A 72,089-nucleotide genomic window follows, 5' to 3' on the forward strand; every position below is an offset into this window, starting at 1 on the left:
TTGTTCATAAGATCTTCCTAGTTTTGAATTTGAAAATAGGGCTAATCTTCCCCACGGTGAGGTATGAACTCTTTATTGTAGAGACTCTGTCTTTTTCATGATGTTCGTGAGGGTTTAAGATCCTGGACGTATGTTACTCCATTTTCCTGCCCATCTCTACATTGTTTGTGGCACACATCCCATGTATACCAAGAAGGCCGATTAGCCAATCTGTCAATCTTGATAAAGTGCCTGGAAATGCCCTGAAGAATTACCCAAAATAACAGTTTATACCACAGACACACTGCAAACTGGAAAAAGTTTCAAGCCTTAAACACTCTCCCATACCGATTATCTAACTTCATTATGGTTTTCCATCTTCTATGTCTTCAAGGTGGCATTTAGCATAAAATATTTGCACACTTTCATACTACTAAATAGAAAATACCTTTATATTTTCAAAAAAGGAAAAGAAAATTGTCATGAGTCATAAAAATGTTACTAAAAATGAGGTACCAGGTAAGGTGGAATTCTACACAGAACCACAGGTTACAGAGGCAAAAAACAAAGCAAACATGAGGAAAATACAACAAGCTCCATGACCTTGGTTTCCAGGGCGGTTTGATTTATATCAAAGCCAAATGCGGTTCATCCCTTACTAATCACTTATCTGGAAAGGAGAGAATGAAAACATTATTTTTGTTTGTTCATGCCCAGAATGTAAATGAAATTCAGCAAGGAAAATTAAGTCAATCATCCAAAGACTCGAAACTTTTCTCTTTCCTAAGTCTCCGAACCAAGACTTAGATTTTGTACAGTTCTGATAAATCGCTTAGCTGGTTGCAACACACATTATAATTGTAAACTGACCAGACTGGTTCAAGTTCCTTCAAGTATGGGTTGAGCGTAGGTGCTTTCGTTTAATTATTATCTATTTCTTAAACTGTGTTTCTTATCAAAACCTCAGAAACATGTTAATGCTTTTTTCCTGAGAAGTATGTAGTGACCGCTTCTTCACTTGTTTAGGATAATATTCTCTAAAGCCTCCTAAGGGTGGGGAGAAGAACTTCTAGAGCTGTGGTGACCCTCTGCCTTAGTGGGTGACCCAACTCTTCCTCACTTCACTGTCAAAACAGGCTCTCTCATGATTCACCATCTCATTGAAGGCACTAACGTTTCCACTCAGACACTGTACAGTGACCTAGTATATCTGTCCTAGGTTGGCTCACTTGTCTTTATATTATATATACTCTATGTGTATTTTTCCCTTGACAATGCCATTTTTAAAATTTAAGTGAGTGGGAAACCAGAGACAAAGGTAAAAGTGTTAATCTTAATGTGCACATTTCAAGTAAACAGCAGCCTAACAATAAGAAAGATTATAATCACAGAACATTCTAAGGTAAGTATAAATGGGAAATTGAAAGGAAAATGAAAGGAAAATAAAAGTTGAAATAGTGTTTCTGAAAAGAAAAAAGTATGTTTCGATTTGCTTCTAGAACACAGTGCCCACTTCTTAAATTTTCTTTTTTTTTTTTTTTTTTAATTTTGATGAGTAGGCTAAACTACTACTTGCATACATAGGCCTTAAAAGGACTAGTATAACTTGCAAAGAGTAGCTGAATTTACTATTTAATCTATAGTCCTAGAGGAACTTGATAACCTGATTCTTTGTATATTCTTTGCCCAAAGGCTATAATCAAAATTACCATAATGTCACTAAGAAAAATTATTTAAAGACTCTATAAATTTCAATTAGTAAGCTACAGATGTCTTAACTCATCAGAACACTTCTGTCAGGTGGGGCAAATTTTTAACTAATGATCAAAAGGAACCTTCAAAACAACGAGACCTAAGAGATAAATTATAAATCACAGTGAAAGAGTAACATATATAGCTTTCCCCATCTTCACATTCAGAATTCAGCAAATTGCACAAGAACTACATTGAAAACTCTTGCCTGTGCCCCCAAGAGAGTCTAAAATGCTGCCCTTACTAAAGTACTGCTCTTACTAAAGTACCCACTTTATCTACACTTGAAGACCCAGCCACTTTTGAGAGTAAATTACTTCCGTGAATCTGATCCACATGAGAAATGGAGAAAATCCTCTCTGTTTTCTGCCTGAAACCTGGAACTACCTTCTAAGACCATTATCTGGAGAGGAAGTGATATGGTTTGACTCTGTGTCCCCACCCAAATTTCACCTTGAATTGTACTCCCATAATTCCCATGTGTTGTAGGAGGAACCCAGTGGGAGATAATTGAATCATGGGGCAGTTTCCCCCATATTGTTCTCGTGGTAGTGAGTAAGTCTCACAAGATGTGAGGTTTTATCAAGGTTTTCCACTTTTGCGTCTTCCTCGTTCTCTCTTTGCCTGCTGCCATCCATGTAAAACAGAACTTACCCCTCCTTGTCTTCTGCTATGATTGTGAGGCTTACTCAGCCATGTGGAACTGTAAGTCCAATTAAACCTCTTTCTTTTGTAAATTGCCCAGTCTCAGGTATGTCTTTATCAGCAGCATGAAAACAGACTAATATAGGAAAAAAATAGGAAGAGAGAAAAAGACTAGACATCTGAGTTAGCCAACAGTGTTTCTTCTGATATTCTTGCTTAGAAGACTTTACTTCCAAGGACAGCATAGTTAAGAACTAGGGAAAGAGGACCAAGATAAGCAAGTTAAATGATCTAGCCCAAGGTCGTTTCACAGATATGCATGTTTCTCCTTTTCAGAAATTAAAGACTTACATAATCAAACCAAAAGGACTCGGAGTCCCTAATGAATCCAACAGGAGAAAATTATTTGCCTCAAAATGCAAACATTTTAACTGATATTTTAAACTGATTTGATTTGCTAAATTTACAAAACTAACAAGTTTCGACTCTTCCAAGGGACCTGGCTTGGATAGAGCCAAAAGTTAATATACCAGCATGTTGCCAAGGGTAGACAACACCCCCCACCATCCATGTCCAATTACGTTTTCTAATGTGCAAGAGGACCTTCTTTACTTTCTATTGTCCCTTCCCCTCTACATACACACAATACCCCACTGCAAGATGTGAGATATGGCACACAGGAATGGAAGGCAAGATAAAACAGTCATTTTCTCACAGTGTAAGAGCATAATTGGCACGTGCAGTGCAGGCACAGGCTGATGATGGGAAGCTCTAGGCAGCAGTGGTGGAAAGACAGACAGAGACAGATGCTCACGGGGTATCACTGCCCAAGGGGAGTCAGTGCTAGCATGTGCGTGACATAAGTAGGCTGGCTGAGGCAGCACTAAAGCAAAGTACAGGGAACAGGAACATGGACCTCAATTCAGAATAGCAAGCCTGACCACCAGCAGAAAAGGGGCAAATAAGGAAGCAGAAGTGTGATTTCCACATAAGGCAGCATACCATCTTCCCCCAACCACACCTTAGGATCTGCAAGAGAATATAAGGAGGGGGAAGCCTTGAAGTTGTATCATGGGACATGTGGCCATCTCTCTCTCTCTCCCATTTCTGTGTCCCCTATTATAGAATGGTCTATACCCACTGCTTCCACATCTTCCTCTCCCAATCTCAACTCTCTTCTCCAATTAGGCTGTCTCTGTCCACTGAAACTGCTCTTGTCCATCTAAGCCAGCCATGGGTCAAACCCAATAGTCACTTCTCAGTCTTTACCTTCCTCCCATCTCAGCCCTATTTGTCACGATAGGTCCTCTCTCTTTCTTAAAAAGCTTTCTTCATTCAGTCTCCAAGATACCACTCTCAACGCATTCACTGACGTGCATCCTCCTCTTTACTCAACCTTATCATTCCCTGACATCTCGAGTATTTGGATTTCTTCTCTATGCATACTCACTTTAAAAATAATCTTGTTTAGCCCGTAGGCTTTAAACATTATGTTAAAGTCTCCTCAGTTTAATTCTTCATGCCCAAAGTCTCTCCTGCACACCAGATGCATATATCAAAATGTCCACGTCACGTCTCCATTTGGAAGTTGAATGGACATCTCAAAGTTAATGCATCTGAAACAATCTCTTTATTTTTTACCACTGCCCACACACCTAAAACTCCTCCTGCAGTCTTCTAAGTCTTAGAGCCATGCAGATACTTAGCCAAAAACTTGGAGTCATCTTTGATGCTTCTGTCTATGTCACACCTCACATCGGTAAATCAATCAGCTCTTCCTCTATGTTCAATCTGCCCACTTCCCACCACTTCCATTGCTACCCTAATCCAGGTCATCATATTGCAGTGGCTTTTGTGCTGGTCCCTTTATATCCACTCTCTTTATATCCGACTACAGACTGTTCCCCCTATAGAAGTCTGAGTAATCCTTTTAAATAATCAGAGTATGTCATTCCTCTACTCAAAACCCACTCACTTAGAATATAATCCAAAATCATTATTCTTGCCTTCAAAACCTATGTTATCTGCCCCTTAGGCAATTTTCCAATATAATTTCCTATTAATTTTTCAGTGAGCCCCACTCACACTGGCCTTCTTGCTAGTTCGTAGAAATAAATAAATAAATCCAGCCAGGGACGGTGGCTTACGCCTGTATTCCCAGCAGTTTGGGAGGCCGAGGAGGGTGAATCACAAGGTCAGGAGCTCAAGACCACCTTGGCTAACAAGGTGAAACCCCGTCTCTACTAAAAATACAAAAAATTAGTTGGGTGTGGTGGCACATGCCAGTAGTCCCAGCTACTTGGGAGGCTGAGGCAGGAGAATTGCTCGAACGCAGGAGGCGGAGGTTGCAGTGAGCTGAGATCATGCCACTGCACTCCAGCCTGGGTGACATAGTGAGACTCCATTTCAAAAAAAAAAGTCATGTGCACTCCCAATTCAAGACTGCCCTTTCTGTGCCTGAGATGTTCTTCTCTCAAACCTCTGCATGCTCTTCTCCCTCAGCCTTTAGGGCTCTGACCCATCACCTTTTCAAAAAAGCCTTCTTCCGTCCTTTATGAGGCAGCATATCTCCCCACCCACCTCTTACCCTACTTTGTTTTCTTCCTAGTACTTTCACCATTTAGCACATTAAGTATTGATATGCTCATTGTCATGCTTCTCCAACAAGAATATAAACTTACTAGTCTTCACTAAGGGAGAAACACCATTGCAGTTAGATAAGCCACAATTAAGATTAGCCAGCAATTGAGTAAAGGAGGCAGGTTCTGAGACTCCAAAGTCAAGCACCAACTGGCCTTGGGGGCCTCTAGCAACTGCATGTTCCTTTTACACCCTGAAGGTGGCATTTCACACTCAAATGCCTGCGGACCGTTAGAGTAAAGCAGGAGGAAGGCCTGGAAGAATAAACTGGAGAGAGCAGGCCCCTTCCAAGGGAGCAGCCACTCAGCTCTGGCTCATTTCCACGCGGGGATGTTGGGGTGAAGGGATATTAGCATATTGGCCGCTTAGTTGACAAAACTCCCTGGGTTTTGACTCATCTCTTGACTCCTGATTCTAAGGAGTGAGTTTGCTGTCCTTTGCCTGTATCAAAGGGAGTTCCTCTCATCCTCACCCTTTGAGGCTAACACAGTGGGACAATCACAAGTCAGCCTGTGGCTTCTGCCTGAAGGTCACCCATTTGCAAGCATGGGTTTAAAGCAATAGCTGTCAGCCATCTGTTAGAGACACTGCTATGCCACAACCAGTTTTGAAGTGTATCACAAATGATTTGTTATTCCACCAATATTAAAAGATCAACATTTGCCAATTATTTTCTTTTTAGCTAATTACATTGTTTTTGATCATGATCATGCCTTTAATGTTGTGTACTTGCATTCTGATATGCATCTTTGAACTGGAGAGAAAAAAAGGTAAAGTTAACACAGAGAAAATTAGAACTATCCTATCTATGGGGTGTGTGCTGCACGTTAACATCATTTTTTATGTCTACCATGATAGAATTTAAAAGTTTGAGAACAGTTACTTTAAAATTACCCTGTAAGAGCATGTAATATTTTCCACTAAATTAGGACTCAAAATTTTAATTATATATGAATTTAGTCCCATTAAATAGAAAGGAATGCCTTGGCAGGAAGTCAAGCCAGAACACTTAGTTTGAACTATAATGTGCCTGAAAAAAACAAAAATCCCTTAATACTTTTTCAACTTTACCTACCACTCTAGACCTTTGATTTCTGCCACCAACTACCAGATTGTACCTTTCACGTTTTTACATCCAAGCCCTTGCCCATGGTATGCCTCACTCCTGGCGTCCATTTTCTCTTCTTCTCCCCTCTTATTTAAACCATGGCTAACCTGCAAGGTTAAAGTGATTTTCACTTCAAATATAAGCTCTTCCTTCACAACTATGGCCCACAGAGATCTGTCCTTCCTCAGAAAGTCTAAGATTATACCAATATCAAGTGTTTGTTGTGTGGCCTTGGTGGGCAGCTATCTCTTCATGTAGTAGATAGGACAAAGAGAGCCAAACACAGGAGTACATCTGAGCAGTGCAAGGAATGGACTGGATCAAATGTTGGTAACTTCCTCATAGCCCTTTGGCTGACTTCAGAGGTCACTTTCAGCTTGACAGGCCAGTTCCCATATGTTAATGGTTTCTTATCACTAGCTCAGCCCATGCACAGGACCAGCTAGAAATGTCAGTGAGTTAACACCCTCAGAAGCAAACCTCAATGAAGGATAAGAGTTGGTGGATTAATACCCCAGCTTCCTCACCTCTTGGTGCAAAAATCCTGAGCTGTGCTCCACATAGTACCCAGAAAATCCTTAACAGGATTGAGCCTAGTTGCCCAGGATAAGGACTTGTTTCGTCATCTCCCTTCCCTTCTGCTATGGTCTGAATGTGTCCCCTCCAAAATTCATATGTGGAAATGTAATCACCAATGTGATAGTATTAAGAGGTGGGGCTTCTGGGAGGTGACTAAGTCTGGAGGGTGGAGCCTTTATAAATGGTATTAGTGACCTTATTATTAGTAGTGCCCTAGCCCTTTTTGCCCTTCTATCCCCACCACTATGTGAGGACATGGCATTTGTCCTCTCCAGTAGACACAGCAACAAGGCACCATCTTGGGAGCAGAGAGCAAGCTCTTACCAGACACCAGATGTGCCAGAGCCTTGATCTTAGACTTTCCAGTCTCTAGAACTGTGAGAAATAAATTTCGATTACTTGTAAATTACCCAGCTTATGATATTCTCTTATATCCACGGGAACAAACTAAGATACCTCCCTCTCCATGTTTCCTATGATTATCTCAGAAATAAACTACTAGTACCTAAATCCTTATCTTGGGGTCTGCTTTTTGGAGGACTCAAGTGAAGACATCCCCCGATGAAAGTTTTACTTCCTTGAAAACAGATCTTCTGTCTTCCTGCCCTGTACAGAACCTTGCGTGGACTCTTGAATGGGAAAATACTCAATAACTGTCTGAAATCCATTGAGTAATAGAACTTTTAAGTGATTTGAGAAAGATTTAAGCACTTTTGCTTTCGTCCTCTCTCCCCTTCATATCTAGTACCCATAAAACAGGTCTAGAACCTGACAAATTTCTGATCTATTTTCTTCCCAGCCTCAGGTGTAAGGAAGAAAGTTGCACTAAGGGAAGCCTAACATGGTCTGTGGTTATTCATTCACCCTTTAGTGAATATTTAGTCAATCTACTATAATACCTCAGAGTCTCCTCTTCACTAATTCTTTTAACAAATTGTGAGACAGTCGACTCTAGGCCTTTTGAACGAATCCTGAACATTAAGGAGCAGGTTTGTGAAGGAATTTTTTAGAATTGAGGAACACTGATGAATTACTTACTATTCAATTTGACTGGCAATAACAGAAGACCCAAAATAAATGAGATACTACTTATTTCTTTCAAAAAGCTGGCTTTGGATGGTCCACAGCTGGTAGGGCACTCTGCAGTGTCAGGAACTCAGCTTCCTTCTCCCTTGTTGCTCCTCAGTTCATTATTCTATTCTCTTGGTTACCTCCATCTGAGATTGTTGCTCCAGATCCACACCACCACATCCACATTCCAGGTGGCAGGAAGAAAAAAAGAGACGGGGGAAGGAATGCTGCTTCCCTTTAAAGACACTTTCTAGAAGTTGAACAGCCTGCCTCAACTTACACTGTATTGATTGGAACTTAGTCCCATGGCAATCCTTAGCTACAGGGGAGGTTTTATTTCAGGCAGCCCTAAGCCAGGTTAAATTAGAGGTTCTATCACAAATATTTCTATATTAGAGGAGAATGGTCATAGGTAGACAAGTAGCTGCATCTATCACAACTATTATGTCACTAGAATGGCACCAAAAGCTGCCCAAATCAGAATCTGATGTGAGCAAACAGAATGTGGATACAGTGAGAAGTGGGTATGGATTATCATGCAAATGTCTTTATTGACCCACTAACAATTTCATGGTCATAGGATGACAATGGGGGCAGGGAATGAAGTGGGATTTTTACATGTAAATGATCTTTAAGTTCAAGTAAAGCTCATACTACTGTGTTATGTGTATGCTTCTTTTGATGATACCAGTCATCAAAGAAGAATACTAAAACTAGAAATTATCAGAACTGAATCTAGTGTGACTCATGGGAGAAGAGCCTGGGTGTAGTGCTCAGAAGAATTACCTTGAACATTCCAAAAAGAAAAGAACTTCAGAATCCCAAATCATATACTGGTTCATAACAGACTGAAAGATAATATTCTGAGGGACTCTAAGACCAGCATCCATTTAAATCAGCTCAAACCAGGCAGAGGAACCAGAATTTTACCATCTACAAATGGGTAGGCAGCACAGCAGTTGGGATGTGTCCCTTCTATTATCCTGCTTCCAGATGCCGTATTGAAAACAGCATGCATTGCAAAGGCTCTAACCTCCTTATGCTATAGAACACCTGCACCTCAGCACACCAGCACGACCAGGGTTACCACTCTGTACAAAGCTGCGGGAAGAATGCTCTTTGAAAAAGGTCACACAAGAAATGCAAGAAGGCAGGCTTGTAATGGAGAAGTTTGAAGAGTCTTAGAAAACTCAGACAGAAATCACAATAATGTTCCTCTTGTTTCTCTTGGAGTTGTAGTATGAAGAGATTCTGTGAGCACTGAAACTGCTCCATGAGAGCCAGGCTAGAACATTCAAGTTCCCTCTGGCCTAGGAAATGGTACTGGACCCACTCCAGATTCCCATGGACCATCAACATTACAAAATGAAAATTCCTAGGAGTCACCTCCTCAGCTGTCTTAGGGAACTCTGTAAGAAGACACAAGATAAAGGGCACAAAATAATTCTGGTTAAAAGGTCATCAGTTGTTTTAAGAGAAATGCAAAAGTGCTAACTTTACCCAAAAAAATCATCATTAGTAAATCACTGATGAATAAGTTTTATTATCCTCTCTTTGCAGTTTTGCTTGGTCAGCCTGTTACACACCAACCAGTATGAGCTGCATCAGACTTTATGGGTTTCCCTCTCCTTTTAATTAACTTTAAAATCTTATTAGCCCAATTAATAGCAATATGTTACAAGGCACCAAGACTGCAGCTGTGAATGTGTCTTTATTAAAAAGGAACTACCATGAGTTAAGAAACTTTCAGCGTTATTATAAACTCTATAAAGGCTAGAAAGATAATTCAGTTTGCAAATTGGTCCCAGTTCAAACTTGGCAAGGGAACACAAATTAGGTTTGAATTAATTTGCTTCCTCCTCCCATTCTTTCCTCAAAACATGTAATTCCTATTAGCAATTAGCATCAGTAGACTTTACACTGGCACTTGGAAAGGTGTACCAACTCATAAAATAAGAACCGAAGGTGTGATGTTATTTTAACTTAAAAATTGATGTGTGAAGAAGGAAGAGAAATGTGCTTTTAGATATATTGTTCTTCCTAAGGGACACATAAATTACCCTAAATTTTACCCAGCTCGAAGAGCTAGTATATTGTAAACTGCTCTCTCCTTTACAAACCAGGGCTATTCTAAGAGGAACAAGAATGAATTTGTCATAGACTCAGCCCCACAAAACCTTCTAAATATAGAATCTGCTTGCCTTTGTTCACAGCTGTTCCATTCTAATAGTTTTACCAAGGGCGCAAACAGTAGGTTCCTTTATTGAAAGTGGAACTATATCTTCGGGTGCAGAATATTTTGAAGGTCTTTTCAAGGCAAAATAAAAGAAAAAGAAAATGCGAAACCAAAGAGCTCTAGGGATCTATCCATTCTAATCCAGGTTCACAGACAATCTGATCCAAAATATAAAACCCCAGGACCACAGCTTTGCCTGCTACCCTTTGACACTTATATATTGTACTCCACTGCTTCTCAAACCTTAGAATGCTTTGAATCACTTTGAAACGTTTGGAAAATACGGATTCAGATTTCTTGTCCTTACCCCTGAGGATTCTGACTGATACATGTCCCAAGTGAAACACAGGAATTCTCCTGGCACTGGGATTTTTGGTAATTCCCAGGAAGGAACCTTTGCCTCGCACTTTAAGAAACCTGATTCTACTTTTTATATGACTTGGGCCTCCTTGAAAACAAATAGGCATAAACAAATAATTTTCTCTCTCCTTTGATTGCCTGGAAGTGGGCAATTTGGTAATTATCAAAATTTCACAACAAATATGAATCATATCAAGTAAAGTAAATTTTCTAGGCCTAGTGATTTTATTTAAAAATATTGCTCCAGGTCGGGCGCGGTGGCTCAAGCCTGTAATCCCAGCACTTTGGGAGGCCGAGATGGGTGGATCACAAGGTCAGGAGATCGAGACCATCCTGGCGAACACGGTGAAACCCCGTCTCTACTAAAAAATACAAAAAAAAAACTAGCCAGGCGAGGTGGCGGTCGCCTATAGTCCCAGCTACTCGGGAGGCTGAGACAGGAGAATGGCATAAACCCGGGAGGCAGAGCTTGCAGTGAGCTGAGATCCGGCCACTGCACCCCAGCCTGGGCGACAGAGCGAGACTCCGTCTCAAAAAAACAAAACAAAAAAAATTATTGCTCCATATGGATGAGTCCACCAGAATGACTGAGAAACACCTTGTATACCCAGAAAGCAATAGGACGAAATGAGTCTTTGGTACAGAGACATCTAGAAAGATATAGTGCCTACTAGCAGAAATATCTATATACATATATGCAGTATATGTATGTGCAGTCTATATGTATATATCTATACATATATGCATATATATAGCATATACATATATACATATTTGCAGTAATAATCTGTTAACCTTTACTACTAATCAAGAAAAGCAAAACACCTTACTTTTAAATACATTTATATATTTCAGGACTCCTACAATGCCTCCTATAAGCAATCCCATACCTTCACTACCGCATTTCTCACTATCTGCATTTGGGCAGGATGATGCTTTGTTATTGGTCACTATGCTGTATATTGCATGCTGTTTAATAGGATCCTTGACCTCTAACCTACTAGATGTGAGTATCAGCTCTCTAGCCTCCTAGTTGTGACAATCAAAATTTCTCCACATTGACAGATGTCCCCCCGTGGGGAAAATCAAACCCGGTTGAGAATTGCTATTTTACTGTTATTTCATCCTAATCATACAATACCTATCAAGTGCTTATATGTACATTAGTATAACAGGTTGACCTAATGCTGCTATTCAAACATGTCTAACATTTACTGTATGCTGGTACTATAATTTTTTAAGAAGAAAAAATCACCTTACATATTTGATCTTAGTCACCCTTATTAACTCTTTTTATAGATAAAAAAGAATCAGGCTTGGAAAGATTAAAAGACTTGCCCAAGGTAGTCAGGAATAGAATGGAGTTTCACACCCAGTGAAACTCCCAAACCCATGTGTTTAACCACTGCTCTCAATTGACTCCCATGGCAGTGTATAAAGTTAAAACAGTGATGTCCGTGTCTCCTAGGAATTTTCACTCTAAAACAAGAAACACTAGCATAGGCATTTATGAAGAAAATAAGCACCAAGCACAGAGATTTGTTCAACAAGTCAAAAGGAAACAAAATTTTATAAATAAATGATATATAATAAACCTTATTAATTCTGACTAGAGTTTGCTGTAACTCAAGAAGGAGGTGGACCAGTCTTGACCCTTCTACTATTCACACACACACACACACACACACACACACATGCACACACAAATCTGAAGTGACAGCACACATAGGGTTTCCAAAGGAGTCCTTAAGCACTCCAGAAAACACGCAGACACCCACTTCTGCACAGCCCAGTTACCATCCATGTAAAGACCAACCCTACTTGGATGCCCAGCACAAATGATTCATCTAGCTATTGAAGGAAGTCCTCTACTGGGCCACACTTCACCTGTATACAGTGACAGTATCCACCTGAAAACAATAAAATGGCTTTTTTTTTTTTTTTTTTTCAGACAGAGTCTTGCTCTGTCACCCAGACTCAGGTGCAGTGACACGACCTTGGCTCACTGCAACCTCCACCTCCCAGGCTCAAGCGATTCTCCTGCCTCAGCCTCCTGAGTAGCCACGATTACAAGCATGCACCACCATGCCCAGCTAATTTTTGTATTTTTAGTAGAGATGGGGTTTCCCCATGTTGGCCAGGCTGGTCTCAAATTCCTGACCTCAAGTGATCTGCCCGCCTTGGCCTCCCAAAATGCTGGGATTACAGGCTTGAGCCACTACACGAGTCAAACTGGCATATTTTTAAGAATAGTATTAAGTTCTACTTTGCTGCTATTTGAGATCTCCCAACCCTCTGAATTCAGACTGCTGATCACTCTCAAAGGTTGGCACTAGTGCCTCTCAAGACAGCTGTCTCTTGAAGCTATCACAAAATGATGACTATTTTTACTTCCTTCCCTACTATATCAGAATGAACAAAATGTTTAATTGCAAATAAAATTAATAAAAATTAATATTTTATTAAATCAACATATTTATTTTATTAAATAATAAATACATCAGCATATCTTTAACATTTTGAAAACTTAGCACTTAGTGTGTTTCAGGTGCTGTGCTAAATGGTGGGGGTACAAAGATTAGTTAAACATGGTTTCTCCCCTGAACAAGCTTTTTTTTGTTTTGTTTTGGTTTTTTTTTTTTTTTTTTTTTTTTTGAGACGGAGTCTCACTCTGTGGCCCAGGCTGGAGTGCAGTGGCCGGATCTCAGCTCACTGCAAGCTCCGCCTCCCGGGTTTACGCCATTCTCCTACCTCAGCCTCCCGAGTAGCTGGGACTACAGGCGCTCGCCACCTCGCCCTGCTAGTTTTTTTGTATTTTTTAGTAGAGACGGGGTTTCACCGCGTTAGCCAGGATGGTCTCAATCTCCTGACCTAGTGATCCGCCCGTCTCGGCCTCCCAAAGTGCTGGGATTACAGGCTTGAGCCACCGCGCCCAGCCTGAACAAGTTAGGTGAGGGAGGTAGATAGAGCACTAGGTGAGGTCAGTATGTGTACAGATAGAATGTGTGCTGGATCAAGCCAAAGCCCAGAAAGAATGGTTCAAAGACAGTCTTCCTGGAGAGGGTGACTCTTGGAAGGTGACCCCAAAGAAGACTAGCAGGAAATATTTCAAAATGGTAAAAAGTGATGATCTATGATGCTGGAATTCTGGGGAGTTTTTATTTTTCTTTATGTTTTTCTGTATTTCTCAAAACTTCTCAATGAAAATATGTTTTTATATAGCTGAAAATGTATTAAAGAATAAAAAATAATATTTTAAAGGATAATAAGGTTTTTAAAGCAAGTGAGAAGAAAGTGAAGGCAGAAGGTATAGACTATTATTTCTAGGAACTCTGCTTTGCAGGGAAGAAAACAAATACAAAGCAGGTAGAAGGAGATGCAGGGTCAAGAAAGGGACTTTCTCTCTTCTCTCTCTCTCTCTCTCTCTCTCTTTCCTTTTTAAGCTGAAAGTGACTTGACTATACTATAAGCTGTGGAAAAGACAGAAGCTGAAAATACAAGAGGAAGAAGGACTGACAGACGGAACAAGACCTCACTCTAGTTCTGAAATATTTAGGAATCCATCTGCTCAAAAGAGCAATTTGAAAAGATTCGCATTAGATCAGAGAAATGGCATCTCTACAGAAAGGGGTGGGATGGGTATATCTACACACAGTGTGAGACATTGATTCAGACTTTTGTCGGTTCCTCTGGGGTTACTGAACACGGCAGGGCTACAGTGGGGATGCTTCCCATCATGAATGAAGTTATTAAATTCTGCAGAATCTAATTCAAAAAAGACCCCCATTCTCTGCCTGAGATTCCCAAATGCCTTGGTGTGAGGCACGCAATTTGGCAGCTTTGCCATGAGTGATATAAGACAATGACCACAATGTCAAAACACAATGGCTCTTGCAATGAGACCTCTCCTCTCTCCCAGGAGGGTGAGGACACTTCCTTACCCAATGCCAGGAGAGAGGGCCCCCATAGTCATCTTTTCTAAAATCTGTTTGTACCTGCAAGAAAAGTACTTGACATTTTGTTTCTTGAGAAGTTTACTCAATACCAGGCTTACATCTCCTGCGCTGGCTCTATGGAAGAAAAGGAAAGATCACAGGCCAAGATGGTGCTAGGGTACAGCCTGTTGTAGAGGGATCCAGAGCCATCTTCTCACTTCAGAGACATCTTTAGCTTCCAGAATTGGACCAAATGGGGTTAATTTGATGAGGACCACCACAACCTGACTCAAAGAATTTAGGGCAGCACAGGACTGTGGTGGGAGGCCAACTTGGGTGTCCAAAGAAAGATATAACTGAGTTCAACAAGCAACCCGAGGAAAATTCTTGGAGCTGCATCCCTCTTCTGTGAAGTCTTTTGGTCCTGCACTCATCCACCATGTGCCTATAGACCATGAGGTATATCAGTGGTGATCCACAACCCTTTCCCTCCTCTCGTCTCCAGCACCAGAAAAGCCAAAGGAGTTGTGAAATGAGGACTGAAGGGCCACTTGCCAACTCTGGCTCCTTAGCTGCCATCTGTAACCACATATCCAGCCTGTTGGAAAAACAGAGCAAAGGGTTGGAAATTGACTAGAACCAAGTCTTAATATCTGAGAGTAGACTGTTTTAATCACTGAAATGATTAAAAGTATGGAATTATATTAATTTGACCTTAGAAGTACTTTCTACCCAGTGGGAAAGGTGGATTAAACAAAGACTACTGCAGGCAATTATTAAGGGGGACAAACATTTCATGCTTTACCTCATGATTTGAGACTTTTCAAAATTATTATTATATACATATATGAATGGATTCATATATACATGTATGAATGAGCACAAATTAACTATATACATATGTGAATTAGATTATCATTGAAATGACCACCAGCAAGGTGACTTGTGAAAAAACCTTTGCATAGATCTAATAGATTAATTCTGTCACTTTGTCTCACAGTGTTCTTGGAAAGAAAGATAAAATGACAAAGCAAATTGAACTGTATAACTTAATCCTTATCTGCAAGTATAATGCTGTTTTTGCATTGTAAAAATCAAGATAGACATTTCTCAAAACCTAGCAGTAGAAGGAGACATTTTCCTTCTTTTTTCATAGGATAGCTAAAAGGCATTTGGACATTAACCCACAGGTCTGACTGCACTCTCCAGGTGAATTCACTTTGTTCTTGCACAGTCAGGCCCTGATCGTTCCTGCCTCCCATGGCTACCAGCAGTCCTAGCTGGGGTCTCTTGGTTCCCTCTTGGAACCAGTCCCCCCACTTTGGGGCTGTTTTGTTTTATCTATCCCCTACCCTTCTTCCACAGTCATCCTACAAGCACAAAGGCCTATTCAAATCACTTTCTTGTTAGACATACTCAGTGACTTTCTATTGTCCATAAGACCTTTTGCAATGTGGGCTTAACCTCAGCTTCCAACTGCTGCTCTGTCGTGTCTCTCACCTCACCGAGCGTTCACCCGTTGCCCTGGTGTCCAGGTGGCAGCCATGATGGATTCTGGCTTTTCCCTAAACACAGTTTTCTGTCTGGTGCCCGTTGGCCCAGGTTCTCTCACTCCATTCCCCGGTTAGCAAAACCCACCCTCCAGAATGCTGCCAATATGTCCTCTCCCCTAAGGAACCTTCCTATTCTCCGCAACCCAAGTCAGTCACTACCCACTCTGCCGTCTTCTGTTGTTTGGGGCATACTTGGATGTGCTGAGGAGGTGGTGTAATTTGATGGATGGGGTGTAGTCTCTGCCTTGGACTGCCAGTTACTCGTTCAGTAATGAATGTGTAATTACAAATCATGATACAGACTATGGCAGAAAGGAACACAGTACCAAGAAACTGAACTGAGATGGCACTGAGACCTGACACACCATAGGAGAGGTGGAAGGAGGAACAGCACCGCTGGGACAGGGAGCGCCTTGCACAGCAGCTTCATGGCAGGGTGTGTATTTTCTGAGAACAGAAAGAGGCCTGTGTGGCTGGAGTAGATGAGCAGGGAGGAAAATGGTGTGAGTTGCGACTGGAAAAGTAGGTAGGGCACCAGCCTGCAGAGCCTGTGGGCCCACAGAAGACTTTAGTCTTTGTCTTAAGAACAATCAGGAGACACTGAAGAGCTTTCTCACTGGGGATGACATAATCTATTTGCATTTTGAAAAAAAATCTAGCTTCAGTGTGGAAAAGTGATTGGAATGAGGCCAGAGAGGATGTGGGGCTCTATTAGGAGGCTATTACATACAGGAAAAAGATAATGGAAGCTGGAATAGGGAGTGGTGGAGCAGATGGGGAGGATTTGGGTGGCTTCAAATTGAAATTCTTACCAGAACTTCTACAGACCAAACAGAATAAGTACTCACATTAAACACTCAGGTGGCATTTAAAAAGGTGTCATCTTAGAGTTATGATTATTTTATGGAGCTTATCGTAAAGAAAGTAGTTAAAATGGAATCAATTACATTTTGCTATTTAGAAGAAAGCAAAGGGTAAAAAATATAAACATATACTACAGTAGGAATCGTCAAACTATGTTAAGCTGTCTAGTTAAAAGAGCATCTGTTAACTTAGAAAGCTCCAAGGAGACGCTGAATCACAGAAATCAAGATTACAAAATTTTAATAGCAGATCATTGTCTTATTTTGTAATGGCTTTTTGGGATTTACTTTATGTATTATACAACTTACACATTTAAATATGAAATTTGATGGTTCTTAGTTATTCACAGAGTTGTGTAATCATTGCCATATCTAATTCTACAACATTTTCATTACCCCAAAAGGAAACTCCATCCCCATTATTAATTACTGTCTATTTCTTCCCAACTGCTCTAGGCCTGAGAAACCACTAATCTACTTGAGGTTTCTATGAATCTGCCTACTCTGGACATTTTATTTAAACAGAATCCTACAGCCAGGTGTGGTAGCTCACGCCTGTAATCCCAGCACTTTGGGAGGCCGAGGTGGGTGGGTCACTTGAGGTCAGGAGTTTGAGACCAGCCTGGCAAACATGGGGAACCCCATCTCTACTAAAAATACAAAAATTAACTGGACATGGTGGCATATATCTGTAATCTCAGCTACTCAGGAGGCTGAAGCACAAGAATTGATTGAACCAGGGCAGCGGAGGTTGCAGTGAGTGGAGATCATGCCACTGCACTCCAGCCTGGGCAACACAGGGAAACTCTGTCTCAATAAATAAGTAATAAATAAATAAATATAATCATATGATTTTTGACCATCGTTACTGGCATCTTTCACTTAGCATAATGTTTTCACAGTTGATCCATTTTGTTACATATATCAGAACTTCATTGCTTTCTATTATGAAACACCCCATTGTATGGATATACCACATCTACTTATCCATTCAGCAGTTGATGGACATTTAGGTTATTTTCCGGTTTTGGCTATTATGAATAATGCTACTATAAACATTTATGTATAACTTACATGGACGTCTGTTTTCATTTCTATTGGTTATATACCCCCAGGAGTGGAATTGCTGGGTCACGTGCTAACTCCATGTTTACTCATTTGAGGAACTGCCAGACTATTTCCCAAAGCAACTTCTCCATTTCACATTTCCATCAGCAGTGTATGAGGTTTCCAATCTCTCCACATTCTCATCAACACCTGTTATTATCTCGGATTTGTTTGTTTGTTTGTTTGTTTGTTTTAATTCTAGCCAGCCTAGCAGGTGTGAATTGGTGTCTCATTTTGGTTTTTGATTTGCATTTCCCTGGTGGCTAATGGTGATGAGCATCTGTCCATGCACTAACAAGCCATTTGTACATTTCCTTCAGAGAAAGATGTCTGTCCAGATCCGCTGCCCATTTTAAAATTTGATTATTGGCCTTTTATTGTTGAGTTATAAGTGTTCTTTTTACATTCTAGATGAAAGTATGTTATCAGAAACACGCTTTACAAATTTTTTCTTCCATTCTGTGTGTTGTCTTTTCACGTTTTTGATGGTGTACTTCAAAGTACAAAAGACATTTTTTCATTTTGATTATATCTATTATATCTATTATTATCTATTTTTTATTTTATGACTGTGTTTTATTATCTTTTAGAAAAGAATAACCTCTTATGAAACTATGGAGTCATATCACTGAGTTGTGTCTAAGATTCTATTACATTTTTTTCCAACCAACAAAAAGAAAATTCAACCACCATTTTCCCCAAGGATGTGTAGTCATTTTCTTTAATATATGTATTGCTTCTTCAAAGTTAAAAGACTATAACTAATGTCAGCCAACTCTATCTTTAGCAAAAGCAATTAAGTAGCATTATTCAAGCTTATCAGTCCTACGCCATTTTATTAGCTAAAGCAATTAGAAGAACTTATCATTTTTTAAAATCACATAATTATTGACTGTCACAGACCCTGTTACTGAGAAAGGTGATGGCTTGTAACACTGCAATGAGGTAAAATGAAAATAAAGGGTGAAAAGAAAGCCTAAAAGATAAAGGTTAAAGAAGGAAAGAAACATAAATTACAATTAGAGTGAAACATTGTGGAACCTTAATGCATTTTTTAAGACCCTTTAAGTCAAATTAATAAAAATGAAAGAGACTCAATATTTGCCTTGGTAGGACTTTTATTTAAAAAGTTAAATTATTTCATTACGCTAAACTTCCACCTATTCTTTGATACCTAAAAGCTTTTAGGAGGTAAAGAAAAATATTTTTAAAATTTTATTTATAAAATAATAAGCAGCAAAGGATGCAGGCATACATCTAGAAGGGCATACAGCAAATCCGTTTTGGTTTTGGAACAGAGTCTCACTCTGTCGCTCAGGCTAGAATTCAGTGGCGCAATCTCGGCTCACCGCAATCTCGGCTCAGCGCAATCTCAGTCTCCTTGGCTCTCAGTTTCAAGCGATTCTCCTGCCTTGGCTTCCTGAGTAGCTGGGATTACAGGCATGTGTCACCATGCCCAGCTAATTTTTTTAATTCTTAGTAAAGACAGGGTTTCACTATGTTGCCCAGCCTGGTCTGTAACTCCTGGACTCAAGCAATCCATCCGCTTTGACCTCCCAAAGTGCTGGGATTATAGGCTTGAGCCACTGTGCCCAGCCAGCAAATCTTAATTTAGATCATCTCAACATGTGCATGTTCCTTCTTTAAAAGCTAGATTCCCCAGTTGTTCCTCTTTGGCTTTCCAGTGCCCAGCATGTGACAACACTTAGAAGGTGCTCAAAACAACAACAACAAAAAAAAACAAAAAACCTGTGGACTTAAATTAAGATACTGAATTCGCTTTGTGTAAAGTCTTCTGATTAAAACTCTTAAGTAGAACGGGCCTGCAAAAGTGCACTACGAATATTTGTTTTCAGTTTTACATTCAATTGCATAGTTCATGTTTTACATGAGCTTTCTTCCCTCAAGTGTTCACTAAAACATCATATAATACTTTTTAACATCCATGGATTTTTACTAAGAAATAAACTGAGGAGATTCACCAGCATTACTCGCCTCTCTGGAATGACTTGAATAATGTTAATGGAATGATGCTCCTGAACCAGCCAATCACCTTTCAGCTCAAAACCTGTCTTCTTGCCTCTATCTACTCTTGGTGATTACGTTCCCTCACCGTTTGTCTTCCAGCTGTAGACAGGAATCATAAACACACACAGAGATGGGCATAGCAGCCTAAGTAGCCACACATGCATCCTAGACAACCTCTCCTCTTTCTTCCCTCCCTTCCATTCTCTGTACCTGCTCAAATTTAGATCAGTGAATCCTCTACCCTCACATGCATTGCTGCCCAGTGATCAAAGCCAGGAGTTTTAGACAGTCTTGCTCTGTCCTTCCAGCTATGTCCCTCTGCCCAGCTGGAGAGTCCATGGAGTGAAGAGATTTTGCCCACCCAGAGCCTGGAACTACCACCTGTAGACCATGCTCCAGGTGTCCAGGAATCTAGAGTTTGCTGCTGAAACATAGTCCTAAGTCTAGTTCCAGGATCTGTGCAGGGATTCTTCTCTGCATCCATGCTCCTGTTGGCAAAACTTCAGGCCTGAGGAATATTCAAAGGCAACAATTTGCAGGAAGAATAGACACAGAGCTCAAACATATAGGCTAAAATGTGCAAATGTGTGCTTATTTAAGCTCTGTGATGTGTGACATGGAGCAGGGGGTGGAGAGTGTGGGCTACAAGCATGGATGGCAGGCCAGGCCAACACTGCCATGGCCACTGCATTCTAGCACGTAACTTTGGAACTCTGAGGACTCCCAAAATCCAAAATTCAGCTTTTCTAGATTATTACAAAAGATTATCATTCAAGACACGAGAATAAACCATACTTTATTTAATATGTTAGCTTGATTTATAAATATGTAGATGTATGATGCATAGGTATCCATTTGTACTTTAACCATGGACTCCAAGAATGCGAACTGTAAGCCTGCTAGGTTTTAGAGTTCAAGCTTAATTGATTCATTAAAAATATTTATTACATTTCTACCTTTTGCTAGGCATTGTTTTAGGCTTTCAGGGACAGCCGTGAACTGGACAGATAAGGTCCTGCTGCCAAAGAGCTTACATTCAAGTGAGAGAAGATAAGTTGAGTAGAGTCTGGGTAAACCAATGCATTCCTCCATCCATTCATTCATTTACACAACAATTATCAATTGCCGAACACTGCCCCCAGGCATTTGGGGTGGTTTACAAAACAGACATAAATCCCTGGCCTCATGAAGATAATTTCATATATTAATAAAGGTAAAGAAAGAAATTTAAAAGGGGTGAAATGTTAGAGAATAATAAGTGAGGGGCACTGGCCTCATGGTTGAGGTTCTCAGGAAGACATCTTTAATGGGATTTATAGGATAGAAGGATTTGAGAGTGCAAACAGCCAAGAAAACAGTGTTCATATGGAAGGAAGAGTGGGAGCAAATGCCAGGAGGAAAAAAACGTGGGGTGTTCAGGGAATGGAAAAAAAGCAGGTGGCTGGAGCATTATAAACAAGATGGTGAGTGTTGCTGTGTAGACAGAGAGGGAGGCAACTGAGGTTTTACCCACTATGCTTTACATCTGAGTCCCTAATTCCTGTGTTTTGTGAAGGTTTCAGGCAAGCAGCAAAGAAAGATAACAGCAGGAAAGCGGTGAAAGTCACCGAAGTGTCCAGGGCTCTGTCTTAGCCTGATTCTGGGTCAGTTCAGCAGGCTGTGCGGTGGGCTCTTCCAATAAACACAGCCTTTGAAATGAGATGTCTTGAGAAAGTGCCCTCTCAGGGTTGGGATCCCTGCAGCAAAGTGAAAGGCTTGTCACAGTACACACAGCTGGCCTCCAAAGGTCTGCTGTTACCAGCAAATGAGCAAAAGCTCTTAATCCACATCTCCACCCAGCAAGTTGTTGGATGACGCCAGGGTCATGATGCACTGTCTGTAACTGCTGACTGCCATGCTTCCCGTTGACAAGATTTGCTCTCAGAAGCAACTCACCTATGGATTTGCTAGTGTGCCAGACACAGACTGGAGGCTTTCTGTGCATTTCTTCACACTAGTGAATTCTCACAAGTCAACGACTGAGGTATCATTATCTCCATTTAAAAGGAAAAACTAACATTCAAAAAGAGGAAGTATTTGCCCTACGTCCCACGCTGATAAGTGGTGGATTTCTTTGCAGGACCTGATGTTGTCTGCCTCTGCAGATGGAATATGGCCATTGGTCTGACATTTGCACAAAGAATTAAGTGCTCCGCTCTGTGGCAAGATATGCCTGGAATCCCACCCTGGTCATTGTGCCACAGTGTGACTTTAGGAGAATTACTTTATTCCTCTGAGCCTCAGTTTCCATCTCAGTAAAGTGGAGATCATTGTAATACCCACTAAAGGGATTGTTGAGAAATAATGCATGTCAGGTGCCTGGAATTTAACAAGAACTCAACAAATATTAGCTGGTTGCATTATGCTTGCTTTGCTCTGCCTCTCTCTTCTTTTCAACATCTATCATGGAGTCCAAGTTGCTTATCCATTCTAAGTACTCTTTTTCCACAAGTCACCCATTGCCTATTTAACAATCTACTAGAGCTTATCAAATAAGGGTGTGACAAATGAACTTTAAGCTATGAAACTGTAAGGGCAAACCGCCCATCAGGGAGTCAACACTAACGTTCACAGAATAAGTCAGAACGAGGAGATGAGTCACTCGGGCATCTGAAAAACAGTTATCCTTGTAAGCGTGTTCATGTTTGTTTGAAATAACCTCCTGGTTTTTGTTAGACAGCCTGAGTCCCAGAAGGACATTCCAATCCAGAGTCTGTCGAATTCCACCCAGTTATTGTTCTTCTGACTTGCTAAATTAGCCTCCCAGGAAGATAACACCCACTTATGCATTAGTGATTCTTCCCAGAAGTTTCAAAGGGAAAGCCCTATTGTAAGAACAACTGGAGCAGAATCCAAATTGACCAGGTACTCCCACATACTTGATTCTCCAGCCTTCTCTGTGATCTCTAGAAGGTTAGTTATTTCTTCTTTGTACCAGATGTTCGAATTTATTTAAAACGTTGAACACATCCTTTGGACAGGTGGTGGAGAGCATTGAATGCAGTTAAGGAGGAGGTGAGATGATTTGCTCTGTCTTCACTTTAGCTCTCATGATCATCCACGTTTTGTGGCCAGCTCTCCTGCAGCCCTTGATGAGTCACTCTTGGGCTTTCATTTCCCATCTGCAGCAGCTGCTGTCCACATGGTTCACAAGACCATTGTTGTTATAAAGGAGATTGCATCATTTATGAAGTACTTGGAGTGCTTAAGAGGAAACGGCATTGGGTAAATTTAAGGTACTTGGTATTGTCACTACTTTTTAATCTTAATGGCTACAGGGAAAGATGAGTGGTCTAATGCAGTGACTCTCAAGCTATTGTGCTTGTAACCGACAATTAAAAAAATAAAATAAATTTGATAACTTAACCTAGCAAGTAACCAGCAAGTAACCCTGAAACTCAAGTTTTGTGTAATAGTACTTATTCTTCCTAAGTACTGTATACTCAGATAGTTTCTATTCTATTTCATCTTAAAAAAGTACTGGTTGCAATTTACTCAGTTGAATTTTTGACCCACTAACAAGTCAAAACTTGTAGTTTGCAAAACACTATTGAAAAGTCTGAAACATATTTATATCCTTTAATATAAGACAAATTAGCCTCAGGTCATACATATTTCCCTCTCCCAATAAATATGTGCGCATATATTCTCAAAAACTGTTTGTTCTTTTCAGAGTAAATAATATTAATTCAAGATTATTGGTCACTTTCCTGATTAGCCTTGTGGTATTCAAGACAGAATGAAGCTGCACATTAGATGAGCTACTCGCATTCATTCTCCATATGTCACGTTATTTTAGGAATACAAAAACCGCAAAACATGAGGCTTCTGAAAATTATGCATATTTACATGTACTTCTGGTGAAAAAATCTTGAATAGGCAGATTTTTCTTTTGAGATTTTGGATGGGCTTATTTCTTAACGGAAAATGCAAACACGCATATTCTTCTTTTTAAAAGATTAAAAAGTCACTTTATGACAAAGAAGGGAAAAAGAAAAACGAGAAGGCGGTAAGAAAGAAGAAAAAAGGAGGAGAAAAATCGGAGGAGAAAGGATCCAGATTTAAGTTTGTTGCTTGTAAATCTCTTTCCATATAGTAGGTAATTAATGTTAATTAACTATCCTAAGTTTATAGGATAATGATAGTCAAAACTTACTTAAAAGAATGCTATTTTTAACTTACAAGTGGAATTCATGATGCTTACACACTGCTCTTTGCTTTATAAACTCTTTTTGCTCAACAAGAGAAGACGTTTTTATTTTTAATTATTATGGATACATAATAGATGTACATAAGAGAAGATTTTTAAATGAAATAAGCTTAGTAGTTTTGTTTTTAATTAATAAATTTTATTTGTAGAGCACTTTTAGATGCATAGCAAAACTGAGAAGAAAGCACAGGAAGTTCCCACATACCCTGTTCCTGTCCCCATACACATACAACCTCCCCCGCTATTGACATTCCACACCAGAGTGGTACATTTGTCACCACCAATGAGCCTACACTAACACATCATCTTCCAAAGCCTGTAGTTTCTATCAGGGTTTACTCTTGGTGTTCTACATTCTGTAGACTTGGACAAATGTATAGTGATGTATCCTCTACAGTCATGTCATACAGAACAGTTTCACTGCCCTAAAATTAACGTTTTGGGGGCACTAAACCTCTGTGCCCTGCCTGTTCATTTCTTCCTCTATCTCACACCTGGCAAACACTGATCGTTTTACTATCTCCATAGATTTGCCTTCTTCAGAATGTCATATAGTTGGAATCATACAGTACAGAGCCTTTTCAGATTGGCTTCTTTCATCTAGTAATATGCATTTAAGTCTCCTTCTTGTCTTTTCATTACTTGATAGCTCATTTCTTTTTAGCACTAAATAATATTCCAATATCTGGATGTGCCACAGTTTATGTATTCACCTATGGAAGGACATCTTGGCTGCTTCCAAGCTTAGCAATTAAGAATCAAGCTGCTATAAACACTATAAACGTGCATGTACAGGTTTTTGTGTAGATATAAGTTTTCAATTCATTTGAGTAAATGTCAGAGAGTATGATCGCTAGACAGTATAATAAGAGTATGTTTAGTTTTGTAAGAAACTGCCAAAGTGTCTTCCAAAGTGCTGTGCCATTTCGGGTTCCCATCAGCAATATGAGAATTCCTGTTGCTCTACTTACTTGACAGCATTTGGTATTTGTATTAGTCAGGGTTCTGTAGAGGGACAGAGCTAATGGAATAGAGAGAGAGAGAGAGAGAGAGAGAGAGAGATTTAATATATATATATAGATTTATGTATCTATATATGTTAAACTATATATTAAATATGTATATTATTAAGTATTAACTCACACAATCACAAGGTCCCACAATAGGCCATCTGCAGGTTGAGGAGCAAGGAGAACAAGTCCAACTTCCAAAACTAAAGAACCTGGAGTCCGATGTTCGAGGGCAGGAAGAATCCAGCATGGCAGAAAGATGCAGGTGGGAAGGCTAGACCAGTTTCTCATTTCACATTTTTCTGCCTGCTTATATCCTGGCCTCTCTGACAGCTTATTAGATTGTGCCTACTGGGATTAAGTATGAGTCTGCCTTTCCCAGCCCATTGACACAAATGTTAATCTCCTTTGGCAACACCCTCACAGACACACCCAGGATCAATACTTTGTATGCTTCAATCCAATCAAGTTGACACTCGGTATTAACCATCACAGTATTGTCAATGTTTTGGATTTGTGTCATTCTAATAGATATGTGGTTAGATCATATTATTGTCTTAATTTTCAATTCCCTAATGACATATAATATTGAACATCTTTTCATATGCTCACTTTGCCATTTGTATATTTTCTTTAACGAGGCGCCTGCTCGGGTCTTCTGCACATTTTCTAAATAAGTTGTTCATTCTCTTGTTGTTGACCTTTAAATGTTCTTTGCATATTTTGGATAACAGTTTTTTTTGGTTGTTTTTGTTTTGTTTTGTTTTGTTTTTTATCAGATGTGTCTTTTGCAAATATTTTCTCACTCTCTGCAAATATTTTCTCCCACTCTATGGCTTGTCTTCTCATTCTCTTGATGCTTAGTAGTATTTAGTATTCCCAAACATGTTGAGCTATGCAGAGTCTTAATGAAAAAGGAAAAATTTATTTAATTTCCAGATTTAAGTGTCAGGTGAATTAATCTCTAGTGTTTTATTTTTATCAAAATTGATTATGGAGCTTTTGATAAAATCATGTTCCTTTTAGAAATGAAATGTAGTCTCAGAAGATACATTTTGTTATCTTCTCCAGTTTGCTTTTTAATAGAACTTTAGCTTCCCATAGTAAGTGAAATTTCCATTACACACAAATTGTTTGCCTTTTTGAGGAAGAAGGGGTATGCAAACTAAATATGTTTTTTTTAAAAATGAAAAGAGATCAGCAATGGAACTATTGTGTAAGGCAAACCTGCTAGGCTGACTTTATCAAAAAGTAATTAAGAATAGTATATAAATACTTCTATTTGGATATAGATATATTTCTCTTCATATAACTTTATATAGTCAAAATTTATAAAAACTTATTTCTGATATTATTATATACAAGCTAAGGAAGCCTTTAGCAGATTCCTCTGTATCTCCATGTTTATCTGAGATGTCATAAATTCTGACTTTAGGCATGCATGAATAGTCAAGTTGATTTTTAACACAGCAGAGGAAATGATCCTGATGGTTGAATTAGGTTTACTACTTAAAGAGCATTTTTATGGCTCCAAAATACTTTATCTACATTAAACACTGAATAACATGAATTAATGGATAACCTCATCTAATCTTACGCAAGGATCTTTAGATAGCTATTGCGCTACAAAGCAAAGAAAAAAAAGAGTATTCAGCAGAGGTCATTGTTTAGATAGATTTCCTTTCTAATGTTATTTTAAGTTTATTTTTTCCAAATGGTGTGTGTCTGCTGTCCCTAGAGGTCATATCCACCAAAGTTTACATGAGGTCCCATGAAAGGTCTAGCTTGAGTTTTCACTGTTGATTGTGTATAATTTACTGACCAGTATTTGGACTCTGAACAGCAGGCATCCTGGAACTGTGTAGTGATAATTTAGTCATTGTACAACGGTAGTTTGAGGTGGGATATAAAGACACTTACGATTCTTACATGATCTCAAGATATTCTGAGTTTAAATCAAAGAGTGCCCCCTGCTTAAATTACTCAAATATATAGGCACCCATACACAGATGTGGGGTTTGGGTAATTGAAACTGTCAGATTTACCTGGAAGCAGTCCTGAGTGAATAACCTGGAAGTGAGACAACCCAAAGCTGAATAAATCAGTGGATTTTCTAACAGAAAGATCTGTATACTTCAGTTATTCATGAAGCCTTGAATGTGGAAGCTTGACCTGTGAAATCTTGTAGGTCAAATGACTGCTTCTATCCAAGACTCCAATAAGCACCAAAAATTACTTTATTTTCCTGCTCTATATGTCAGCTAAGGATGATTTTCCTGAACTTTTTATTTACCTCCTCTCCTCAAATGCAGAAAGAAAGAATCAAGCAGTTAGAGTCAACCACCTCTGAGACCAAGCCTTGGGAATTCTGAAGTGAAAATGGGGCCTCTAAAAATAACCAGCCTTGGTCTGTGTGGGGAAAAAGACTTTGTCAGGACCCTGCTGAGCCAAGGAGAGACAGTATCTCCAGCACAGACAAAGGTTACATTACACAGGACTTTCGAGGTTTTTGCAACACCAAGGTCTAGTTTTTAATCCAAAACTGAAAGCTAGTTAAAAACAGGGAAGTGGCTGGGCACAGTGGCTCACACAGTAATCCCAGAACTTTCAGAGGCCGAGGCGGGAGGATTGCTTGAGCTCAGGAGTTTGAGAGCAGCCTGGGCTACATGGCAAAACCCCTTCTCTACAAAAAATAGAAAAAAGTAGTCAGGTGAGGTGGTAAACACCCGTAGTTCCAGCTCCTCAGGAGGCTGTGAGGTGTGAAAATCACTTGAGCTCAGGAGGTTGAGGCTGCAGTGAGCTGTCATCGGCTGTTACCGCACCAAGGCACTCCAGCCTGGGCAACAGAGCCGGACCTTGTCTCGAAAAAGACCAAACCAAAAAAAAAAAAAAAAAAAAAAAAAGTGTAAAGTATGGGAGAAAGCCTCAAGCATAAAGGACGTATAAGGAAATTAGTGCTCATTGAGAACAGGCTATTCTAAAAATAGTATCTACAGGGTACTTAAAATGTGTCAGGCATTGTTCTATGAGTTTCTATAGACATCATGTCACATAAGACACATAAGGTCATTTAATCCTAACCGTAATCCTATAGGTAGGTACTGTTATTGTCATTCAGAAGGCAGCTTCTCTTCTTACCCTGTGCCTTTGTTGATGCTGAACTGTTCTTCACCATACCCTAAAATAAGACATAGCTGCAAATTCATAATGCAGTCATGTATGTTTTTTAGAAAGAATTTCACAGGGACATAGAAGAATATATCACGTCACAGAAAGCTTCATCCTCTTCTATATTCGACATTTTGCTTCTCTTTCATACCACTCCCTTTACACACAGAGTTTCTAGAAGTTATTCTTTTATCTAGGTTCTCAGCTTTGTGTCCACTCAGCAAGCCAAAATCGGCCAGCTACCACACCTAATCCTCCTTAGAAAGCAGTTTAGGGGCCATCTACTGTCACTCACCCATATCCCCAGGCCATTTTATCTCTACCTATAACTGCTTACCTAAGTATCCACCCAACCAATAAGTCTGTTTTTGTGGGGGGAGGTGAAATCTGTTGTCAGGGAAATAAAGTGTCCTCCACATTGTTACATCATGTTTCGTGTACTTTGTATGAACCAAATTATTAATTTTTTAATAATGACATTATTAGGTACCTATTATATTATCACTTCCCATTTTAAAGATGAGAGGCCTGAGTTTCAGGATTTAAATTTCCCCAGAATTACAAATAGGGTAACTAAGGTAACCAACCATCTCCGATTGCCTGAGACTGTCCCCATTTTAAATATGGGAAGTTTTGGGTCCTGGGAAAAACCTCTACCCCCAAACCAGTAAAATAAACCATATCCCAGGCTAGTAAAATAGTAATGGTTGGTTTTCAACTCTAGTTTTCTGACAGATTAAGTAGCCACTCAATGAATACTTGCTGAATAAAGGGGAAGTATGAGGGAGGAGAGAGAAAGAAAAATTGGAGGAAAGAAAATGGAAGGAAGGAAGGAAGGAAGGAAGGAAGGAAGGAAGGAAATGAAACATGAGGGAAATGGAAGCTGCACAGTGATTTGATATCTCACGAATCTTATGTTATCTATAATTTACTTTATACACAGTGGGGTGTATATATATTTGGTTAATATTTGAGGGTACCTCTGATCATGAATAACCCATGATAGTTGCGTAGCATTTGAACCACAAACACTTGAACTATCTTCATCTAGATCAGCACTATAGAGTTTGCTTATTTGCATAAGGAATATTAGAAATAATATTTCATGGATGAAATGAATAATATTTAAGTACAGTGGATTGAATATAGTAATCTAGCAAGGCCAGTAGCCTGACTCATGTGGTATTCTTAGCCTCCAATTCAGTCCTGAGTCCCACAACTTAACGGATGATTCTGTCACTTTATTCCAACTAGAGATTTAGCTGAATCCTGCTATTGCAATAGCATTGAAACTGCCTCCAAAGAACCTTTCATGCAGAGAACTTGCTACCAGGTGGTGATATAATGAAAGATAGGGACTAAAGAACAGAGAATGGGACCTCACTGACTTTACAGGAGAAAGCTAGATGGTTATTTTGTGGCTGCTTGCTGATAATTGCTTGCTTGAGTGGAAAACTTCATCATGAGATATATTTTTGTTATAATATAGCACCTGGGAGCAAGACGGTAGGGAAGGAAACCTATAGCCTTTACCTACCTCCAACTATAGAACGCTTCTAATAGCTACCAAAATAAAGCATCTCCTTGTGACTGGCCAGGTTAGTGTAGATCTCTTCCCACTCATTGTCTACTCAGATTCATTAATACTAAAATTTTAAAAAATAAATTTCTTCTCCAATGAATAATATGAAAAGCTACATGCTTTAGCCAGAAAAAAACTTTAAACAGTTGTCTATAACATAAGGCTTTTACTTCCACAAAAGCTATAATATATAAGCTCTTGAAGAAAGAATAGAATGAGCTATTAGGGTAGCTACCCAGCATCTAATTAAAATGAAAGAGCCTGAAAATGGCTTTCTTATTATTAGTGGTACTATTAAAGATGACAGATTGTCCTAGATGCATTGCTCCAACAGAGGACATCCTCTTGCTTCTGGGAAAAGGAGAGTTAATCAGAACAAAATATGGCTGTTAAAAATCCTTCCAAAGCTCACACTTGGAGATTTGTGTTTCGTTCATTGATTCTTTAACCATCTCTCCTGCTTTTGCCAACCCTCTAAAACCTTTGTCAGGCTAGAAATTCAACTTCTATAAAATGGTAGTTCTTTCTTCACTATAAAACATTTAATTGAGTTAATATTTCAAGGTTTTCATTATGATCATAAGGAAGCATTAATGGTGAGAAGAAAAAAAAAAAAAACAATGAGTCAGCGAAAATTCTATTGCTTTTCCTTTAGTGGATGTGGTCATTACATCCCTTCTTAAGAAGATCTCATTTCCTGAAGGACCCGAACAATGATGAGGTGAGAGGGACAATTAAAACAGATAAAGACATAATCTTAACCAAACATAAGTAGAGTCAATCCAGAGTAGACTCACCAACATCTCTTCCTTGAGAATTTTCCCTACCACATTTAATATATTTTACTCAGAAGAAATAGATAAAACATATAACCACTCCATGATGCGTCATCTGCTTTCTTTTGAAAGTTAAACTTCAAATTCCCACCGCACATTAAATTTTTTTCCTATTTAATTTTTTTTCACATTAGTCTGACTCCTTCTGGTTGTAACTGAGTTTGGCAAATGCTCTGAGGCATGGCAAACCTATTCTTTTAACAGAAATAGTCACTTTGCAAAGATTCCTCAAGTGATGCTTAGGTCTAAAGTGCTCATTTTCAAAGCGGGGAATTTTTACTGTAGTAACACAAATACTTCTAAGTTTTTATGCCTAAGATGATGGAAAAGACAGTGTTTTCTTTTTTTCCTGCCCTAAATTTTAAGACCTGTAGAGACTCAACCCTAAACAGCCCACAGATCTATTGTTTTGAAGGATTTGATCTCAGCTTAACCATGAATTCTGCATATAAATAACGACAGAATTTAGTATAAAACCCAGCGTAAATGAACAAATGGTCCACATTGGAAATTTGGGGAATTAACTTATCTGGTTTGTATAAGATTCTAAAGTTTCCAAGCTGAGAGTTTTAGACAGGAAAGGAGAATGGTGGGGTTTAAAGGAAATAGAGTATTCAAAGGAGAGAGAACAGAAGCTGGGAGGGTGGGGAGTAGAAGGAAGGGGAGGAAGACAATCGTTGGCTGTAGGTTGACTGTTCAGATCACACAGGGAGTGTTGTGTTCAGTTCTGAACACTACACATCAAGAAGCGTCTGACCAGCATCACATAAAAAGCAGTGAAAGGGAGAGCGCATACTAAACATTGAGGGAACAGAGAGGAAAACAATCATGGACTCCAAAGCCACTATTGCAAGAAAAATAAAGACCCAAGGAAAAATGAAAATCATTGCAGGGAAAACACAGCAGGGCATATTTCAGCATAACCTGAGGGAGAGCTTTCTAACTTTTGGAATTGTCTAAAAATAAGAAGATTCCTTCAAGGAGTTATACTTCCCATTACCAGAGCTGTTCAAACAGAGACTAGACAACCTCTTGCCTGAGATGATGTTAAGGGAATTTGTATGCTAAGCTTGGGCATGGAGCTAAGTGTTTCTGGAATTTCTTCAGTTCTATCTCTAAAATTTTACAATGCTTAAGGTTGTCTGTTATGATATTCCGGACTTCAGAGATTAATAGCTCATATCTGAAAATTAAAGAAGATCAAGAAGGAGCCAGCATAATAAAAACTCAGTTTACAGTGGCTTCAATAAACTGAGTCTCATTTTTTTCTTTCCTAACAGGAAGTCTAGAGATAGGATGACATTGTCAGTGGAATGGCTGGGATCCTGGCAGAAACCAACTTCTGGATACAAAATGAATCCCTCATGCCCTCAAGAGCAGGCTTTGTGTGCAGAAAACACCATCCAGAGGTGTTTTCATTAACAAACAAATTAATATTCAATGCATTAAATTTGCATATTTTTTCTTAAGATTTTAGCTCAGCTTACTATTCTTATTTATAAATTTCACAAAATTTAAAGGTTGTAAGTACATTTACTTCAACTTGCAAAATTAATTATATACCTTCAAACATGTTTAATTGCATTATAAGTGCACTATATTTGATTTTCTTTTTTGAAGACTTCAGCTTTACCACACACCTTCTTAAGTACCTAAAAATTTGAAAAAGCCTAATAAATTACATGTGCAGACACAGTAAATCTTAAGTTACATTAATTGTCAGGATAATTTTTAGATATACAGAGATAGATAGATAGATAGATAGATAGATAATCTTCAAGATATATCTATATGTATAGATATCTTCAAGACCCTCGTTTCAATTCTTTCAGATAAATATCAAGAAGGGAGATTAGGCATCTTTTTTATGGAAATAGAAAAACAATGCTAATTCAAATGGAACTACAAAAGACCCAGAATAGCCAAAGTGATCTTGAGAAAGAACAAAGCTAGAAGGATCAAATTTCCTGATTTTAAAATATATTGAAAAGCTACAGTAATTAAAGCAGTATGGTACTGGCATAAAGACAAACATATAGACCAATAGAACAGAATAAAGTCCAGAAATAAGCCTACTCATGTAGGTCAACTGATCTTTAACCAACAGTACACAATACGAAAAGGACAGTTTCTTCAACAAACAGTGCTGAGAAAACTGGATACCCACAGGCGAAAAAAAAAAAATTAACTGGACCCTTACCTTATACTATTCACAAAAATCAACTTAAAATAAATTGAAGACTCACAAATAAGAACTGAAACTGTAAATTTCCTGTAAGAGACACCTTTAAAGTTCTCTTTCCTGGTCCCCACTTTACACCATAAATCAACACCTTTTGGAGCTGAGCTTTTATTTTTTATTTTTAAATTCCTCATTAGATTCTAATGTGCAGCCAAATTTAAGAAACAGCTTTCCTTAATTCCATACAATCCCACTCATTTGATGTGGTTCAGCTGAGGTTGATCCCATCTTCACCCTTGACCTGGTTGAGTATTGGCACCTGATTTTTGTCTGGCAAATTAGAATAATCTCTCCCCTGAGCCAGAATACTTAGTTCAAGGTTATAGAGTGACCCAAGCCAGGCCAATTGCATTTCTTCTTGAGAATTCTGATAGAACAAACTGGACAGATATATTTTCATCTGCAGAGAAAATACATTGTAAGGATAATTCAGTCTTTTCTCTCCCAGTGGCAGCTTGCTCCCATGTGGAGACAGCATATCTGATAATTAAGTCAACTAGAACTGAGAGATAGAGGTAATCCTACTTCCAGTTAGGTAACCCTAGAAATTACTTCTTTCGATTGTGCTAGGTTGAGTTAGGTTTCTGTTGCCTGCAACTGAGAGAGTTCTTCTGTGGGACGTGTGATATCATTTCTTTCCTCCTCCTTCAGGGTGGGAACAGATTTTCTCTCACAATAATTCCCTCCTTATCCTGTATTTTACTCTCTCCCTCTCTACTGGCATACTTCTTGTTATACTTAAACATACATCTTTCCAAACACAGAGACAGAAAGCTCCCGAAAGACCTGGTGTTCTCTGCTCGCTATCCTTTGTCTCTCTCATTTTCTTCACGGTCAATCCCCTCAAAATAGTGATTTACAAACAATGTATCCCTCTCTTCAACTTCATAAATTTCACTCTTCCCTTCAAAAGGTGAATACAGATCACCTACAAGGACAACGGGCATCCCCCAACTCGAGTTCACTCTCCGTAATCTTCTGCTTGTATTTGACATTGTTCAGTCTTTAAATCTTCCCTTAGCTTCTATCATGCTATTTGATTCTGGTTATCCTCAGCCCCTCTGTTAGCTCTTTCTCAGCCTTTTCCTTCATTGACTTCTCTTTATATTATCGCAACCTACAAATGCTGGAGCTCTCCTTCATTCTTCTCTCAATCCCCCTTCCATGGGAGTTCTCATTCACCTCCTCGGCTTTACTCACCTCTCTTTATATGTTATGAATTCCAAATCTCTATTTCTAGCCTTTCATGTGTCTTTCTTAGACTCTTCCCCTCCAGCTACCTCCCATCACTCAGCTAACTCCTACTCCTCCCTCAGGATTCACTTCAGGCATCACCTCTTCCAGGAAACCTTTCCTAATTTCCCTGTTTGGTACTTCTCTGTGTTGCAGTATATTATAATCACCTCGATCAAAGCAGTTATCACACTGTATAGAAACTGTTTATATAGTTCTTTCTCAAGACTGCAAAAGCTTTGAGGCAGTAATTATGCTACATTTATCATTGTCACTGGCATATAAAAGTTATTCAATAAAGGTTTGCTAAATTAATAAAAGAATGGTGGCTGCTGATCATTGCAGACTCCCTGTACAATGGACTATTTGGTGACAGAACACAGCAGTACGCCTTTCTAGAATTTCTTTCTCATAAATGTATAGGCTGGGAGGGCATTTGGGAGCCTCATTTTAAACATATATCTGTTCCCGCAATAACACACACCTCAATTACATTTACTGTTCAACTCAAATTATAAATATTTTATATGTATTATTGATATATATGTCTTTGTGTTTTTCTGTATAATAATAAGAATACATTTGTGTCAACTATTTTTTTTGAGAGAGGGTCTTGTTCATCACCCAGGATGGAGTGCAGTAGCATGATCATGGCTCACTGCAGCCTTAACCCCCCAGGCTCAAGGCTCTCACCTCAGCCTCCTGAGTAGCTGGGACTACAGGTGTGCACCACCACACCCAGCTAATTTTTATAGAGATGTGGCCTTACCATGTTGCCTAGGCTGGTATTTTTTCTTACGTTAATGTGCACTTTCCCAGATACTTCTCATGAAACTCCTGTGAGGTGAGTCAGAAGGGAAAGATTAGGAGAAAAGAAGAAGTGAGGAAATGGGGAGCTGTATTTATTAGCTTGTTATATTATGTATTGAAAGGTATACAGGGTGTGGACCTAGGATGTTGAGATCTCCAAGAACTATCAATAGTAGGGAGAGAATGCCTGCTGGAGCAGGAAAAGGAGGAAATGGTGGAACAGGCAACAGGAGCATGAGTGAGAGTTGAAGCCACTGCTCAACAGAAGATGTGGTCATGAAAAGATGTAGCTGCTATTTGAACTGCAATAAGGCAGGAGGAATACTTTCTCCAGCCTTCCCACTTCCTTCCCTTCAGACACTCAAGGGCCAGAACAGGGCAGGGAGAACAGGAAATGGGAAGCCAAATGGGTGATACCAAGCCCACCCTTTGACTCTGGCTGAGTCTGTCGTGGATTAGAGATTGGAAGAAGCAGTCCCATGAAGGAGTTGACTATGGCTTCTCTTTTTTTACCGATTTACTCCAATGAAGTAAAAACCTTCTTCAATAATTGACTCTTAACTAAGCCTCCTTTAACACAACATCCTGACATACCCAGTGACCTCTCTCTAGTAGACCTACTCAGTTCTGCTCTCCCAGTTGAGTTGGCAACTTCTCAAAAATCATATTTCCTTCCAAATCTGCTTATGCCAGTTGTACTTGCTATTGTTTTATGCTACCTAGTCACCTAGTCATTACGTCAACCATAAAGTATAAGTGCGAAGGAAAATAAGTCTTTAAACTTCCTCTCCTCTTAATCTGCATTCACTCTGTAGGTGATTCCAACCAGTCTCATGACTTTAATAACTTTCACATATCTACAATTTTTGGGGGGGGACGGGGGATGGAGTTTTGCTCTTGTTGCCCAAGCTGGAGTGCAATGGTGCGATCTCAGCCCATTGCAACCTCCGTCTCCCAGGTTCAACCGATTCTCCTGCCTCAGCCTCCCGAGTAGCTGGGATTACAGGTGCATGCCACCACGCCTGCTAAGTTTTTGTATTTTTAGTAGAAATGGGGTTTCACCATGTTAGCCAGGCTGGTCAAGAACTGCTGACCTCAGGTGATCCGCCTGCCTCAGCCTCCCAAAGAGCTGGGACTACAGGCATGAGCCACCGCGCCCTGCCCATATTTATAATTCTTAAAGATATATCTCCAGTCTAGATCACTCCTTGACAACTTCCCTTGAATGTCTAATATGTATCACTATTTTAATGGGCTCTCAAGTGAGCTCCTGACTTGTGCCATTTCCACCACCATCATATACCTGCTCCACCTGTGGTCTCACCCATCTCAGGCAATGGTAACTCCATCCTGCTACTTGCTCAGGCAAAAAGCCCTGAATTTATCTTTGATTTCTTCCTTTCTTTCACACCTCACACCCAATCTGTCAGAAAATCTATTGTCTTTACCTTCAAAACATTTTCAAAATTTGACCCCTTCTAATCAACTCACCATTATTACTTTGGTCTGAGCCACCATCATCTCTTACCTGAATTACTGCCATAATTTCCTACCTGGTCCTCCCTACACTGACCCGTGCACTCTATTCTCAGCCTCGCAGTGTGATCGTCATGAGGGATCATGTCATTCTTCTGCTTAAATGCATCAGCTCCCCATTTCTTTCAGAGGAAAATCCAAAGTCCTTATAAGGACCCACAAACCCCTAGCTGTGTCTTGGTTCTACAGTCCCTCCCTAAATTCATTTCCTATATCCCTCACCCCACACTGGCCTTCTGGCTGTTCCTTGAACATTCCAGACATAGACCCAAGCCAGTGCCTCAGATCTAGCTGCTCCTTGCACCTCAGATGCTTCTCCTCCAGACCTCTTCAAGGTCTACTCCCTCTCCTTTCGGTCTTTGCTCAAGGCTCATTATCTCATTAAGAATGACAACACCACTTAAAATTGCAGACCTTCCCCAACACTCCTTAAACCTTCTCCAACACTTCTCACTTATTCTATCCCTCCCAAAGGATCTAGTCCCTTCGAACACACATCATAATGGGAATATGTATTGTGCTTATTGTTCGATGTCTACTCCTAATAGAAGGTAAGGTCTCCCTAGGCACATAATTGTAGCTGTTTTCTTCATCCAAGACACTAAGAACAGTGACAGGCACACAATAGAGGTTAAAATATTTGTTGAAATAATTGAAGAAAAATGTTTTAATAAATGCAACATTTTGAAAGTGCTGTTTTTGGTCATGTAGATTTTATGTGATTTGTGTTTCTAAATGATTATCTCATTATTATTATTATTACTATTAGTATTATTATTATTGTACCCATTTGCCTCTTACAAAAATCCAAAAAGAAAAAGGAAATGACAGAGAAAGTGTTGTGAAATTTCTAGAAGGCAGAAGTTTTACTGGTTCAGAATATAACTGCGCTTAGAACTACTGAATGGAATCCAAAACTTGAGTTTGCTCATCAGAACATAAAAATAAAATAGGAGCCCAATATTTTTAATGTAGGTGAGTCCTTATAACTCTTTTTAAATACTCTATAAAATTATCATCCTTTCAGTTCCAGGTCTAGCAGATTTTTCCCTTTTAAAATTCTTCCGTAAAAAAAGTCACAAATCTAATAGGACAGGAACTCTTAAAACCACAGATATGATCAAGGCTCGGTTCCCTAATAAATGTGCAATGAAACACTTGTCAGCCCTTGAAATAATGAGCTGTGATCTATGATAAATGTGCCAATAACACATTTTCCAGGGCAGCATATTTCAGATGGGTAGGAAATAGTTGAATCACAGCAGGATCTTATTTTTACACAAATTACTTCTAAACTCCAAACACATCTAAAATTAATTTCTTTCATCACATTAACACTGGGCTGTTAATCACCAGAATGTGTGCTGGTATTTGACAGACATAAAAACTGATTTACATTTGGAAGAGGAGGAGGACATGCATAAAAGAAGCATGTTCCTCACGTGAAATAAAGTTTTGCATATCCTGGTTCATAAAATATATTGCTTGTTTACTAGTCACAGATGATTATGAAGGTGAATTCAGTAATGGCTTATGAACTTCAAATTAAAAGATCTGACCTTTCTTCAACAGCGTACATGAATTAAGAACAATATATAATGTAATATGCCTGTAACAGAAAGAGGGAAATTACAAAATGCTTAAGCCTCTCTGGTTAATTTCTGGGAATTAATTTATTCACTCATTCAGTTACGGATACACACAAAAGTATATTGAATTTCTATGATTCCTTACTCAAGTGCAGTTCTAATTCTAAGGTAGAAAATAATTCAAGGTACACAATACAATAATTAGTATGACAACAGAATGTATAGGATGCTATGGGGACCTAGGTGAAGGATAGACTGCCTCATCTGCAAGACAGGAACAAATGATAGTTCCTATCCCAGAGAATTAACGTGAGGATTAAATGAGTGAGTGTGTATGGAAGAGCTTAAAGGAACTGGCCCATGATGAACACTCAGTGCATGTTGGCCTTTATTACAAGGCCACACATGTTCAAGCCACACGTGATTAAATATTCATGTCAGACATGGAACTAGGCAAGGAGAATACCCACCCATATTATGGCACTTATAACCTAGTGGGGAAGACTGTGTAATATTACAAGTATTCCAGGAGATGATGCAAAAGTTCCTATGGAAAGGGAGAGCCAGGCCCCTAACAAGTCTGGGAATTAAAGAGAGTCCTATAGAGACTGTATTATAAGCAGAACCAGTGAATGCCCCCTTAGGATTCTCCTGGCCACTAGTTTTACAAAAAGGACTAAGCTATAGCATAACCCAGCTATGGGTAAAGAAGGAAAGGACTCTATCCCAAAGGAATCTTAAGGCTAGACCAGCATGCACTAGCTGGAGAAGTACACGGGGGGCTGAATATTGAGAATGTTTGATGAAGGGAGGCAAAACATAAAACTGGATACGAAAGAGTTTGTTGACTCAGTTGAGGGCACCATTCCAAGAGACAGGATTTAATACTCCAGCAATGACCCAGGCAAGGGTGCTAACTAAATCATTGCGAACATGGTTCCTAGAGGCATCAAAAAAGCAATAGCTCATGCTGAAAAGGCAGAATTGAGGTGGCAGAATGGTAGAACAAGGGATTAAAAGTCTCCAAAAAGTGGGACCTGCTGGAATGGTTATACTGTGTACAGCCAGAAGACATCCAGATTAGGTTCCACCAGAGGGTCCAGGTGACACAATACACACCAAGGCTATTGGAATGTGCTGGTGAGTAGTCACCGGCATCACTAAGGAGGTGAGTGGTGGCTGTCCCCTGCAGGCCTGGGCTGACAGTGGGAGAACCTGCCACGGAATCTGGTTCATCAACAGCAATCAGATGATAGGCTAGGACGCTTGAACAACAGAGGTCAGGCAGTGAGATTTAGCCATTGGAAGCCTGGGGTCTCAATGACTATCAGAGTTGGAGTGGCAGCTAGGGGGGCCACATGCACAAGTTATGGAGATGGTTGAGAGAATGTAGCAGCTCTGGGGACAAAAATAGATGGACAATTGACAAGGATACTACTCAGTTTATACCAGTGGAAGATGTCAAGAATGGATGGCCAGGAGGCTGACGGGAAGTCACCCCTTTCCCAGACTCCAGGCCTGAGCTAATTTTCAGACCTGGAGCCCACTGGCTGACGAGGTGACCAGCTCTCTAGGAGAAAGGACCCTGCACCATCATGTCAATCACACGGTGGCAATTTCCTAATTCTTCCACAAAGGAACCTACAGCCATTTGCATGAGTAACTGAACACTGGAGAAAATGGACCACCCAGACATCTCAATGACTGGACACAGGATCTGATTGACATTAATACTGTAACTCCTGGAGCATCATCAGGCCTTTCTCCATATTAGAATAGGGGCATATAGAATCTATGCAATCAATGCAACCCTGAACACATTTGGCATACAGTGAGTCACACTGGGTCACCAGACCCACTCAGTAGTGTTTGTCCAGTCCCAAAATACATAATTGAGATCAATATACTCCAGAGTTGATGCCTTATTCTGCAGGGTAAGAATTATCAGAGTGGAGAAGGCAACATAGAAGTCTCTGAAACTGACACTTTCTGGCCAAGATAATAAATCAAAAGCAATATTGCACCCCTGGAGGAAGGCAGACATGAGTGCTCTCCTTAAGAATCTAAGGGATGCAAAGGCCATAGATAATCTCTATCATACCTTCATTAAATTCACCAGTCTGGCCCCTGGAAACTGGAGGATGAATCCTGCAGGATGCCTGGGATGCAAGCTCAACCTGGATTGCAGTCACCACGCTCACTGTAGTATCTTAGCCTCAGACACATGGTGTGTGGCCATTGACTTGGTGAAGGTGTTCATTCCTATCATTATCAGAAAAGAGAATAAAAAACAGTTTGCATTAACATGGAATAAAGAACAGGAAACATTCAAAGGTTTGCCCCAGGGCTACATGAATTATCCTACCCTTTAACATAGAAAGGTCAGAGAGACCTGGACCATCTGAACATCCCGGAACACAGCACATTGATCTGTTACATGAATAGTATTATGTTGGTGGGGCTGGATGAGCTAGAGGTGGCTTGCATGCTGTGGGCAACACATGTGCTATAGAGGGTGGGAAGTAAAACACACAAAGAATCAGAACCTGCCACGTCTGTAAAATGTTTAGAAATTCAGTGGTCAGGACATCCATTCCAAAGTAGGAGCAGCTCATTGCATTGTGCCCGGTTATAACAAAGAAGGCACGGAGAGGAAAGGCCTCTTTGGATTCTGGGGGTAGCATATTCCACACCTGAATTACTGCTTTAACTATATACTGGGAAATATAAAGAGCTTGGATCCTTGAGTGGGGCCTGGAGCAGGAAGGCGCTCTGAAGCAGGCCTAAGGCAGCTCAAGCAGCCTGCCACTGGGGAAAACAACCCAGCAAATGCAATGCTTCTGGAAGTATTCATAGAGAAAAAAGATGCTTTGTGCCATCTAGAACATCCTCATGGAAGAATCCCAACACAGGCCCTTTGGGGACTGGAGCATGCCATGTCTTCTGCAGCAGAGAATTATACACCTTTTGAAAGACAATCCTGTCATGTTGTTTGGCTCTGGTAGAGCTGAGATGACAAATGACCATTCAACTAGAATTACTAGTCCCCTCAGCCTCATCAAGTCATGACAGAGGCCCATCGGGAATTCATTATAAGATGAAAATGGTGCATCAAAGTTTAATCTAGCAGAACCAGAAGGGACAACATATTCCATGAGCCTGTAGCCCAGACCCTCATGGCCCCCATGTATATCCCACCAGCACCCTTCCTCGGCTCATAGCTCTTGCCATGTGGAGACTCCTGCATGCAAGCTGGAAGTGAAAGTCAGAGTGTGATTTCCAATGGTAGCTCTGTTTTGTGATTACAAGATGAAAATGTAGTTTTCCTTGGGGTGGCCTTCAAAGACAAAGGTGGGCCAGGCGCAGTGGCTCATGCCTGTAATCTCAGTGATTTGAGAGGTTGAGGCAGGCGGATCACCTGAGGTCAGAAGTTTGAGACGAGCCTGGCCAACATGGCAAAACCCCATCTCTACTAAAAACACAAAAAAATTAGCCAGACATGGTGGCATGCGCCTGTAATTCCAGCTACTCAGGAGGCTGAGGCACGAGAATTGCTTAAACCTAAGAGGTGGAGGTTACAGTGAGCCAAGATCATGCCACTGCACTCCAGCCTGGGAAACAGAGTGAGATTCTGTCTGCAGAAAAAGAAAAAAGGAAAAAGAAAAGAAAAGAAAAAATAGACAAAGGTGTAGAAAATCCTTCTTGTAGGCAGAGGGTTAGGTATGATACTTGGTCATCCACTTTGTGGGGAAAGAGAAAGGGCCTGACTCACAGGCAGTGGTGAAAGGCCTGGCATGCTGGAGGGAGACCTGGAAGGACCAAGCCTAAGAGTTCAGAGTCAAAAAGGGAAACGTGGGCCTGGACGTATGGGAATGGGCAGGGAGTATGAAGACCATGGTATTACATTACAGTGTCCACCAAAACCAATGAGGAAAGATGAGCCTTATAATCTTTAATTTTACTGTACATTATTTAGCTGTAAGTTTATACAATTTAATTTTTAATAATACGTTCTTAACAACTGGCATCCATATACAAATAAATAAATAAAATACATAGGAATACCTCTAACCAAGGAGGTGAAAGATCTCTATAAGGAAAACTACAAAACATTGCCGAAAAAAATTATAGGTGACATGAAAAAATGAAAAAACACTCCATGTTCATAAATTAAAAGAATTAATATTGTTAAAATGGCCATATTACCCAAAGTAATCTACAGATTCCATGTTATACCAATCAAAGTACCAACATCATTCTTCACAGGATTACAGAAAACTATTCTAAAATTTATATGGAAGCACAAAAGAGCCTGAAGATCCAAAGCAACCAAGCCAAAAGAATAGAGCCTGAGGCATCACATTACCCAACTTCAAACTATACTATGAGGCTCCATAGCCAAAACATCATGGTACTGGTACAAGAACAGACACATAAATCACTGCTGCAGAATAGAGAACTCAGAAACAAAACCACACACCTACAACCATCTGATCTGCAACAAAGTCGACAAAAATAAAGAATGGGAAAATGACTCCTTATTAAAATAATTGTGTTGGAATAACTGGCTAGCCATATGTGGAAGAGTGAACCTGGACCTCTACTTTTCATCATATATAAATTAAGTCAAGATGAATTCAAGATTTAATTATAAGACCTCAAGTTATAAAAATTCTAGAAGAAAATCTAGGAAACACCCTTCTCAGCACTGGCCTTAACAAATAATTTATGTCTAAGTCCTCAAAAGCAATGGCAACAAAAACAGAAATTGACAAATGGGGCCTAATTAAACTAAAGAGTTTCTGCACGACAAAAGATGCTATCAACAGAGTAAACAAGGAACCTACAGAATAGAAGAAAATATTCACAAACTGCATCCAACAAAGACCTAATATCCAGAATCTACAGGGAACTTAAACAAATCAACAAGCAAAAGCAAAGAACCCTATTAAAACACGGGCAAAGGATATGAATAGACACTTCTCAGAAGAAGACATGCAAGTGTCCAAGAAACTTATGAAAAAATGCTCATCATCACTAATCATCAGAGAAATGCAAATCAAAACCACAGTGAGACACCATCTCACACCAGACAGAATGGCTTATCATTAAAAAGTGAAATGATGGCCAGGCGCAGTGGCTCGTGCCTGTAATCCCACAGCACTTTGAGAGGCCAAGGTGGGTGGATCACCTGAGGTCAGGAGTTCAAGACAAGCCCAGCCAAGATGGGGAAACCCTGTCTCTACTAAAAATACAACAAATTAGTGGGTGTGGTGGTGGGCACCTGTAATCCCAATTTCCTACTCAGGAGGCTGAGGCAGGAAAATCACTTGAACCTGGGAGACAGAGGTTGCGGTGAGCCGAGATTGTGCCATTGCACTCCAACCTGGGCAATAAGAGCGAGACTTTGTCTCAAAAACAAAAACAAACAAACAAAAAACTTAAAAAAGTCAAAAGATAACAGATGCTGGCATGGCTATGAAGACACGAGAATGCTTTTATACTATTGGTGGAAATGTAAATTAGTTCAGACACTCTGGAAAGCAGTGTGGAGATTTCTCAAAGAACTTAATATACCTAGTGTTCCATTATTGGAACACTAAGCATGTGGGAGTTATTTACATCCTATTGCTCAAGGTCATCTCCAAGGTCTGATTGCAAAAATTCAAAAAATTGCAACCTCAGGCCTAAATGGGTTAAAACAGAACTATGCACCAGCAATCTCATTCCTGGGTATATATTCAAAGGAAAATAAACCATTCTACCAAAAAGACACATGAACTCATGTTCATCGCAACAGTATTCACAACAGCAAAGACAGGGAATCAACTGAGATGCCCATCAACAGTAGATTAGATAAAGAAAATGTGGTACATAAATGCCATAGGATACTATGCAGTCATGAAAAAGAAGGAAATCATGTCTTTTGCAGCAATGTGGATGCAGCTGGGGTCCATTATCCTAAGCGAATTAACACAGGAACAGAAAATTAAATACTGCCATGTTCTTACCTATAAATGGGAGCTAAACATTGAACACACATCAGCATAAAGATGGAACAATAGGTACTGGAGAACACCAGAGGGGAAAAAAGGGAGTGGGGACAAGGACTGAAAAACCCTTATTAGTTACTGTGTTCACTGCCTGGGTGATGGGTTCATCCATACCTCAAACCTCAGCGTCACACAATATTTCCATGGAACAAACCTGCACATGTACCTCCTGAATCTAAAAGAAAAGTTGAAATAATTTTTTAAAAAAACCTCTCATTATGAAAGGCTATTTAATGACAGAGAAAAGCTCACTGAAAAATAGAAAAAATAAATAAATTTTGGAAAGAAAACTATATATAGTATACAACAAAATAGAGAAAATGCACAATAAAGTATTAACTAGCTGTCTCTGAGCGGTGGAGATGTGAATAATTTTGTTTCTTTAAAACTTTTCGACATTTTCCAAATTTCTCTGAGAATTATATATCATTTCACAAAGTAAGAATAACTGGCATGAAAATTCTCTGAAAATTTAACAGTGAGCTCTTGCATGCTGATACAAGCTGGTTCCAGTACACCACTAGGCCTGAAAATAACTCGGTTAAGTTTTTTGCTAAGAGGCAGAAATAAGAATCAAGATACGTATTACATCACATAATAGGAAAATAAAGATTGTGAATTATTGGAACCTATAACTGAGTGGCTTGAGGAAGTTACACTTGCTACATTTCTTTGAGGTGTCCCAAAATAGAATCAAAATTGTTGGCTTAAAGCTCAAAGCTTAGTAAGAGGTGCCCTTGTCAATTTAAAACAATATAAGCAACCAGTAATTCCATGAGAAAAATAAAATCTTGTGTATTAGTGTATTGTTTGCCGGTGCGATGAAATGCCTGCTATCATTTTGAAATTATTAGACGTTATTCATTTCTCTGCCCATTCTCTACTTGCCACGAGCAGAGTCTACAATTTACAGCGTCAGCTGCTTAGTTCATAATCTTGATTGAGGTCATTTAATTTGAAATTAAGTCAAGCAAATAAATAAAGGCAAGATTCTACTGAGCATGTACATTACAACTACGACTATTAAAAATACCATCCGGTAAGAATAAATTGAACTAATTCTGAATATTTTACTTGTCTTCAATGGCTTTCAAAGTGTAAGAGGAATAGTCGTAAACAGTTCCTTTGAAGATCTATAGAGTACATATCTAGCAGTCAAGCTAAATTTAGAAATGGGGGGTTCCACCCAAACTTTGTGAGGAAGATAATAAAGTAATAGCAGCTTCTTTTGAAAGCACATGTTTGACCTACTTTATAAATTCTTATACTATTTTTCTCCTGGGCCACACTAGAGGGCGAACTTTCTCTTCTCTAGAAATCTTCCTAACCTGTATCCTTTCAAAGGGACGCATTCTTCTAAGGAAAGTTGTTAATCTTCAGGAAATCTTAAAAACAATCAGGTAGGCTCAACCAAAACAATCAGAATCAGAGGACTCCAGGAGAGAGCTTATTTACAAAGCAGAGTCCAGTTTCAAGAAAAACGAAAGGAAAACAGAAAACAAAATCCCCTGTCCTCTATCAATTACTAATACGTTTTATACCTTGCACTTTATAAAGTGTTATGAATATTGTTCCTCCACATTCTCTCACAGACCCTCTGTAATATTTTAGTCCATTTTCAAGCTGAGAGGCTGAGAAAATTGAAGCTCAGTGGTTTCAAGAGACTCGCTCAAGGTCAAACAGGTTTAAGGCAAGCAACCGAATCTAGTTATGATTTGACCTAATTTCTTCTTTCTTAAAGTTTGGCTCATTGCAGACCCAAGGTCTGTGGCATATGCAATGAGTCAGACTTGAAGAACTGTAGCCTTTCGTGAAAGAACTCAGGACATCCCAGGGCAACAGTCCAGCTCGACATTCTCAGATGAACAGACCAGACTCTGGCTATCCCCACTTTGTAAGAGCTAACGAGCAGAAACTTTCCATGACATCTGTACTCTCCTAAGGCTATGATTAAATCATTGACTTAAAATATAATTACAAGTATGACACATTTGATTATTTTGCCCCTGGGAAAAATATTATAGGATATGCACTAATTTATTTACTTACATTAAGTAAAGATTTATAAAGAAGCTCTTTAAGTTACAATCCAAATTAAGAGAAAATATAAATTAGAATGTGATTACTTAAGTCACAGAAGGTCCCTTGCTTTCAAAAGGATTCGCTCCAGGGTTCCTTTGAACTGAGAGCTGCCCAGCTGTATGTTAAATGAGCCCATTTACAGTACAAGAGCTCAATTTCCATAGAAATGCCCAGAAACAGAGCTGTCACACAAAGTGAAAGGCATCTGCACTGTACTTTGTGTTAGCAGGAAGATTTAAATATATGGAAAATACCAGGCGGGAGAACATCTATCTGCGGTTGAGCTTGAATCCACCTCCAGCCCTCTGCTAGCCCACAAATCAGGAGGCAGAAATGATTCTCCAGATTCATCTGGTTCCTTCTCTTGCCCCCAGATGCCGAGGTATTGATCCTGCTATTAAAGGTGTGGGAAATTTCGACAGCTTCCCACAGAAGCCCCCATTCTCCTCCTCATCAGCACATTCCACATGTGACCCAAAGTGTAGCAGGTGCATGAAACTGATTAAAGAGAAGACAGTCTTCCCCTTCATGGACTTTACATTCCCCTGTGGAAAAGGGAATACACAGGTGCCTTCTCAAGCCACCAGTATCAGCTGAAAAACGACAGGTGAGATTGAATGATGTAGTAACGTGTTCCCAAGTTTCTCTTCTGCAAAGAGTCAGGGGCATATTAGGTATTGTGTTTTGTTGCCTCTCTTTGTAGAGGGTTTGTGGACAGGTACGTGGGAGAGGAAAGAAGGGGAAGACAAACAAACAAGAACAGACAAGTGGCTCAGAGCAGTGGCTTACTCCTGCAATCCCAGCACTTCTGGAGGCTGAGCGGGGAGGACCGCTTGAGCTCAGGAGTTTGAGAACAGCCTGGGCAATATAATGAGACCCTGCCTGTAGAAAACATTAAAAAAATAACCAGGCGTGGTGGCATTGTAGCAGGACGAGCCGCAGACAAAACCTCTCAGACACCAAGTTGTAGAAGGAAGGGCTTTATTCAGCTGGGAGCATCGGCAAGCTACTGCCTTAAAATCCAAGCTCCCTGAGTGTACAATTTCTGTCCCTTTTAAGGGCTCACAGCACTAAAGATTTCATATGAAAGGGTCGTGATTGATTGAGCAATCTAGGGGATACATGGCAGGGGTTTCATGCACTGATAGAGAGAAACAGAACAGGGCAGGGAGTTTCACAATGTTCTTCTACACAATGGCTGGAATCTATGAATAATGTCGGTTTCTAAGTTATGAGCTGATTTTTAACTACTGGGTTTAGGCCAGGCAGGTCCAGGCCTGATTTCGGGCCTGGCGCTGGGCTGCCTGTCTTTGGTTTTACTTCCTTGTTTTTTTCTTAAAACAGGTACTGAGTATAAAACAATATAAAACAATATGAGAGAGTCTCTCTCTTTCCTCAGCATACCTGTGGTCCCACCTACTCAGGAGGCTGAGGTGGGAGGATTGCTTGAACCCAGGAGTTAGAGGCTGCAGTAAGCCATGATTGTGTCACTGCGCTCTATCCTGAGTGACAGAGTGAGACACTGTCTTAAAAAAAAAAAAAAAGAAAAAAGAAAAACAGAGGTTTCTGAGGACAGGTTAGAAATTTATTTACTTTCTACTTATTTGTATATTTACTTATTTGATCATGTATTTGTGTATGTATTTATTTATTGTCTCATTCTAAAAAGAAATTTGCAGCAGCAAATGATATTAGAGTCATGTCCATATAAAAATAGAAAACCAGAGTGAAGGAGAGAAAAGGAAATTAAGATAAGGGAAATAATGGTATTTCAATAACATGCAATAATGCCTTATACATTTTGGTAGAGTTCTGCCAAAATATTTGCTACAGTGCCTTGATCTTTGAAAATCCAGGCAGGTTTAAAAAACCCAGAATGTGTTCAGTTCTCAGAAATCCATTCAAAAAGGGGAAACAAGGTATGTCACACAAGTTACATCAGATTACAAGGCAGATCAGCTAGCTCTTTAAGAGAGATTTTAGTCTCAGCTAGCCTCTGATAAATGTTTTCCCTCTATTCTCAACTTGTGGGCAACGCCACCCCTAAAAATAAATTCAACAGCAGATTTGGGGGTCAGTGGCTTATAAATTCTCTCAAAATAGACAAATGGCTCAATGACAAAGCCCAGCCTAAGACAGGAGGTGTGTTAGGGATAAAAGCAATATAGGTTGGGTGTGATGGCTCACACCTGTACTCCCAGCAGTTTGGGAGGCTGTGGCGGGCAGATCACGAGCTCAGGAATTTGAGATCAGCCCGACCAACATGGTGAAACCCCGTCTCTACTAAAAATACAAAAATCAGCTGGGTGTGGTGGCACATGCCTGTAATCCCAGCTATTCGGGAGGCTGAGGCAGGAGAATCACTTGAACCCCAGAGGCGGAGGTTGCAGTGAGCCAAGATCACACCACCGCATGCCAGCCTGGGTGACACAGCAAGACTCCATCAAAAAAAAAAAAGCAATGTAGAGGCTAAACAATGTCATGCAGGTAAAGGGGGTGCAAATGGAGGAAGAGAGAGGAAATAAGTGCAGTAGGTATGCAGGGCAGAATTACATCTTCCAGATGCTTGAGGAAAAGAAAGGAAGCCTAAGCCTAGAGAGACCTGTGGCCTCGCCACCATCCTCTTCCCAAGGCCTGTCCTAACACTCCTGAGTCCTGGCCTTGTTGCAGACAAAAAATACTGTAATAAAAAGTCAAGAGACCGGGCACAGTGGCTCACACCAATAATCCCACCACTTGGGAGGCCAAGGCAGGAGGAGTGCTTGACCCCAGGAGTTCCAGACCAGTCTGGGCAACATAAGGACATTTCCTCGCTACAAAAGTAAAAAAAATTAGCCAGGTGTGCTGTTGCACACCTGTGGCCCCAGCTACTTGGGAGGTTAAGGTGGGAGGATTGCTTGGGCCCAGGAGGTTGGGGCAGCAGTGAGCCATGATCACACCACTGCACTCTAGCCTAGGCAACACAGCGAGACCCCATCCCTAACCAACTAACTAGCTAACTAACTAACTAACTAAAATAAATAAATAAATAAATAAATAAATAAATAAATAAATAAACAAACAAAAGGTCAAGAAAAGAAGACAATACCTTGAATTTACATGAAAACCCAGGAGGAAGGGTGTGAGTGAATATCCTTGGTGTCCAAAAGGAACTGTGCTGATACACGGGGCTTCTTGACATTTTTCCGGCGTACACCGTTCAAGTGCCTTGCACAGAACATACAGTGTTCACAGCCAGGAGACTAGCTGGGAGGCTTCAGTTGCTATGGGCCCCACCTGGCTGCTCCCTGGGGATCAGTACTGTGACCCCATTATAATGTGGTGCTGTAGGAAGTCTTGTTAATTCAATGACTCCCCCTGACTGAAACTGCCTTTGCAAAGATTATGATGGTGAGATAAGTCTGGCCTGGGCTCACTCCATCTCATTTCTAGCCTCACAGGCTGGCTGCTCTCGCTTATCCTTGGGTATATTACAAACAACTCAGGGGAGGAATTTACAGTTTAACTTTAAAGCAAGGATGATAATAGTCTCGCCCTAAAACTAACTCCTCCTTGTTCAGCAGCTGAAATCACCTTTGTAAGACTAATGAAGAGCCACAAGATTAGGATTCTGGTAGGGGCCTGAATTCTGCTACACTGTGGGCATGATTTCTGTAATCCCTTACTGCAGAGGAGTCACATGGCCAAAGGTCACAAGATTTGTGACTTTCTCAATTGTCCATATAAATAACATCACTATTACAAAACTTAAGATTGGTCTTTTCAGATGTTTTCCAGACTGACCCCACCCAGATTTGTGACTCATGAGTCAACCGGTCTTGTGCACCCCCACAGTCCAGAGGTAGACTCAGTGTATAAAGACCATTTTCCACACTGCTATGATTCTCAACCAACCAGCAGCACCCATTACCCAGTCCCCTGCGCACCAAACTATCCTTGAAAAACCCTAACCTCTGAGCCTTCCGGAGACCGATTTGAGTAATAACTTCGTCTTCCACAAGGGCAGCCTCAGGTTAATTCAACTCTTGCTTTACTGCAAGATCACAGTCTCAGTGAACTGGTTTTGTCTGTGCAGCACACAGGAATAACCCATCACGTGATTACACAACCACCAAACAAGGAGACTCGGGTTCAAGGCCACCTTTTGTCAGTCGTTTTCCCTAAGAAAGAACACAAAGTACAGAACACTGTGGAACACAGAAGGAAGCGCAAACTAATGGAGACATTTGGGAGGTAGTATTTACACTGAACCTTCAAAAAATAAAACATACGTTATTTTTTACGAAGCAAGCAACAGTGCTCCTCAAGGGAAGATGGCTTTATCTAGCCTCACAATCTCCGTGCCCATTTCTAGGCTGGTCCTAGCACAGGACAGATACTCAGTGCTGTGATTTAACCATGTTCACTGAATGCTAATCAAGTTCTACCTGATTTAAACGGCGACCCAGATGATGTCCTGTGGCAGATTCTGGAGGGGCTGCAGGTAGAGTTAGCATCGTAGGAGACATCTGCAGTTGCCCAGGGCCTGGCTTAGAAGGCCCTGCTTAGTTTAGTAACCTGCTGCTGCCATCTTGAAATTTTTGTTAATTTGTGAACAAGAGGCCTGCATTTTCATTTTGCACTGACCGCACACATTATGCAACCATCCCTGGCTGTAGCTTTTATGTTTTGCCAGCAGACAGTATCACACCCTGTGAAGGCACTGACAGGGTATTTCAGAGTTTTTGACAAGTAGTCGTTTTCTAAATAGGAGAGACATCCTATGAATTGCCTGTACAGTAAAAGCCTGAAATAAAAATGTGTTTCTTAGATTAGACAGTCTTCTTGCAATAGTCCTACAATCCTGGTCAGAATATTTTAATGATGAAGAGCCTAAATGCTTTACAATTTTCCCACCATTAATTTTTTCCCATGTTGTACCCTTCTCTTCCACCCAAGTCTTAGGAGTGTTCCCCAAAATTTCACCTTCTTTATTGTTTTAAAAGGATAATCTTTCTACACCCTTAATTGATTGCAAACTCCTTGAGAAAAGAGCTGTATTTACTATCCTTTTGCATCCCACACTGCTAAGGGTCATATTATACACACAGAGATCAATCAATAATGCTAAGATCTTATAATTGCATCCCTTTGCATGTTAAAAATACATTTATATAAGTTGTCTCATCTGATGATTGCAATTACCCCATGGGTTTTTCATGGCAGGTATTTATTCTCTTTCTCCAGATTAGGAAACCAAAGATTAGTGCAATGTTAGTAACTGCCTCTACCTACACGTGTGACTTCTAGATCCAGGTTTCTAATTCTGAAATTGAAAAAGAAAATCATTTACTCTCTATGTATTTATGTATTCATTTCATTGTTCATGTATTTATTGAACCCTTGACCTATATATCCACCCGTTTCTGGAATCTCCACTTGAATGCCTAAATGGCAGGCCCCACTCAACACCTACCAAACCAAATGTATTATTTTCCGCCCTCTCTCTGCCCCACCTTGCTTAAACCTGCTCCTCTGAGAGTCTGTTCGCTAATATCATCACCTTCCTTCTAATTGCCCAAGCCAGATACCTAGCTATCATCCTCCACCCAACCCTTGCTCCAATTTACCAGTTCCAATGGAGAGCCAAATCCTGCCGATTATTTCCTGTCTATTGCTTAGGAAGCCAGAGCCTAGCACAGAATCTGGCACATGATAGTGTCTTCATATATTTTGACTGAGATAAATTAAGTCCTCCTGGGCAGCGCTGGTAGCCAAGGTGACTTCCCAGGCCATTGCTCTGGCTTGTTTCCTGGCTGGAGAAGAATCAGTGCTCCTGGATCTCATCTGTCACCCACCTCTCTCATAAGTGGAGGCCAGGTGAGGAAGCCTCAGAAAGGAAACCTGTCTCCCCCAGCACATATAGCCTCCGGAGGAGAAAGAAATCATCTCACATGAATATCGCTGTCTTGCACGGTCAGGCCCTTTCACTTTCATTTTCCAGTTCTTTAGTTGTTTTTTCTTTCGTTGTTGTTGTTGCTATTGTTTTATGTTGGCATTTCTCTTCACACCAGCATCACTATCCTCAAAGTCATGGAGAAATCTGGCTATCCTGCAGTCCCAAGATGCCCCCATGCCTAGGAATTTGCAGACAAGGCAGACCAGACATATTTAAAAGGGGAGAAATCCCAAGTGATGGCCACAGAATGAATAAAAGTAAAAATTAAAATAAAATAGTAAAGGAAAGCAAGAATATTCTATCCTGAGGCCTCAAACTTTTTGAAGCCCCTAGGATAGAATATTCTTGCTTTCCTTTACTATTTTTCATTGTGTCTTTTCCAGTCTGTTTGTATTTTTCTATTTAAAGTCACACACACACACACAGAGAGTCACTTACAGAACCTGCTGAAGCAACTTAACTAAAAATCAACAAAAGGAACTTGCCTATAACCTATAGGTAGTAACTTACCTACTTTCTTTTTCTTTTTTATTATTTTTTTAAATTATACTTTAAGTTCTGGGGTACATGTGCAGAAGATGCAGGTTTGTTACATATGTACACAAGTGCCGTGGTGGTTTGCTGCACCCATCAACCTGTCATACATTAGGTATTTCTCCTAATGCTATTCTTCCCCTACCCCCACCCCGGACAGTCCCTAGTGTGTGATGTTCCCCTCCGTGTGTCCCTGTGTTCTCATTGTTCAGCTCCCACTTATGAGTGAGAACATGTGATGTTTGGTTTTCTGTTCCTATGTTAGTTTACTGAGAATGGTGGTTTCCAGCTTCATCCGTGTCCCTGCAAAGGATATGAACTCATTCTTTTTTATGGCTGCATAGTATTCCATGGTGTATATGTGCCACATTTTCTTAATCCAGTCTACCATTGATGGGCATTTGGATTGGTTCCAAGTCTTTGCTATTGGGAACAGTGCCACAATAAACATATGTATGCATGTGTCTTTATAGTTGAATGACTGATAATCCTTTGGGTATATACCCAGTAATGGGATTGCTGGGTCAAATGTAACTTACCTACTTTCTTCCAGGGTAGAAGATACGTGAGAACTTTAGTCTTTAGTTCTGGGCCACTCTCTGGCCCCTGTGTGTCACCTAGCCCCTCCTGCCCCTGGATGTTTAGAAGGCAATCTAACACTGAGCAGAAGCAGGACCGGGATGGTGGCAGATCCCTCTAATGCAAAGACAAGAACCTACCCCATAGTGAAGAAAAGATTGCCCTAACCTCTCGGCACTGAGAATGAGACATTAAATTGTAGGGAAGCATAGGGGTCCCCACATGAAGTTGGGGAAAGGGCTTGAAGCTTCCAAACATTAGCAGATATAAAGAAAAAATACATGTGGAAGGGCCTTGGCCAAAGTGGGATGGTGGAAGAGAAACACAAGACAGATTTTAGTGCCCCATCCCAACACTCAGAAGATACCCAGGGTCTCCAAAAAATGAGCAGTCAACCTCAGAGCTCAGAATTAAAATGAACACAAAATTCATGGCATTTGCTTTCTTAGCATGCTAAAATGCACTGCACTGGGCTCCTGTAACTTCTCTCTAGGGAACATCAGGAAAACACACACACTATGATTTACATGCAGCAAAGTTCACAGTGAAACCCAAGAAAGGCAACATCTGAAATGCTTAAGCCACAATTTAGGTTGGAGGTTATGGAGGAACATGCGTGGCATTACAGAAAGATACCGTAGTAAAAGGAGGCAGCATTTTGACAACCCTGAGCCCAGGGCAACTCATCCAGCTGAGGCAACTCATCCAACTGAGGCAACTCATCCAACTGAGGCAACTCATCCAGCTGAGACAACTGCCTGCTCTGGCAAAGAGGGTTTATGGCAACTTTTTGTCTTTGTAGGCAGCGTGGAGAGAGGCCATTTGTGGGCTGTTCTGAGAACGCAACAACTGGGATAATTTTTCAGAATGCATTGAAGGAGACCCATACCTTTTGGTATTTCAATGTTGCAATGACCTACACAGAAGCCAATGGGAAAAGAACACTGCTGAAATCTGTACCTTAGAGTGTAAACTTTGAGTAATATCAAGAGGCTAAATTATCTGCATGTATCAGGCTGCAGTACAAATCAGAGAGTGACACCGTAACAGATTAAAAGACAAGCAGGAGAAGATGATCTGAATAGACACAGAACAGAGACACACTCACCTTTTAGCTCCTCCAAGCTTAAAGATTCATCAGTACTTTGTGGCGAGTTAACACCAGTATTGTCCCTGTTTCGCAGTATGCATTGTATCATGTGTTATATACAAATAGCAAATAAATATATGATATTTATTTATATTTTATATAGTTTAACATATACTTAAAATATATATTTAAAGGATATCTGAATATAGCAGATATAAATTATGCTGGCACAAATTATGAATGGAAATTCATTTCATTCCATGGAATGGTTTCTGTTTGGCCTAACTAATCCCTCTCTACAGAACATCTTGAGGTATTATTAAGGAGTGGTACCTGAGGCCCGCTTGAGGACTGAACTCAAGATGTGGATACTCAGAGAAAATACACAAGGAACACACAGTACAGAATTCTCCTTACCCAGGCCCTGCCTGTCACGCCCACACACATGCTGGATGTGACAAAGCATTATGAAACCAAAGGCTTCAGGAAAGCAACACCTGTGCAGAGTCACCTGGCAGCAAGAAGTAATGACACCTGCTCTTTCTTCCAGTGTATTTTGTCTTAGAGTTTAAGCTGAACAGCAAGGAAGAGGCCCAATGAGGTTAGTCTTCATTCTCTTTTTCTTTTTTTTTTTCTTGTTTATTTTATTTTTATTTTTATTTTTGAGATAGAGTCTCACTCTGTTGCCCAGGCTGCTGTGCAATGGCACACTCTCGGCTCATTGCAACCTCTGCCTCCTGAGTTCAAGCGATTCTCCTGCCTCAGCCTCCCAAGTAGCTGGGGTTACAGGCACCCGCAGTCATGCTTGGCTAACTTTTATATTTTTGTAGAGACAGGGTTTCACCATGTTGGCCAGGCTGGTCTCGAACTCCTGACCTCAGGTGATCCGCCTGCCTTGGCCTCCCAAAGTGCTGGGATTACAGGCGTGAGCCACTGCGCCTGGCCCATTCTCTTTCTGAGAGCTAATGATTACTGGTGTGTAACCAAAATGCACAGGACATTGTGAGATGGAAGAGTTAAGTGATTTGTGAGACAAAGTATGTAAGTGTGGTAAACCAGGAGCACAGTTCACAGTACCTACCTCACGGTGCCATAGAATCATTTACAGTTTGATAAAATAAAGTCTATCTTTTTCCAAAATGGGTCTGGAACGAAGCTCCATTGCAGCAGCTGACAGACGTACTGTCTTACTAACTCACAAGTTTTCTCACTACATTAATTAGCAGCCCAATAAGCTATCCATTTGGATCCCCTTCAGAAACCAGGATTAGAAGCCATCTCCACAAAGCCCTAAGGTCAAGGCACCATGACCACCCTCCAGGCTTGCTGCCCGTTGTAGTACTGATGTCCAAGTTACCTCTCACCCCCACAATCCCAGAATCCCATCATTCCTAATTCTGCTGGGGAGCCCGGGTCAGTGGCACCGCCTCTCACTGTCAACCCTGCTCTGCGGAGGACAACAGCTTTCTGAGCTTCCCAACATATCAGTGCTGCCCCTCACTGTTTGTGAAGGAAATGTCCTCTGTGCCCTCCTGGGTTCTCAAACTCACATGATAAAACCATCCCAACATTTTGTCTTCCCTGAGCCCTCTAATGCCATCCTCAATACCATGCCATAACAGCTCTGGCAGCTCCAGCTAATTCATTGAAGGCCATCATTTCAATCAAACTTTATGGAGCTAACCCAGCAGTGTTCTAGAACTACCACCAGCACCTCTGGCTAGAATGTTGAACTCCAAGTCAAAAGAAAGTATTCTCACATTAAAAAGTATTTTCCTATACCACTTGATATTTCACTTTACCATCCCATTCCATCATTCAGCCACCCTGCCAGGTGGCCTGATATCCTGAAGAACCACCTCTACACATGTTCCCCTAATTCCCACGAACACATATTGACAACTTATTCGGTGTGCACCAGACACAGATGCTCTACAGCCCAATTGGACTGTGTTCAGGTAAGACCCAGGTTGGCCTGGAGGGAAAAAGAGTAACAGGGCCATATCATTAAGAAAGCCAAGTGTAACCTTCTGGCAAGAAAAAGATAGACTGGCTTGAAGAAGTATATATTGGAATGTGAACAAGAATAAAGGATGGTAGGCATGAACAGAGAAAGAGGGAAGAAAATAGAATGATATATTAGTTTGGCTGCCATTAGAGGTGACTGGTACTCAGTCCCTCTGAGACCTTCTGAGGAGACTTAAAAGATGCATCTCAGAACTGTTTGCCAGGGAAGAAGAGTGGGAAGCATTTATTCACAGGTTCCTGCTCCCCGCTGGTTAAGGGTGGCCCTGGCCACAGTAAATATCCTGCACCCGCAGGCTGTATCTGTGCACGTGCAGAGCAAGTTCCCAAGGAAGACTCATCAGGGCAGAAGGCAGAGGCACACAAGATGGACCAGAGGCAAGGCACCATCTGATTGCGTGTGGGAGATGATGGTCAAAGCTGGAGTGGGCACTGATGGGAGAGAGAGGATTCTGAAGTGATGCCCAGGGGTGTCCAGTATTATTGCCATGACCTCCTCTTGCATAATTCAATGGTCCACTGTCATCCTCAGTTTATTCCTCCTCTCTTGAAAAGTCTGACACTCACTTACTTTGAAACCCTTCTTCACTTGGTTTCCAAGTACTGCTCTTTTCTGATGTTCCACCCACCTTCCAGATCTTTCTTCTCACCCTCCTTGCCTAGTTCTTCCTCTTCTCAACCTCTACATGTTTAAGTGCTGTAGGTCTCTATCCTGAGAACTTTTGATTTTTATCAAGACTCATTTCCCAGGATTATGGGATCAAATACTATCCATAAACTGCAGAATCTCAATTTTATATCTCCGTCCCACATTCCCCCAAACTTCAGATTCAACCATCTGTCTATGCAACACCTCAAACTTGACAGATCTGCAACAAAACTATTGAGTTCGTTTTCACCACCACCACACACACACACATCTACTTTTTTCTTTAGTCTCCTCCAGCTGTAAATTATACCACAGTTCATAAGGTTTCACAGGTCAAAACCTCAAGATTGTCTTGGAAGTCTCTCTTTGCCACTTGCTCCCCATAATCTTCCAAAGTGTACCTTGAATCTGACCTCTGTGTATCACCTCCACTACCATCCGGTCCAAGCAGCCATCACCTCTCAAGGAGCACAGCAAGAGCCTTCTCACGGTTGGCTCCCAGCTGTCAATCCTCTATTACAGTAGCCGTGGGATCCGGGGAGATATGAATTGGTTCGGATCATTATCCTGCTCTAAATTCCCCAGCAGGTTCCATCACATTTAGAATAAAACCCACACCGCTTTCCATGGCCAGCAAAGTATTCATGACCTGCAATGGCCAGTCTTTCCTCAGCATCCCGTCGTCTCTCTAACACTCACTCCTCTCACCCTGGCCTCCTTGCTGTTTGTGCCTCAGGACGTTGGCACTTGCCGTTTCTTCAGTCTGAAATGATTTTTCTTTCATTCTACCTTTTGCTTTTGAGCTGCTGTTTTCTCTTTCTTCATAGCATTTAACATGACCTGTGTATATGTGTAATGTTTAATATAGGTAATGTGGAACTTATTTATTTGTCATAAGATCCATGGGGAGAGGAGGAACACTTTTTATACCACTGTATTCCCAGCACATAAAACAGTAATTGTCACATAGGAAGCACTCAGCTACAAAGAGACCAAAGAAGCTATCAATGATTGAAACAAGATGAGAATAGAAACAACATGATCAGAGGGAGGAGCAGCAAAATTTTTAAACAATGTAAAAGATAAATATTTATTATCAGAGCCAATAAAAAGGTGAAAGGAAACTGGTAGAAGTTAGAAATAAAACGCTAGAGGAAAAACTGCAAAGAAAAGAACAGTTCATTTTGAAATACAGATATTTAAGAATTGAAAAGCTTTCAACATGAGAAAGGAGTAGTAAAATAGTCTACGTTTCAGGTCAATGTCTAGGAGTGTTTCAAAGGTGTTTATGACTAAACACTCTGGCTCTTTAAATAATATATTGCAGTTGTGGCACGTTACGGTTGAAAAACGCTTCCATGTGCTTTATTTCATTCGACCTTCCAAATGACCTTATTGGATTAATCAGACAAGCCTCCCATCCTCATTACATGCTTATGAAAACAGAGGTTTCTGCAAGTTGAGAACGTAGGCCAAGAGGTCTGGCAGCAGCTGTTAAGAGGCAAAGATGAGATTTGTGAACAAGTGTTTTGACTCCAGAGTCTAGGCACTTATACCGTGTTTTGCAATCTCAAAGAGCTATGATGATTTTTTTAAAGTAAACGCACTTAAATTTGGTGTCAGAGAAGAATAATTCTTGCTCAATGACAAGTCTGTCTTTATATAGTACTTCTTAAGATTATGATTTCTGTCAGTATCTACATTTGCCACAAGAGGGCTGACGATGGCTTAATTTTGCCCTTGTCAAAAAGAAGCTCTTTTTATAGCTGACACTTTAAAATTCTCATTTCAACTTGGAAATTTGCCACCCTCAATGCTCTATATCCCTGGCTAAGTCAGTAATTAGTTCATAAAGCTTATTTTTCAGTCATTCTATTAAACTGTCTTACCATGATTTGGTCTTTTGCTTATGAATATTTTTTATCTTCTGGTTTCATATTTCAAGCTAAGCAGCTACAAATACATATTTGCATGATATTCGCAAAACATATTTTTCCTTAATTAGATGTAAATATATTAAATGATTCATTTTCTATCTTTTCGCCATTCTTTGTACAAAGAGAGAATATACTGAATTTCTCAGGAAAAGATCGAAGAGCTATAAAAAAGATACACAGCTGGCTGGGTGCAGTGGCTCACTACTGTAATCCCAGCACTTTGGGAGGCTGAGGCAGGTGGATCACCTGAGGTCAGAGGTTCAAGAACAGCCTGGCCAACATGGTGAAAACCTGTCTCTACTAAAAATACAAAAATTAGCTGGGTGTGGTGGCACACCCCTGTAATCCCAGCTACTCAGGAGGCTGCAGCACAACAATCACTTGAACCCAGGAGGCAGAGGTTGCAGTGAGTCAAGTTCACGCCGTTGCACTCCAGACTGTGTGACAGAGCAAGACTCTGTCTCAAAAATAAATAAATAAATAAATAAATAAATAAATATAGGGCCAGGCATGGTGGCTCATGCCTGTAATCCCAGCACTTTGGGAGGCCGAGGCGGGCAGATCACTTGAGGTCAAGAGTTTGAGACCAACCTGGCCAACATGGTGAAACCCTGTCTCTACTGAAAATACAAAAATTACCCAGGAGTGGTGGTGTGCACCTGTAATCCTAGCTACTGGGGATGCTAAAGCACAAGAATCACTTGAACCCGGGAGGCAGAGGTTGCAGTGAGCAGAGATCACCCCACTGTACTCCAGCCTGGGCAACAGAACAAGACTTTGTTTCAAATAAATAAATAAATAAATAAATAAAAACATACACAGCCATTCTGAATATAAGCTATACTATCACCTTACTCTTTCACTTGAATTTATAATAGAAAGTATTTTTCTTCACTTTGAGAAGACTTGATGAAAGCAATCTTGAATATAGCAAATAGCTATGCAGAGAAAGGTTTTGCATGTTTTCATTCAGATGGTAACTTTTAAAAAATAACATTCCCCTGGTTAGTTTGAAAGATAGACATTCAAAGTAAACTCTTACTATGTGTAAACTGCCAATTGATGTGGGCCTAATGGGTCTAGATTCTGATAAGCCTCTTAAATGACATATTGAGGAACATTGCTGTTTCATAATGATCATGATTTTCAGATTTCCAGATTTAATCAAGGGCTGAATCACAAGCAACACAAGCTTCCCTTTCTATTGCCAGCCAGGGCCACCTATCAATGAACTTTGACCTTGTTTTCAATGACTACCTGTTACCCACCTGATATTGCTGGCTCTCCTTTGTGACTTTTCTGATAGCTGCAAAGAACAAGTAAATTAGGTGGAGTGATCCCTGCTTCTCACTGTAGCCAAGACAAGTCATGCTTTCGATTTAGGGCAGATTAAGTAGAGGTTAGCAAACCTTTAGGAACAGATAGCTACGATCATGGAAAATTGAGGAATTGTCACCAAAAAAAGGAATAGAATTTTGAAAGTCAAATGAGTGAGGGAAGAGTCATAGCATAACTCTGATGGAAGAATATACATAAAAGGACAAAAACAGAAAATCATATATATGTAGATATTTCTGTGTGTATCCACACACATCACTAAATTATAAAATTATATAATTTTTCCACAGGTTTCAAAACATTTTCTCCTTTATATAATATTCTCTCAGATACAAGAACTGCTGAGTGTGTGCTTCTCTACCCAGAATATTATACAGTGGCAATCAATAATTACCAAACACAATTTGTACTCATGTTTACTATGGTCACAATTTAGAGCACTACGGTTTTGAAGTACTGAAGTTATTCAAAAGTAAAATCTAAACATTTTAAAGATATGGCATTTTCAAAGGAAAATAAGTTTAACGTGATTCAATAGCATCGACAATAATGACCATACTTCATCAATTTTAGGATAAGCTTTTCTCCACATTGTAATGCATCCGAAATTTGCAATTATCGTACCAAAAATGGCAACTTGCTATTAAAATTTGCAACATTTTTGCTGTTTCTCAGCACTCTCAATGCTGAAAAAGAAATAATGACGTGTCTCAGAATTTATGCCTTCTTAAATGTGATCAAATACAGTATTAGAAAAGGCACCAAAAATGTTAGTGATGAGATGAGCTCTTGAAACAGCACCCTGCAACCCAGGAGAAAGTAGACCTCTGGTAGATGACATTTGTATGCAATTGAATAGAATCTAATTGAAAGTTTCAATTGATCTCTTATTCTGCAACTTACTACCAAGTGACAGTAGTAGCTTGGTACTACCTCTCAGGTGGTCCACTCAGTTGTACCAAGATAAACACAAACATGGTTGACTATGGCTGCTGATGGTGAAACAAGGTTTTCCAATGGCTTAGGTTGTACTGCGGCTAATAGAAATAGGCTTAGTGTGGGCTGACATAGGAATGAAGGAATAGAGGAAAAAATATTACCAAGTTACATCTTCTAAGACTGAGTTTCACCTATTTCAACTACTTTTGACCATGTCATGGACTCTTAGGAGAATGAGGAACATTGTTCTGTAAGTTTTCCAACCTCAACCCTACTGACATTTTGGACTAGATGAACATTTATTGGGAGTGCAGGGATGTCCCTGTTCATTGTAGGATGTTTAGTAGCATCCACGACCTCTACCCACTAGATGCCGGTAGCACATGTCCCACCCCCACTCCAACCCCACCCCCACCAGCTTTGAAACCAAAAATGTCTCCAGCCATTGCCAAATACCTCTGGAGGGCAAAATCATCTTTGTTGAGAACCACTGCTCTAGGTCTTTTCCCATTCTACAATACTTCCAAAAATTTGAATGAGAAATACAGATGAATACATGCAAAAAGTACACATCATTCATAAAACCTCCCTTTAAAATAATAGAAGTGAGGCTGGAAATGGTGGCTCATACCTGTAATCCCAGCACTTTGGGGAGCCAAGGCAGGTGGATCACGAGGTCAGGAGATCGAGACCATCCTGGCTAACATGGTGAAACACCATCTCTACTAAATACAAAAAATAGCCAGGTGTGGTGGGACATGCCTGTAGTTCCAGCTACTTCAGAGGCTGAGGCTGGAGAATCACTTGAACCTGGGAGGTGGAGGTTGCGGTGAGTTGAGATCGTGCCACTACACTCCAGCCCGGATGACAGAGTGAGACTCCATCTCAAAAAAGAAAAAATATATATAAAGATAGAAGTGATCTGAAGCTTTAAAGATAACTTCAAGTGTTTTAGTTACCAAAATTCCAGTAGACACAATACTAAAAAAAAAAATTATAAATAGCATTCACTATCAAACTTTTATCTAGACTGTGGTTAAAACTATGAAAAAAAATTGCTATCTATGTGGTCAAAAGGGAATCTGAAAAAGTGAGGAGTTGATTTATTTGGCTGATGGAATTGTGTTTTCCATTATTGTTTTTTATGCCATGAGTAAAAATTTCCTGATTTTGGTTGTCTGATAAAAACTAACAAAGAACAATGTGAAAAGGGGCAAATATGATGAAATGCTGCTGGATAATATCTAGCATTTTCTAAGTGATTGCTAATACCAGGCACAGGGCTATATGCTTTATATGTATTAACCCACTTAATGTTTACAACAATCTTTAGAGAGAGGCGCATTTCCATGAAGAAAATTGTTTTGCTTAAGATTACACAGCTTACAAGTAATGAAGCCCAGAACCAAGTTCTGACCATCTGACTTCACATCAATCATTCCTGAGCACCTCACTTTACAAAAACTATGCAATCCTGGCTGCTGAACCTCTCCTATTTGAATTCTACGCCCCAGCTGGACTGGTCTACTCAGACTTGCTCTCCATGTACCTTGCCTTTCTGTTTCTATTTCTATGCCTTTGCTCCTGCCCTTTTCCCCAGTAGAAAATTTACTCCTCTCTGTTTTTTTCTAAACCATATCCCTCCTTTGATGTGTAGCTTTAGGTCCATTTCTTCCATGAAGAGTCCCTAAGATTATTCCAGCCATAGTGATTTCACCTCTCTGAATGCTTTCTACTGGATGCCGAATTAGTCACTTGTTACAAAAGGTTTCCATTTAGAACTCCTGATAACAATAGCTAGTGTGTCTATGGTCCTTAGTAAAGAGATTTACACACATCATCTCATTTTTTCCTTACCAAAAACTTGTTTTTGTTGTTGTTGTTTTTGTTATTGTTGTTACAGATATTTCACCGATAAGGAGCCTAAAGGTCAGATTTTACTGGATTATTCACGGAGATACCTGAGAAATGGCAGACTTAAACTTGAATTTAAGTCTCCTAATTCCAAACCCCATGCTCTTCCTAACAGAAAGAAAAAGAAAAAAATTGGTCTTGTGGCCCAGGAGTGTACAAATATGTACAAGTCTGCCTCAACAACCATATTACAGTTTCTGTGTTTTAAGTTCTTCCACTTTCCTCACTCTTACCCCAGTACTCGGTAAGCACTTAAAATAGTTTACATGTTGGATGATCTTTGTCTCCTAACTCTCAGAGCTTAGAACAATAATAATAGTATTAACTAATGTTTACTAATCTCTGTGCACAAGGCACTGCTATCAGCACCTTGAGAGGATTGCAAATGAAGACACCCAGTATGAGAGAGATTAGGAGATTAGAAAAGTTGTTTTGTCAACTGAAACACCGATCTAGCTACAGTTGGACTTCTAAACCTGCTTGATAATATAAACTCTCAACAAACGTTAGCTAATTTGTAACTAATGAGTGGTTCCTTGTCAGATACTACTACCTGTATTCTTCCTCATTTAGTCCTAACGACAACTTTTTTTACTCTCATATTACTATTACAATTTTATGTATGTAATTACTATTGTATTCCCATTTTTGGAAGAAGAAAATGAGTTTAGAGAGATTAATGAACAAGTAGAAGGTTGAAGTAGATTTTCACCCAGCAACTAAACTCCTCACTTTTAACTGCCCTTCTCCATGGAACACGAAGAAGCATCTCTTCAGGCTAGTTTTTCCACCAGTCAATATATATATTCGTATTCAAGTTTTCCAAAAAGCTCTGCTTTCTATGATATCAGGTTTCGTGTCGTCATGATGATGATAGCGCTTTAGCAGCAGAGGAGATGGGCGAGGACACATGTCAGATTATTTGTTTCTCTCGGTTGAAGGCTCCTGAGCACCAGCACATCAGAGAAAATGCTCAGCTTGGCGTTTCCCTAGCAGGGATTGGGGTGGATCCAGGGAGGCCTGCTGTATGATGGAATGAAGTTTCTTTCCCTGAACCAGTTTGCCCACCCTGGCTGCACGTGTGACATGAAAAATGCAGGCGCCTCCATCAGGAAAGTGTTCTTGGCAATACTCAGTGGGCTCAGAGTTATTTGGCACACTCTCAGGTAGCTGACATCCAAACAATAAGTGATCTGGTTTTCAGTAAGGTAATTACCAAGAAAACCCACATGGTCTGGAGCCCTACGCAGCATGTTACAACACACTGAACAAACGGCACACCTGAGCAGGCTTATTGTTGACAAAAAAAAAAAAAAAAAAAACTGTTCACTGTAATCGCAAGAATATGTCAAAACTATTCTTTTATTTGTGTACAGGCTTAAACCTCCTACTTGAAAACCACATTTTAAGTATTTGCTCACTCATTTTCAGAGCACTGTGGATCTCGCAAGTAGTTTTTATTGCTGCTGCTGTTGTTTCTGGTGAAGATATATATCTATAGATATATAGATACATTTAGAATTAGCTAGCAGGACTCAGTTTAGATGATCCCAATTTTGTTGGCAATATCGAAAGCATCGTAACCAGGAGCCAGTAGAACATATGCCTTCTTCTCTCCATCAGACCTAATCAGGGTGTTGACCTTGGGCATATCAATGTCATAAAGCTTCTTCATAGAGCTTCTTCACAGCCTGTGTGATCTGGAGCTAGTTGGCTTTAGCATCCACATTGAACACAAGTGTGTTGTTGTCTTCTGTCTTCACGGCAGAGTCAGTGGTCAGTGGAAGCGTGATGACAGCACAGTGGTCATGCTTGTTTCTTCTGGGGCCATTCCTTCAAGGATATTTGGGCTGCCTCCAGAGTCACAAGGTCTTGGGTCACCAGAAGATGGGTGACATGCGGATCTTCTTTTGTGTGTGTGTGTGTGTGTGTGTGTGTGTGTGTGTGTGTGTGGCTGTGGACACCTTTCAACACTGCCTTCTTGGCCTTCAAAACCTTCACTTTGGCTTTGACTTTGGTTTTAGGAGGGGCAGGAGCTTTCTTCTTTGCCTTCAGCACCATCTTGTGAAAAGGGTGTTTTGTTTTTGTTTTTATACCTCTATGTGTAGTTCAGGAACATTCTCACAACAGTGCCATCCAGGTTTACAACTTCCCATCCAGAGATCACCCCATGCCCAGGGAGACACAAGGCTGGAAATCTTTTGCCTCGTCATCAAGCACTCCTGTTTGGAGAAACTGGGCTGAAATGTCATACCAATCTCTTTATCACAGAGCATTCTTTCAGTTTCCTTACATGGAAATAATAAGAAAGAAAAAATATAGTTATTTCAGAGACTGATAGAGAATAGCGGTTCTTTTTTCATCAGTGATCACAAACCCCTTGACACTGGAGAATTAATTGACTAGTCGGTAATCATACTTGGGAAACTTTCAGAACACTTTGCTGAAGTTAATCAACTTAGAAATAGTATCTAATTCTAAAACCATTGTGCCAATGTGGAGAAATTTATTATTCATATATGTGAATTTCCCAGAAGTAAATTTTAAAGTAATTCTATAGTATAAAATCATATCAAAATTCAACGTGTTTTTTTTTAAAAAAAGCAATTCTCTCTCTCTCTCGATGTTTTTCAATTCACTTAGTCATTTCATGCTCAGTTTCCTCCCATTCATTAATTAACTATAAATTCATTGAGTCTCCTATGTACCAGACATCGTAGTCTAGACTCTGCAGATAGAACACCACAAAAAATGGATGGAAAAGATTTTTTTCAAGTGGAAAAGAGTATACAACAAAGAAATGCATAAGTTAAATATAGGATATATCAGATAGTGGTACATGCTATGAAAAATAAAACAGGAAAGAAAATAGAGACTACCTGGATTGATGGGGCATGGAAGGTACTCTTGCATATGGTATGTTTATTTCCTCCAAAAGTCCTGTTGAAATTTGATCCCCCATGTAGTGGTGTGGGGAGGTGGGACGCATTGGGAGGTGTTTGGTTCATGGGGGGTGGATCTTTCACGAATGGCTTGGTGCCCTTCTTGCAGTAGTGAATGAGTTCTTGCTCTGGCAAGACTGGATTAGGTCTTAAAGAAATGGATTATTCCAGTTCTTTCTGGAATAGATTCATTGGCATGAGACTGGGTTATTATAAAGCAAGATTTTTACTTCTCTTTGGTCTCTCTGCACACATGAAGAAAAAGAAGGCCCTTTCTTCATCAAGTTTTGATCCCGCACGTGGTCTTTACCAGAAGCCAAGCAGATGCTGGCACCATGCCTCTTGTATTTCCCAGCATGCAGAACCCTGAGGTAAATAGACCTCTTTTTTAAAAGGAATTACCCAATCTCAGGTATCCTGTTATAGCAATACAAAATGGACTAAAACAGAAGGGCTGCAATGTTAAAGAGGGCCGTCAGAGATTTTTTCCTAAGAAGAAGACATTAGGGCAAAGTAATAATACAGTGAGGGAATGAGCAGTGTGGATGTCTGAGGGAATGCATTCCAGGCAGAGAGGAAAGGAAATGCAAAGCTCCTGTGGTACAAGGATGTCTGGTACATTCCAGGAATAGCCAGGTGGTGAGTAGAGCTAGAACAGAGTGAGCAAAGGGGAGGAATAGGAGGTCAGATCATATTAGGCCTTTTGGGTTATTCTAAAAACATTGCTTCAAGCATTAGACTTAACACATTTGATTTCAGCAGAGTGACATGATCTCACTTGTATCGTAAAAGCATTATGCTCATTTCAGTGCGGAAATTAGACTATAGGAGAGCATAAACCCAAGAGTTTACTCATCAAAGAGCATCAAATAGGAGATTATTGCAATCATCCAGGCAAAAAACAACTACAGCTTGCATTAAAATAAGACGCATAGATGTTGCTGGATTCCAGATGTATTTCTGAAATACAGTAAACAGAATTTCATTGGAATTAATGTGCGATATGAAAGAAGCCAGAAATAACTTCACAATTTTGTCTTAAAGAACTAAAGGATGGAGTTGGCCTTTGCTAAGTAAGGAGGACAGTGGGAAAGGTAGGTTTGCTAAGCAAAGGCATGGGAGAGACACTATGGCAACCAGGACTTCAGAGCAGGACATGCTGAGTGTGAGTTAGATACCAAAGTGGGGATGTTGAGTAAGGACTTGGTTATATAAATCTGGAGTGCAGGGCATATGTCTACCTGGGAAATACAACCCAGGAAGTCATCAGCATAGACATGATATTTTAACCTTTGAGACTGGATGAGATCATCAAGGGGTGAGCCTCCAAAAGTCAATGCCAAAATGATGAAGAATCAGAGAGAGACTGAGGAAAAGCTGCCAGTGACCTGGGAACATGAGAGGGAGTGGACAACTCTGTTAAACACCGCTGAGAGGTCCTGTGAGATGAGGACATGCAGTTGACCACTGGAGTTACGACATTGAGGCCACTGATGACACTGATAAGTCTTTTCTTCTAAAGACCATCAGGGGAAAGGAATTGAAGCTAAGGTACAGAGAATCTTTTGGAAGCTTCACTCTAAAGGGCAGCAAGGGAGACTTTCTTTAAATCAACTTTCTTGAAGTATAATCCACGTACAATAAAATTCACCAATTCTAGCTGTAGTGTTCAATGAGTTTTGACAAATATGTACACCTGTTTAAGCACCACCACAGTCAAGATATACAACATTTTTTGTTTCGTTTTGTTTTGTATGTTTTATTGAGACAGGATTTCACTGTGTCACCCAGACTGGAGTGCAGTGGACCAATCATGGCTCATTGCAGCTTCGACCTCCCAGGCGGAAGCCATCCTCCTACCTCAGCCTCCTGAGTAGCTGGGACCACAGATGTGCCCCATCATGACTGGCTAATTTGGGTTTTTGTTTTTGTTTTTGTTTTTTTGTCTAGATATGGGCTTTTTTTGTTTTTTGTTTTGTTTTTTTGTCTAGATACCGTGTTGCCCAGGCTGGTCTCAAACTCTTGGGCTCAAGTCGTCCTCCCATATCAGCCTCCCGAAGTGTTGGGATTACAGGCATAAGCCACCATGCCTGACCTAGAACATTTTAATCACCTCAAAAACTTCTTTTATGCCCTTTTCAGCTAATCAGCCTCTCACCCCCAGCCCCAGATTCAGGCAGCTACTGGTCTGCTTTCTGTCCCTATAGATTAGATGTCATTTTTAGAGCTTCACATAAATGGAATCGTACAGAATATAATCTTTTGTGTCTGGTTTATTTCACTCAGTATAATGTTTCTGAGCATTATCCACAGTGATGTATTTATTAATCAGTACTTCCTTTGTATTGCTGAGTACTATTCCATTAGATGGAGACACCATATCTTGTTAATGCAGGTACCTGCTGATGAACATTTGAATTGTTTTCCAATTTAAGCTTTTATGAGTAAAGCTGCTATAAACATTTGTGTTTAAGTCCTATCCTTTGTGAATATTTTCTTTTACTCAACAGAGAATTGTTGTTTAAGATCAAGGAATTTGGGAGTTACAACGACAATTGCAGTGATGATGAGATTCTGAATTTGTCGTGATATCTTGGTCCTGCACGGATATGCCTCCTTGAAAAATAAATAAGCATCATTCAGCTGTAGTCATTTAATATCCCACTCTAGTGAAATATCATGAGAACACTGTTCTTGCTTTCAAGTGGCATATAGTCTAATAAAGAAAATGGAAGTGGAAATAAATTGGATTGTGGGTATGCTTCTTAATAGGTTGAAGAGTAAACTCAAGGGATTCTTTGTCCAGAGAGATCAAAACTGGTTGCAACTATAAGTTGGCTCAAGAAAATGTTTATGTATAATGATGATATGAGTTATATGATGCTAAAGAATAAAAGTATCAGTACTAAAGAAAAGTCGGGTATGCTTATGATATATTTCTAACCCTGAAGTGTATCATCATTCTGATTATCAACTGCAACCACCATGCTCCTGGGTGCATTATTTGCATGACTTTAGTAACCAACTACCAGCTCACAATTGTAGAAGCTTAGCATGTGTTGCTTCTAGTTTAGCCTGATTTGCCTTTTGCATGATCTGTGATAACTTTTCTAACTTTCTATGCCACCATTTCTCCCTTTGCAAAATGTAGTTAACAGTATCTGAGTGAGATTAATGAAGTATCATGGGATGTATTATACTTCATAAAGGCAAAATAAAGTGTGTTTACTGACAGTAAAATATTAGCATGAGACTATGGGTTTCCCCATGTTCCCCAAACTTTGACTGTCTATTTATCTGTGTATCTATGTATGTTTCTCTCTCTCTCTGTCTCTCTTTCTCTCTCTCTCTGTGTGTGTGTGTGTGTGTGTGTGTGTGTGTGTATGAAATCCTGTTTCTTCTAACCTGCTAGGAATAGATGGGCCAGATATACTGAGGGAGAGAAAAGCAGTCCTTGACCTCTGGGAGCTGGCCTGGCACTTACAGTTGGGCACAGGTGTAGTTAGGAGCTGGCCTGGCACTTACAGTTGGGCACAGGTGTGGTTAGGAGCTGGTCTGGCACACTGGTGGGCCACGGTGTCTCCTGCCTCCTGTTGTTCATGAACAATCTCACAGACACTGACATCAGACATGGTCACTCTGAGACCATCATAAAGTGAGACAAAGCAGGACCTCTTCATAATTGTATCTAAGAAAAGACAAAAATATAGTCATTGTGCAGTCCATCAAATAGCAAACATCCTGGTCTCTCCTGGTGAATATGATCGACTGTCACTTCTTCAGTTTTATCCTTAATCTAGATCATCTTCCCCATAGATAAGACTCATTCAGACACAGAACTGTCCCCTCTCCCTGACAGCAGCCACTCTAGAACAAAGTCCTGCTTCTTTAGATCATCCTCAAAATCATCCATCCAAAGTCCAGATCCTATAGTAAGTCATTTTTAACCCCTTCTTATAGATATGTCCCACAGATCTCCACAGTATATGTTTTTCCTCATTGCAGTGGGGAATCAACCCAACTTGTCTAACTATGGCTGTATCGCTGGTGGTCTCTGACTAAAGGGCATTGACAATACATTTGTGCCAGAATTTTCAGTAAGAAAAAGGGAGGCAGGGCTTAAGATGCTACATCTTTCAGAAGCGTTTACACTTTATAAATTACTCTTGGAGCTTACCAAATCTTCATGAGTCAAGGAACTGGTTCCCCACTGGCATCATGTAAAGCCCCAAGAAGGGGTGGGGTGGTGGTGGCAATGTTGGGACTGAGCCTACCAGCAGAGCTCCTCTACTGATCCGTCTCTTACAATCCCTGGCTTCCCAGTCCTGGTCAATTATAGACACTACCCTGCCCAGGCTCTGAGTCAGCCAGCCCTGGCCAGGGCAGGGATTAACACCAGTGTGTGGAGTCTGGAATTCATCTTCCAGTTGTAGGCCTGGTGTCTGATGAACACTGAGTACCAGGCTGCAGCCCTGTTCTCTAACCAGACTTCAGCCTTCATTTCCTACTTAGTACTCCAGTCCACTGCTGGGTCTGGAGCTTTGCCTAAAACCATCATATCCCATTTGGCAGGGATTCGACACCTTGCCATGTCCTTGCCCTCATCCGTCCCCTGGGAGGTGGTAGCTTGTTCCCTTTATTCCCAGCTGCTGTCAGAGGTACCAATGTACATATCCTCCAGAGCCATGATGTGGCTGACCTTTCTGGCACTGCACATTGCTCCATTCATTGGGTCTGGAATGGGCCCTTTGGCTGAAAAAAAAGCCCCCTAACCTGTTTCCATCTGGTACTAGGTTTCTTCAACATTGTCTCTTGGCCAGTGCCAGAATCCCTGGCAGTGTAGCCCACCCAAGTTATAACAGCCCCACTCACTAGACACAATTTATTTATGTGCAACTGGACGCCTTCCTTGGCCATCACCCAATAGGCAAAGTTGCTACAAGAACTAGCCTGCTGAATCTTCAAGGCTTCCAGACATCATCTCAGATTTAGTAAAGCAACATGAAATAAGATGGGGCTGCCTCTCGCCACGTCGAAAATCACAGAGCAAGAACCACAGCTATTACTCCATGTGCCTAAATCACTTCCTAAAAGCAAATACATGCAACTTCAAAAAAAACCCATCTCATAAAAATACATAAGAACTTAATCAATACTTAAACATTGGGTAGTTACTAGATGTTTAACAACCACATAATAAGTACTCAATAAATGTTTGTTTAACTAATAAACAGGTTTGACAACTGGGAACACTGAGATGTAGTTTCTATTGCTATTGCTCACAGCCTCACAGCTGTGAGACCTTAGAGGTGGATCCAGAATGAAACTCTCTTGGCTCCAATCCAGTAATCTTCATACTAGAGGAAAAATCTTTATTAAGTAAATATTGATCAATTTATAACAGCACAAACTTCTAAATCAATTTTTTTAACTGGGCTTTTATCTCTAAAATTATTGAAGTTTTACCAGTTTTGGGAAGTTAATACCGGCTACTTAAGCACTTGGTTGAGAAATAGGCCATATGTATACCTAAATTCTGTGGTAATATTGGGACAGGAACCCATCCAATATCAAGAATGTATAAATATTTTTATCATGTAAAGGAATATTTAAGTATTAATATCACAAAACTGGAACCTTTTTCATGTCCTTGAACCACACAGTAGAAAAGGAGTATGCAAAAAAAAAAAAAAAAAAAAAAATGAACCAAGTAGGGGAAGAGAGAAAGGTACACAGAAAGGAGACTGAAAGCCAAAGAAACACCTTTGCAATTCTCCAGAAGTTAACTCTGTCCCTCCCACCTCATCACTATAGAAAAGGAAGCTCTAAAGGAAGCCTATGGTTCACTCCACTGCTCTTCTTGAAATCTCCAAGGGCTGCTAGAAAAAAATACAATTTCCATTAACATGCAAAAACCAGCTGTTCTGGGCCTAACACTCTTTTACACTTTAATTAAAA

The sequence above is a fragment of the Chlorocebus sabaeus genome, chromosome 10, assembly GCF_047675955.1.
Source record: "Chlorocebus sabaeus isolate Y175 chromosome 10, mChlSab1.0.hap1, whole genome shotgun sequence".
Taxonomy (NCBI): Eukaryota; Metazoa; Chordata; class Mammalia; order Primates; family Cercopithecidae; genus Chlorocebus; species Chlorocebus sabaeus.